This window comes from Amblyomma mixtum, chromosome 3 (genome assembly GCF_055824585.1).
Source record: "Amblyomma mixtum isolate Tamu chromosome 3, ASM5582458v1, whole genome shotgun sequence".
In the NCBI taxonomy this organism is placed as follows: Eukaryota; Metazoa; Arthropoda; class Arachnida; order Ixodida; family Ixodidae; genus Amblyomma; species Amblyomma mixtum.
This window is the reverse complement of record NC_143014.1, coordinates 255,414,075-255,486,163: the sequence shown is the minus strand read 5'-3', so window position 1 is coordinate 255,486,163 and position 72,089 is coordinate 255,414,075. Positions and strand designations below refer to the sequence as shown.

At 45.6% G+C, this 72,089-nt stretch overlaps 1 protein-coding gene across 1 annotated transcript; it reads left to right on the top strand.

Annotated features, from left to right (window-relative positions):
• The first annotated feature begins 13,466 nt into the window (after window positions 1-13,466).
• Window positions 13,467-61,053, top strand: LOC149354437 (nose resistant to fluoxetine protein 6-like). Its single transcript, XM_089577506.1, has 15 exons — window positions 13,467-14,022; window positions 19,692-19,903; window positions 24,105-24,216; window positions 31,880-31,964; window positions 32,080-32,171; window positions 33,080-33,259; window positions 34,102-34,195; window positions 36,887-36,973; window positions 38,102-38,273; window positions 40,860-40,942; window positions 46,085-46,207; window positions 47,740-47,860; window positions 53,849-54,038; window positions 57,242-57,384; window positions 60,392-61,053. The coding sequence occupies exons 1-15, from the start codon at window positions 13,713-13,715 to the stop codon at window positions 60,686-60,688; spliced, it is 2,301 nt and encodes a 766-aa protein (XP_089433632.1). The 5' UTR covers window positions 13,467-13,712; the 3' UTR covers window positions 60,689-61,053.
• The last annotated feature ends 11,036 nt before the right edge of the window (window positions 61,054-72,089 follow it).

The window sequence follows — 72,089 nt, the reverse complement described above, 5'->3', positions numbered from 1 at the left end:
ACTAAAAATGTCCTACATGAGGCAAACACCCTACCCACGGTTTCACTTAATTGAACAGATGCTAAGCTCAATGTCTGCCGCATCACATCAATTACCTGCTTCAGATCACGGAAATGCCATAGTCTTTCGCAAACGTCACACACGTAGCTGAACGGATTGTTCACAACGTCTGCCGTGAAGACCTTGGTCGCACTGGCGCTTGTGCCTGTTTCTGCGCCGTCCGACTGTTGCTTCTTCTTCTCCTTCCATGGCGGGTGTCTGCGCCGTGCGTGCTGTCACTCGGTTTCCCGCATGCGCAGATGTGTCAAATCTGTAGTGTTGCTCAAGCGAAGCGCGGTGTTTACTAGCCTAGTAAAGCTTTTCGCTTCATAAGCAGACCCCACCGAGTACTCTACTAGGAAATAGAAGGGATGCGTTTCATTTACTGGTGTCTCTTGCCTGCAGCATTGGCACTGGTGTTATTAATCTCTGGCATCAGATGACAAATTTAGAAAGCATGACCTCGTGTTTCATACGCACGACAAGAAGCACTGATCCGCAACAGAAGCTATCATAATACAAACGAAGGGAGACTATAAATGAATAAACCGTGAATTCGCAGCGTGCAGCGGTAAATTCCCAACGGTATATTTATTGTATAACCACAAATATGCGCAAACACGTCCGCCAAAAAGAAGAAACAGTCGATTCCATCGGCAAAAGCGCCTAGAGCTTGCGTCGTTCGCAAAAAAATCAAGCTTAAGCCGCTTTTAACTGATGCAAATTTCAGTGGTATTATGATGCAACGGTAAGGGTCTACTATATACCTTTTCCCCCGGAGCCAAATGTTCCGAAGCGTGGGCGCTTCGCATGCCTAGTCTTGCGCACATTCGAGTTGTGTGTTGATTTTTAGCTGTCTTGCCTGATCTTGCATTGAAATTGTTTATTCACGCGTTCACACGAAGAAAACGCAACAGGTGGTATAATTTTGGATGCAGCCAGGGCAGTGGACAGCAGAGGTAGGCATCCTCAAGAGGGCGAGCCCTCATGAAGGCATCTTCACCCTCACCTCATGAGGATTTCACTTGGGGAAGTAAGAGAAGATCGGCGCATGAGAATTAGTGAGGGCGAGGGTGAGAGAGCGAAGAAATGATGCAGTAGAAGCGATACGGAGCATGAAAATAAAACAAGTCGCAACAAACAACAAACAATAGTTAACGGTCAAGTACTTGTTCAATGGCAGAAAGCACATTTTCGGGTACAAACACATGTGGGGGTAGGTTGTTGCATTCTGCTATAGTTCGAGGAAAGAAAGAATATTTAAAGTTATTGGTGCGGGTAAACAAAGGAGATAATTTATGCGGATGGCAATGCCTTGTTACTCTAGTTGTTGAAGGTTTCACATACAATGAAGGGTCTAAACGGAACTGAGAATGGTAGAGTTTAAAGAGGAATTTAATTCTTGCTAGCTTTCTCCAGTACTCTAAGGGTTTGATGTTGTTGATTCTCATTAATTCAGATGGGGAGTCATGTCGTCGGTACCGGTTATATATGAAGCGAACTGCTGATCTTTGAATCCGTTCAAGTTTGCTAATGTCTTTTTTAGTGAAAGGGTCCCAAACCTCGCATGCGTACTGCAATCTAGATTTGATCAGTGTGTTGTAGGCCAGAAGCTTTACATGGGAGGGGCTATATTTGAGTCTGTGTCTTAACTGGTCGAGTTTGCGGCGCGCCGAGGAGCAGATATTGTCAATATGAGCGGACCAGCTTAAATGTTCTGTAATCGTTACACCCAAATATTGCTGACCGCGTATTTCTTCTGGGAGGGTTCATAACGAAATCGGCCGTCCCGCCATCGCTCGAATACTCCGTATATACGGGCATAATGCTGCAAAATGCTAGCGAGGACCTCCGTTAAACATACTTCCAGGCATTTTCTCCATGTGTTTTCAATTTTCGCTGCAAGCAACTTCCTAAATTAACCAACGTGTTTGCTCCGAACAGGACAGAGTAATTTCGAGTTTTGGTTTTCGAGCGCTTGGATTTCCTTATGCTGCTTCGACCAAAATTAATTAACTGCGGCAGTCAAGGCTGCTGCGCGTTATGCATGGCAATTGCACGACGGAAGACAATGCCCTGTTATAAGCCATTATTGCGTATGCTAACCCAAGATGACAATCACCTGAACACACAACATTCTAATGAATCATGCAGCACTGTATTTGTGCTTGAAGCAGTGGTTATAAAGCGCTTTTTGATTGACGGTAATCAACCCAAACAGTTCACCATACATCAAATTTCTCCTGGTCACAATTGTGTTACAGTGCGCACATAGGGCACTGTAGCAAACATTAAGTGACTACCGCCAGTCGGATCCTTTTAATGTTAGCCTGCGATGTGTCCAAGGTATTGTAACTCCGGAATAATCCCCAAGCTTAGTGGCAGTAAAAAAAAATAAAATTGAAATTGAGATGAATAGGCACCTGCGCACTGAATAGCACAGCCGATTGTACGAGCAAACGCGCCTTTGTGAGAAGAATATATTAAGGCAGCACTACACCGCCATCCGTTCATATAAAGCTTAGGCCGGACGTCTAGTCGTATGCCGTCCACTACCGTTTGGGAGAGTTAAATTTTGAATAAGATTAGGCAAAAGACGTCAGTCGAATGAGAACACTCCGACGATATTCAGTAGAGTCGCTTGAGCTCGATCGCGCAGGCCACTTCCACCGTAAGTACGGAAATCAGGGCGATCGCAGTAAGAAAAGTCCTATTAAAGCAGTGCAACGTGAGACGGGGCAATTATTTGAGTAACAATAATTGAGTAAACCAACACCCAACCACATTAAACCGAACACCTGAAGAGCCACACCTGCCGAGAAATATCAGATTCAAATGAATTTGCTCACGATCGGAAGATTTTTATGAAAATGCTTATCGCATGCGGGACATTCTCAACAAACAGTATTACCCGTCCTCTATAAAAAACGATGCTATTATAAGCCGGAAGCAACTAATAATAATCACTTATTTAAGGAATCTCAGCCAACATCATAGCGCTGTAATCTCATATTAACCTTCACAAGCAAACTCCCGAAGATTAACAAAATCATAAAAAAAACACTTTAATACCATAGAACAGAGTGACCGGCTTTCAAAAATTTTCTCAACGGTCTCCCAGGTAACATATCGAAGAACAAAACATTTACAGGACCATGTTGTCCATTCGACAGTCAATGAACCCAGAGCTGTAGGGTGCACACCATGGCGAAAAAAAAACAGATGCGAAGTCTGCAAAGAGATGCAAACCATGGCACTGGCTAAAAGCACCTATTCAAATTTCAAATGTCCTATCCGGGAAGATATAAATTGCGATTCCAGCAACGTTGTTTGCATGCGCGAGTGTGGCGACTGTCGAATGCAATACATAGGCCAAACAGACAATTCCTTCCGATTCAGGTTTAATAACCACTGCTCACATACTCAATCCCTCCCCAACCTTCCTCTTTCGAAACACCTCCGCGAGAAAGGCGACGAGTTTCACAAACTTAAAGTAACAACACTACAGACTGGCTTCAAAAACACTTGTGAGCGCGAGCAAAGAGAACCATGTTTCATTTTATGCGGAGCATACTACTTTAGCTACCACTTCAGCCCTTCACCGTGGTTATGCGCCTCCAAATCACGTGATACATGACGTCACCCCGTGACACGATGACGTCACGACAGTGGAGAAACGGGGGCCCACCTCGCGCCGTCGCTGTGGTTGTGCGCCTCCAAATCACGTGACACGATGATGCCACACCACGTGACACGATGACGTCACGACAGTGGAGAAACGGGGGCCCACCTCGCGCCGTCGCTGTGGTTGTGCGCCTCCAAATTACGCGACACGATGATGCTTCGCATTCTCCAGGCTTAACCAAGTTAAGCCTCAGCCATTTTTTAAATTTAACACAGTGCAAAGTGGCATCAACAAAAGCCAAGGTACCCTCACCTCTCTTCCGATTGCAGATGCCTACCACTGACTGCGTAGCACTGACTGCGTCGTCTGAGGTCACACCCCTTTCTGCATGCCACATTTGTGTCGTTGCTTCCACCCACCTTTTGGCTCATCTGGTCCCGCGAACGCCACATAGATTTAGAGCGCAGCTCTTAGGCGCCCGTTTCGGCGTTTCGCGGCGGCGCCGTCGCAGTTGCTTCGCTGTTGTCCGTTGTAACCAGTAGTGTACAGCTTAATCGCGCTTTGAGCAGCGAAACCAATGTAGCGGGAGCTTAGAAAGCAGAGGGAAGGCGCTTAACTGCCCTCTTGGAACAGTGGACACCCCATTCGGGCTTTAAGCTACGTGGCGGTGGGGACAGATGTGCGCTGCATGCGTTGGCATCGACAGAGTTCTGCCAGAAACGCGGCACTGAAGCCATAGGCCATCGGCGTTCGTTGTGTTCATTGGCGTTGGCGTTGACAACGTTTTCCGCTCCGACAATTTCAATGAAAGGAAGTGCGCATAACTGGCTCCCTGGGTCAGTGGACACCTGAACCGCGCTTGGTACGAGGGGTAATGAGAGTGAGATGTGTGCTGCAGATATTGACAACGTTGTTCCAGAAACACGGGGCTGAAGCCATAGGCCGTCGGCGTTCAATGGCGTTGACAACGTTTTCCGCTCCGACCATTTCAATGAAAGGAAGTGCGCATAACTGGCTCCCTGGGTCAGTGGACGCCTGAATCGCGCTTGGTACGAGGGGTAATGAGAGTGAGATGTGTGCTGTAGATATTGACAACGTTGTTCCAGAAACACGGGGCTGAAGCCATAGGCCGTCGGCGTTCAATGGCGTTGACAACGTTTTCCGCTCCGACCATTTCAATGAAAGGAAGTGCGCATAACTGGCTCCCTGGGTCAGTGGACGCCTGAATCGCGCTTGGTACGAGGGGTAATGAGAGTGAGATGTGTGCTGTAGATATTGACAACGTTGTTCCAGAAACACGGGGCTGAAGCCATAGACCGTCGGCGTTCAATGGCGTTGACAACGTTTTCCGCTCCGACCATTTCAATGAAAGGAAGTGCGCATAACTGGCTCCCTGGGTCAGTGGACGCCTGAATCGCGCTTGGTACGAGGGGTAATGAGAGTGAGATGTGTGCTGTAGATATTGACAACGTTGTTCCAGAAACACGGCGCTGAAGCCATAGACCGTCGGCGTTCAATGGCGTTGACAACGTTTGCCGCTCCGACCATTTCAATGAAAGGAAGTGCGCATAACTGGCTCCCTGGGTCAGTGGACGCCTGAACCGCGCTTGGTACGAGGGGTAATGAGAGTGAGATGTGTGCTGCAGATATTGACAACGTTGTTCCAGAAACACGGGGCTGAAGCCATAGGCCGTCGGCGTTCAATGGCGTTGACAACGTTTTCCGCTCCAACCATTTCAATGAAAGGAAGTGCGCATAACTGGCTCCCTGGGTCAGTGGACGCCTGAATCGCGCTTGGTACGAGGAGTAATGAGAGTGAGATGTGTGCTGCAGATATTGACAACGTTGTTCCAGAAACACGGGGCTGAAGCCATAGACCGTCGGCGTTCAATGGCGTTGACAACGTTTGCCGCTCCGACCATTTCAATGAAAGGAAGTGCGCATAACTGGCTCCCTGGGTCAGTGGACGCCTGAATCGCGCTTGGTACGAGGAGTAATGAGAGTGAGATGTGTGCTGCAGATATTGACAACGTTGTTCCAGAAACACGGGGCTGAATACCATAGGCCGTCGGCGTTCAATGGCGTTGACAACGTTTTCCGCTCCGACCATTTCAATGAAAGGAAGTGCGCATAACTGGCTCCCTGGATCAGTGGACGCCTCAATCACGCATATAGGTACGTAGGTTGATGAGAGAGATGTGGGCTGCAGACATTGACAACGTTGTGCCAGACACGTGCAAGGTCACGTACAAAGAAAAGAACCGACCATCGCGGATCTATCTCGAGTCGCTGATTATCCAAACGAAAAGAAAATCGCTGAACCGTTGTGGTGGCAATCTGCCCCAAGTATACGCTAGGTGTCTGGGAACTGACCTGGGCCGTATTTAAGGCAACAATTTTCGCTTCGCCTTCATTGTGAACAAGGCTCCCGTGCGGAAGCCGAAACGTCATTTTATCTTTCTTTTGGTCGGTGCCTTTTATTTTTACGTAATTTTCATCCCGACCAGACGGGCTTTCGTCAAACTTTTGAGTTCTAGCCTAGTGGTCTCGCTTAGCGGCCCTTAAAGGAGATCTTTTTTTGCCGCCGTGCGTTCGACTCCCAGTCATGAATACTGATTCAATTTCTTTTTCTCTTTTTCATGGTTTGACCTCTAACTCAGCTGAAGGTCAAAAATTACACGGTCCGCGATTGAAGTCCGAGGTTCCGTAGTGAAGCCTTCGCTTTAAAATGTCTTCTCTGACTAGCTTATGGCTTTCATATTTTGTTAAAGGCAAGGGAAGGCTTTCGTGCACTGATTTTGCGTATATTGTATTTCGCGTTTGTCGATAGTCACTTGTGCTGCTGTCTAGAGACATGGGGCGGTACTTATAAAACGCATTTGGAGCCAACTGTATGTTTGCAGAAACGTGCCGCTCATACCGTAACCTCCGCAAAGGCAACCTACCCTGGTCGACTACTCTTTCAACAATTGCGAATATTACCAGCATCATGTTGCATACAAACTAAAAATAGCTCAAGTAATAAACACAGTAATAAAAACTAATGATGTCTTTCCTCTTACACTGTTTAGATCCCCGCTGAGACAAACAAGAGCCGCCACTAGTATAGATTTAACCTACCGCCATGTCACAGTACTTATGGTAAAAGGCTATTAGAATACAATGGTGTTCAAATATGGAATGAAGTTTCCGATGACATGAAACTTACGCATCATTTATCTCCCTTATTGAAAAAATATTTCCTTGTGTGCCCGGAAATGTGGGACTAAATACGTTTTTTTGGCTTTGTGAATTTGTAAACTTGATTTTTGTCTTGTTTCTGCACTCAGCCTATATTTTTTTTTCAGAATATTTCTGCGGTTTGTATATTTGAAATGACGTGATTGTATTTAACGTAATTTTGTATTTGTTCTTTTATTGCCATTTATTTTGTGAATATCTTGTCTTTCGACGTTTTACTAGCCGAGCTGGCTATGGGTCCAATCAAGTTTGTATCCATTGATTTTACAAAATAAAAATGAGAGAGAAAAAAAATACGGAACCGGTCAACCTGTATGGGAGAGAGTCATGTCGATGGGCGCTTGAATTCCCTGTAGCTATTGCGGTAACTTTCTTGACTACGGTATGACAAAAAGTGGTGTTTTCCTTTTCCACAATTCTATTTTCGTCGAGGAAAGAAATACGTGCTCGTGCCAAGTCGGAGTACGTTCGCGGTGCGTGTTTTCACTAAGCTATCCACCACACCATGCGCAACGCGGTTTGCTCTGGACGGGCGCCAAAATACAGATTCCATCGCCTTCTTCCAGAACACATGCCACCGCTCAGAGCTCTGGAGGTCGTCTCGCGGAAGCTCCAATATATTTATTTTGAAACTGAGAACCCACTCGTTTAGCATAGGCTAGAAAACTTTCCCCACTGCCGATGGGGGAAGTAACAGGTTCGAATATTCGTATGCGCTTCAACCGTATACCTGTTGGCGCAACCCCCAAAGGAAACTTTCTTCGCGATATTTTTGGCCCACTCAAGTCTTCGGCACGCAAGCTGCTCCTCGGCAGCCAGGATTACCACCCCAGCCATCCACGAGACACAAGAATTTTGACAGATCGCTCCCAACACCGGGCCATGTTCGCACTTAAAGCCGGCAGAGCTCCGGACATGTGCAGCTTTTCTGGCACAAGTTTAGAGCCCAGAGGGTTTGCTTCTAAGTCGTATAGTGAGGCTCCTGAAGAATTCGTGGAAGCTGTACCCATCGCAGGGGGCAGCATCAGAAAATTTGTTACTATAAGGCGATTTGGAACGCCGGGGATGCATTACGAGTCCCACGGCGTGGTTTGGGAGCAAACCGCCTGGGCTCTTAACTTTGACAAAGGGTGCACATATAACTCACTTGTGCTGAAGGGCATATTCGCGCAATAATGATAAAAAAAAAACTCTTCAGAAGCCTAAAACTGAAAGGGTCTCGGGGCTGTGGCACCATGGCCATGACCAATAGGCGGCTTTTCGAAAAATATTGCCTCCACAGAATGAGGCTTAAATTTTTCTCTCATTCTTTGCCATTTCGAAAGAACCGTTACTGGCGAAAATTTCTAATTAAAGCCAACGGAATGTCAACTTTTTTTTCCTTTTAATGCCTTGAAGCTTTCAGCTTTCCCCGTACCCACCCTCAGTATGCTTTTTACGCAAAATTTAATGAAGATTTCATTAGAAATTAAAATATAGTTTCATGCGCAGTGGTAATTCAAATACTTCGGCAGTTTAATCCTCATTAAACACGCAATAATTTTGTTGAGACTCGTTTCCATGATGTGACAGGGTGAACGCTCTTATACTTTTATATTTCATATTTTCGGTACCGCCTTTAGTAAATTAACGACAGAAGCTGCATCAAGCAGGCAGAGTAAACGTTTCATTACGCACAAAATTCTGTGCGTTGTTGCTTCAATAATTTCATTCTGTAGAATTTCTGTGTACAGTCTTCGCAAGAACGTGTGCTCAAGTAATATTAAGCAAGAACATTACTACGTTGTTACTGGATATACACTTATTTGATCTAACTAGGGTTAAAATATAATACGTGAGGTAAAAACTTATTCTGTCAGCAATTACAAAGCAAAAAAAGTCAGGAGATTAACGAAGCGTTCAGTAGGACATTTACTGCAGCTTATAATCTTTAACTGACAAAAATCATATCACAAGATGAGAACTGTTACGGACACTGATAATAAAAGCGCAGCAAAATAGAGCAGACAAAAATTATCCTAAGTTGCTTTTCTCCGATTCCCCGTACTACGGTGAGACTAGATCATCCTTAGTGCTCGTTTGTGGCAGCACCTATATGCAATTGCTGGCGTTGCGGAACAAGCCAGGCATCGCGTACATTGGGTACGCTAGTGACAAAGGGGCGCAGGGCATTTATGGACCGCTAAAGGTAAAAATAACGCGTTCGACAAAGTACAAGTATGTTTGCCAGTTTGAATTGACATCTAGTCGGCACGCCCTAACTACGCCTTCAGAACGGCACGGCAGCTGCGGCACAGTCATCGGCAGCTGCGCTGGGATTGCGGTTTTACGAGTAAGGATGAGCCGGCATTCGAGCAAAACGACTACTGCACACGCACAACTCGCAAGCAGCATAAACGCTTCGAAAGGCCGCATTTGATAAGGACGCGAAACTGTTTTGCTGCGTGTGTGGCCACCACAGAAAGCGAAACAGCAGGCCTGGCAATATTAACTGTTTGCATCGATTCAAGCATGATAATGGCCAGTGCAAACTGTTTTCTTTAAAGCGCAACAAGCACACTCGCCTTGAAAGTGTCTTCAAGATGCTTGTTTTGGAATGTCATTCGGCATGCAGCGTACACAGAAGCGTTGCCATGGAATGAGCGAACGAGGCAGAGCGTACAGCATATTAGTGACAACGTCAGGCATCACTGTGGCGACCCGCATTGGGAGAATGCGAAAGCATCGATGCCTGCTTCACACTCGTCGCCTTTTGCAGACCGTGAAGGCGCCCCATACATAACGGCAAACGCGCTAACGGGCGCACAACATTCGCACACTCGAAAGGAGCCCGCGCACTCGAGGGCGGCGAGGCAACGAGTGAGGTAAGTGGAGCCGCCGCGGTGGCTCAGTGGTTATGCCGCTCGGCTGCTGGCCCGAAAGACGCGGGTTCGATCCTGGCCGCGGCGGTCGAATTTCGATGGAAGCGAAATTCTAGAGGCCCGTGTGCTGTGTGATGTCAGTGCACGTTAAAGAACCCCAGGTGGTCGAAATTTCTGTAGCCCTTTACTACGGCGTCCCTCGTAGCCTGAGTCGCTTTGGGAAGTTAAACCCCATAAACCAAACCAACGTAAGGTAAGAGGATAGGCCGGAGCGGAAACAGCGCGCTCGAGCGTTCTAGAAGGTTCTTTTTTTATCCGGCTACCGCTCCTCCAAGTTTTCAGTGACCCCATTTCAAGCAACTTCACGTCACGCGTCACCATGACAACCACGTTGGCGCGCGGGTACCGCGCACCCACCCACCTACCCGCCGCGCTTTCCTGTGAAATCACGGTGGCCCAACCCGACATCACGACATGACGTCATGGTGCGACATCATGCGTCGCCATGGCAACGACGTTTGCTCGACGTCGCCGCTCAAAAGTATTGGATCGCAGTGATTCGACGAGAGATCAAACTGCGCAAATATTTCAAATGTTCAATTTTCTCGATTATTTTATAGATTATGTACAGGGTGGTCCACTCTAAGTGCGAACACGGCTCCGCGGGGCCGCGCTCCGCGGAGCGCCAGCGGATCCGGCGCGTTCGCGCATCGAAGCAAAGCCGCGCAGGCGCACAGGGGCCCGGGGGAGGAGCTTCGTGTCGTCTGCTACAGTGCTGGCGCGGACCTCGCTTGCATTGCTGGTAGCAGACGACACGAAGCTCCTCCCCCGGGCCCCTGTGCGCCTGCGCGGCTTTGCTTCGATGCGCGAACGCGCCGGATCTGCTGGCGCTCCGCGGAGCGCGGCCACGCAGAGCCGTGTTCGCACTTAAAGTGGACCACCCTGTACACATTGTTCAGTAGGCGAACAGTGAATTTCGATTTGTGAAAATGGTAATATTTCGGGAGAAAAAAATTGTAAACAACGTCGTGGCAGAGGCAGCGTTTTAAAGCACCGCTAAATTTCGCAAATTTGCAATTCCGTAAGAATGCAGATATGAAATCTATGATGGATATATTTTTCGTACTGAATGTGTAGGTGAGAAGGAATGTGTCAAGATCATTTCCGCCATTTTGATGAAGTTGTAACTGGAAAAATTCCTAGAACGACGCGTCTCAAAAGAGGTTATAATCAAGAATTTTTTCTCGGCAAATATAAAGCACATTCTATTACAATTCGCACAATTGATAGGTATTGAGGTGCTAAAAGAGTGTACCGACGTTCATTCTTATATAATCTAGGGAAGTGCAAGAAGTATCACCCTAAATCTGGCATCTTTGAATATAGTAGTGTTTTTCAAAAATGAAAGGAAAGAAAACCCTAACTCCAATTTTTCTTAAAAATCGGGAAGCAAATATCTAGGAGGCGAAAAGGAAAACGAAAGAACTTGTTGCATAATATTGTTCCCGACAATGTTATGCAAGCTCAAACATGTAGCTTTTTGAGCATCAGCAGGAGCGTCTAATTTAGGAGGCGGAAGCAGCAAACACGCCCTCCGTTGCTCTAAATTTTCCCCACATCCCGAGACCCTTTAACATCAAGAGAGAGCATACCTAATTACTTTTTAGGACAAACACCGATCTTTGACATAAGCAGGATTCGGTGGTGCCGCTATCCCCGATGGGGGTAAAAATTGGGGGAGCGGCCCATAGAAGGCATGTAAACAAAAGCTCTCAATGCAATTTTCTGACTCAAAGTGCACCTATCAGGTTGTCTTTCATTAAATAAGCCGACTGCTTCGCAGAAATAACGTGGAAGTAAACAGTGTCATTTCCATGCCAATGTTTTTTTTTTAAACATCACATTATGTGCTTGCCAGAAACGTTCTGCAAATCCACATTCTGTACTATATGCACTTATCCTCTTTTAGAGAATGCCTACTCCAGCATAGCTATAACCAATGCAGCATATACCAGCATCATCAATGAAAATAAATGAACAGCGGCTAAAAAATAAACCAAAATGTATTTTTAAATCAAACGCAAATTAGAAAAGAAAACTAGCAACAGTATGCCTGGAGTGGAATGACAAAGTTAGAACGTGGCGACACACGCGGCTTTATAGGTGCACTCTGCAGTAAGAAAATTACGTACAAAACTTTTCTTTACGTGCATTTCTTTGGGCCGTACTCCCAGTTCTTACCAGCACTCGGCGATAGCGGCGCTACCGAATCCTGCTTACGTAACAAATGGGTGTTGGACCACAAAAAGTAATTAAGTATGCTCTATCTTGAGGAAAAGGGTCTCGGTCTTGGAATTTGGGGAAAAGTTAAAGGAGCGGAGCGAGTGTTTGCTGCTTCCGCCCCCTCATTTAGGCGCTCCTGCCGATGCTCAAGAATTTACAAGTTTGCGCTTGGATAAGATTGTTATAAACAAAATAATGCAACATGTTCTTTCATATTCTTTTTCGCCCGCTTGAAGAGACTTGTTTGAGGAGTTGAAAGGAAAATTGGTGATGGGTTTTTTTTCTTTGATTTTTGAAAAACAATACTGTATTAAAAGATGCCGTATTTAGGGGAATACTTCTTGTACATCTTTATACTATATAACAATTAAAGTCTTTGCACTGTTTTAGCACCTCAATGCTAATCTATTTTGAAAATTTGTAGGAGATGTGCTTTGCATTTGCGGCGAAAAAATTCTTGAAAATAGCCTCGTTTGGGACTTGTGCAGTATTCGAAATTTTCTCCAGTGAACGATAACTTCCTCTAAACGACGGAAATAAGCCTGGCATATTCTTTCTCACCTGTACATTTAGTGCGAAAAATATAGTCATCATGGCTTTTATATCTAGATACATTCGTCACTGCAAATTTGCGAAATTGAGCTCGGCGTGGAAACGCTGCCTCTGCCATAATGTAGTTTACGAGGTTTTCTCCTGAAATATTAGTATTTTACGAAACAAAATTCACTGTTGCCGTGCTGAATAATGTGTGCACAGTATATAAAACAATGAAGAGTGTTAAAAATTTCAAATATTTGGGCAGTTTGATCTCTCGTGGAATATCCCATCATCTTTTTTTCAGAATATCTTCATTTTTTCAGTTAAGGTGGTTGCATGTGTGTACCTTTTTTTCCCGCAATTTTTACGTCTACTATTGTTTTGACGTCCTCATATTATGTCGACGCAACATACTATTTTGACGTCTAAATAACATTTTTGGCTCTCCAATTAATTAATTACTCCACGTCGGCCAAAATTTTGATGTTCATCATCCTCACATCATCCTCTATCACACACAATCATTCTTTGACGCTTAACTGTCGCACGAACGGAGAAATTGCTGCCGACACGTTTTGCGGACACGAAATCGTCGACAGAGCCAATAAGGGCTTTCGCCTTAACAAGAACAAGGAGCATCGCTTGACGCCGGCACAAGCCAACAAAGTGGAAAGCGCATTCAGCCACCCCTGAGCTTTGGAGAAGGTCAGCCAGCGAAAGAAACGAGGGAGAATGAGCCACCGTTTTTTTGTCACGTTCGTGCGTCCTCTTCCTCTTGGAACGCGCTGCATGTGGCAACGACGCGCCGTTTAAGGAGGACGTCACAATGAAAGGGTTTATAAGCAGCAGCAGGGATAATTCACTTCCTCGCCAGCCGGCGACCTCCATAAGTGCACTGTGTGTGCGCATGAGACCTTGTGTAACTCGTACGTCGCTTCCACCTGGGTTTTAGTAAGGCGTTTCAAAGTCCGGCACGAGCAGACCACATAGTGGATGCCGTAGAGTGAGAACTAGAAATGCTTGCTTTGTCATCATAGTGTGCCACTGCATTGCTTTTTGGCCACTGAAGAAGGAAACTGAACTTTCTGGTTTCTTAAGCAGAGCCTTTCGGAACCTCGGGCTCAGCAATGCTTCGGAGAAGAAAGTTAGCTCATCTGCTATGCAAATTGCTCTTCGGGCTCACGTTTTCGTTGTGCTTGCTTGACACGCCATGCCTCGGCGAGACTGAGGTCACCACACCTCTTCCGCTCCCTACGGCCGAGCAGACCAGTCTGAAGTACTTAGACCAGCTGAAAGAATGGATCGGCAAGGCCCTCGACCAGTCGTCGTCATCCTTGACGCGAAAGTTGTTGGAAGCGGACGTTTCGGTTGAGTGCAGCCTCGGCCTTCTCAAGCTTGTGCGTGGAATCCGCAACGTCGAACCATGGGCAATGCGACGTGAGTCTGACTCCGGTATTTTTACTTTTTTGAGTCGTGATGTTATTATCCATTATGTGGAATGTGCTCGAATTTTCGACGTAAAGAAATTCCTTTAATCCCCTACAAGCCTATCGACTTTCAACGTCTGCAAAGAGTGACCTGCTGTAAACTGCGCCGTCTGTGGTAAACTTACTTTTGCGATATTTATGACCGGTCATTAAATCGCGAAAAATACGGCCTGCGAATAACCAGAACATGTAAACATAACCTTGGTCATTCAATCAAGTAATGACGTAGCCGCGGTGATGGAAATATCTAATGGAATGGCAAAGGCCAGCTTGCACGATTATTCGATGAGCTTTATTCGCACGTATATGCAACCTCTACGAAAGCGTCGCCTGTGTTAGCCTACTCTGTAAAGGTCATCATGTTGGCGTGCAGCTCATTATGATCATGCACTATACAGACGTTGATCTCGTTGCTTGCTAACCATATTGCTTATGACTCTGGTGACCCCGCCAAAGTCACTGGGCGCGAATATTGTCAAAATTACAGTATTTAAGAGAATTGAAAAGGCAATGTGTTAGGGAAAAAAAAGAGTTCTTTTGGATAAACTAGCCCTCCGGCAGCGATGGCCGGCCGTTACGTGAGGGCTTAAAGGGTCGAAAGCGTATGCCCTTCCTACATACCCATCTGGCAGTATTACGAACGACCATGCGTTGAATGCCTACGTGCCTAATACATTAAACATACGGTTCAATGAGATAAAGTCACTCTGGTTCTTGACAATCTCGTGAAGTGATTACCTGCCCAAGGGCACTGAAAGGGAAAAAAAACTGTAAAGTGTAATGCACAAAAATGTATTTACTTGTAAAACAGAAAGGCGTGACTTATAAGCTTCAAAGCCGTTTACGACAAGTGCTGAGGACTCCTACTAGAACGAGGTGGCACCAATGAATTTCGCAAACACAGCGCAAAAGGCGTAATACAACCCAAAAGCCATGTTGCATCGCTTATCGGTGCGTTTTCAAGAAATACGGATGAACGTATCGCTATAATTCCTTTTTCACCTATCGTTCGATCTAAGAGCGCTATCAAGTTGTGTCCCATTCAAACCAGCCATGATGAAGGGGGGGGGGGGGGGGGGGGCGGAGAGATGGTTACAAAACGGTTACTTACACCGCAAAAAGTATCGAGTGCGAAACTCGGGATTCTCGCAACGCCGCGAAATTTCAACATTTCATATCCAGGATATAGATTCATGCCAGCTTTTTTTTTCTGAGTGACTGCATTTGTTGCTCTGTGAGGAACGTTTTGAGCTCAAGTACCGGCATTGCACTTCCAGGATTGTAACCGAGGTTCTCTAAATAATTGCGAGGGAGCTGGATGCGCACAGTTGATATGACCTAGACAAGTAATTACAGCCAAAGTTGGAGTTACTCCTCAGAGCTGTACTAAGTTGGCGGGTGCTGCCCTCCCGGCGAGTGCCATCAGCACAGAGCTCAGCAGAAAACTGCGCTCAGAACCACGCACACAACCACTTCCTATAAAATTTCCACGTTATTAAGCGCCAGAATACAGGCGGTTTGTACAGGAACGAGCAGCAGTCGTGGTATACGCAAGCAAAAGCGCTGGAAATCTATCATCAACCTCCACCGTTCTTTTGCAAAGATAAAATATGGCGCTCAGATACCATCTTGATTCTGTGCGCATCGCGCAGGCATCAAACAAGCGAATGCGCCTGCTTTTCTTGTTCTTTACTATCAGACATATGTACTTCAGAGAAAGCTCTTGAAGGACTATTAGCCAAGGAATTTCTTGTTTTCCCGGCTGCATATTGCCTTTGTGCCGGCTATTTGGCGATGTCGAAGGGCTCGATTTCCTTTTCAAGCGCTAAAGGGTTTGAGACTTGGAACAGAGGAACAGAGCAGAGTAACAGAGCAGATAACAGAGGCGGGGAACAGAGCAGAGACGAAAGACGACTTCGCTTACCAAAAAACAAAATTATTTGTTGCTGCAGGCTCGGCAGCATAGGACACGTGTGTCCATCCTGTACAAACTGCCTGTATTCTGGCGCTTAATAACCTGGAAATTTTATAGGAAGTGGTTGTGTGCGTGGTTCTGAGCGCAGTTTTCTGCTGAGCTCTGTGCTGAGGGCACTCGCCGGGAGGGCAGCACCCGCCAACTGAGTACAGCGGACACGTGTGTCGCATCATCCGTCGATGGCTCCCTCCTTAAAATTGGCTTTCCTTGAATATGGGCGAGTGGAAAGGTTGGCGCTGCATTACAGACATCGTTTCAGTTCCTTTTTTGTGCTGGCTCTGTTTCCCCTATATATACTATCAAGCCCCTACCCATAAATCATTTAGTTATTATTGCACACCTCTGCAGTCTCCTGTCTGGTCCCATTTCTTAGCGCGATTCTCGGCCTTTATATCTAACCTCCTGAATAGTTTCTCTCATTTTCAAGTGATTCAGTGGAGTATATGTGTAGACTGCGACTCTGAAAATCGTTCACGAACACTGCAGATCACTGATCTGCATTGAAAGTATATCTGTAGCTCTGCATCCACATCTTTACATTTTTGAACGTAAAAAATTGCAATACACAGCTTGCACGTCACCCGATTTGTCTTCGCTAGTACAGCAGCGTGGAGTAAAGATAGGGCACTCAAGCGATCGCACATCACGACCGCTAGTACTTACCAGGATTCAATGCGTTTTGCAATGCATATGTTTGCGGCCGAGCAAGGTTTACTGGTGTCGAGAAGAAATCACGCCGCACAAAAGTAGCAGCTAACTCTTATATAAACGCACAAGCTTTATACAAAAGCTAGGCGTCAAAAGCATACAAAAGCATCATGACAGGGAATGGCAACTATGCCTTAATGGTCTGTTTATGTCTGCACCAGTGAACTCTGGTGTTGCTGAGAATGTAGGAGTTGATAAGGGGCAGTTTGCTGAGCAACAAAAAAGGCTTCGCTATACCTCTGCTAAGCATCGATGCGCGCTGCACCACATATAGTTTTTGTTCTCTAGTGATAGTTAAAGTATTGAAACAATAACAGACTGGTCCAGAAAAATTGATGATGTCGATAAATATCTTCGCGAGTGTTGAAACTGCAATGCATACACTAATGGAGCAGTTGATTGGGTGGTATCTGATTTTAGGAGTGTCGTTGGCCGTTAATTGGTTTAGGAGGTGTTCAGAGCAACGAGCAACACTTAGACACGTCTAGTGTAGAGAATGTGTGCCTAATAATATAAATACATTTGTCGGAATGCGGAAACAAGCGAGGAACTGTCTATAATATCATACTTATTTTCAGGAACATGCGTATATACGAGCACTCGTTCTGCATTTTCGGGCGCACATGGTCCTTAAGGTATTATTTATTTATTTACTTGTCTGTATGTCTTTCTGTCAGTCTGTCTCTCATTTAGATACCCTGAAGGAGTAATGGGTGAATTACAAGAGGGGGGGGGGGGGGTCATAAGCCAAAACGAGAATATTTCGTGATTTCTCGCACATTTTGTTTTTACAGTGATTACCTTCCCATTGCCTCTTTCACTTCCATTTTGCCGCCGCTCTTTCATTAAGCTGCTGCACGGGCTTCTCGTGGGTGGCTTCTGGGGGTTAGAGGGTAGTGGTGGAATGAGGTCTTCGGAGAGTGAAGGTGGGTGATCGGATCGAAGCTTGTAGGTGGGAGATGCACTTCTACAGCAGGGTGTCCCGATCCACTCTCATCCGCTAGGGGCACTGGGATGGAGGCGTCACATACACAAAGACCACGGCATTTTCACCGAAAAAAAAAGACTGCACCGATAATGCAGTAAAAACACTGCTTTTAGTTGGGCGGCATTTAGGTACAGTATTTACGCAAGCATCGTTACACAAGTGAATTATTCCTACAAGGTACAAAATGGGTGAAAAAAACAGCGCATGCAGACGAGCCATTTGAAGAAGCAGATTTGCTGCTGGAAGTTGGCTGATTCAAGTTAAGTTAGTAGTGCTTTTCGAAATAATGAAGTGGCAGTTATCGTGATGATTGTTGAGTGTAGCCGATTTCATCATTGTATTGATGATGCCTGAAGAGAATGTTTCTACTTTTCCGTCCGGTCTGTCCTTTCTAGCGTCTGTCCCTTCTCACCACCTAATAAGCGAATTCAAGTATTTTCGCTCCGTGCTGCTGTGTCCCAAGCACACCTGGGTAACAATTCCATTGCCAAACAGGCAAGCACGCAATCATTGGTTGCGAAGTATTCCGCAAGTGAGGTAACAAGGGCGACGCAGTACAAAAAAAAAAAGTCGCAGTATCGCTATCGTTTAGAAGAGCGCTACATTCTTGAAAAGGACATTCGAACGCTTCAATCCTGTTGAAAAACATCGCGGAATCTTCCGGTGCCTTTGGGGATATGTCATTCGCATAAATTTTTATTGAACGTGAACGAGAGGAAAGGAACTCAAGGTTTTAGTATGGTACATGAGATTCTAACGTTCCAAGGTGGCATGGGCTATGAGGGACCCTGTAGTGGACGGTTCCGAATGGGTTTCGACCACTAGGATTCTTTAACGTGCACTGACATCACTCAGTGCACGAACGCTTTGCGTTTCGCCTCCATCGAAACGCAACCGCGACGGACGGGACCGAATCCGACTCCTCGGGTTCAGCAGTCAAGCGTCCTAACCACTGAGCCAGCGCGGCGGAGCGAATTCAGGGTGTAATATTATTGTGTTGAACTCTTAGCACCGCACCATTTTCCCTCAGTTCGTGGCTGTGATTGCAACGCCATTCCTTTTAAGTCCTCGTCTGGCCGCCTTTGCTCTGGGAGCTCTGCTCTTGCAACAACCTCGAGGGTGACGCCGGTGACTGCATAGTCGGACGCGAGCTCTTACGGCACATGGGTTCCTGCTTCATGGCAGCGGAAACGAGATCGAAAGGCATTGCGAAAAACGAAACAGATTTAGTATTGGGCTTAGTGAGCACTGCGCTCTGTTCAGGAGACCGCTACTCGGCTGATTTTCACTGAAGTGCATACCATCTCGCGAATGGACCAAGTCGCCAGTACGAAGACGTGGTCGAAGGTTCCATAAATAATGTATCAAGCATGCCCAATGCTTATACTAAAGAATGTGCTCCCCGCATACCAGTAAATGTTCTTAAAGAATAATAAATCTCTCTGTTGACGAATCAGGGGACCCAGAAGACCTTCAGGCTGTTTCGCACAGTTCAGAGTTTAGTCGTGGGTGTCCCCTTAAGATTATCTTTCATGTTGCGTGTTATTTATTTGTTTTCGGCGTTAAAGCAACAAATCAACTCCGAAAATATAGCTCACACCTTGCGAGTACGCTTTGTGACCGCATAGCCTCTGGTCTTCTGTAAGAATGGTATAAGAGTAGCCGGCGTTTCATGTTCTTACAGACATCTCTTAGAACCCATTTGTTAAAATAAGAGGAAAGAACATGTGAAAGGGAGAAACAGCCGGCGGATTTCATGTTGAGCTTAGTTCAGTTCGATGAGCGCTGCGGTATTAATGTGAGCACGATTTGTTTTGATGTTGCACATTACAGCATGTTTCCGTTAAGCGTAGTTTTCTCCAAGTCTCCCGCTTCTCGCCCTTCCTTCTTTCCTCCTTTTCCTCGGTGGCATGTTCCCCGCTACATGCTTCATGTGCATGTTTCGCAGTGTTCGACGCTTCGGGAAAGTATCCCACTGGGGCCTTCCAGCTGTCACGAGCCGATATGGGCGCCTTCGACGAATGCATCGAGACCGTGGTGCTGGATGAATACGGCCGCGAGAAGGTGCGTGGTCAGTACTGCAACCTGCTGGTTTACGCCGCCAACAAGAGCGACCTGGATGACCACATCACTTTGGCCATGGAGTTTACGCACCCTCGGGTGAGATAATATTTATTTTCTTCTTGCACGCAGGAAATAAAAGGAGAGAAACGGAATGAGTATGGCACGCCTTGCTGTAATAAAAAAAACAGTTTTGCATCATTTGAGCTCAGTGGGCACAGATTGCAGAACAAAAGTTCAACGGGCATGACAGTACTAAAATGCTTGAACCTTCCTAGGCCCCTCACTGTTCCCTTTCTCACCACACAACGCATATACACTGCCGTAAGGGCTACGTTTCTTGTTTTTTTTTTGGAGGGGGAGATCTTGGTTGTGTGGGGCCCTTGTACGAAATCGGCATTTTTCCAATCAGTTTTTTCTTCTCCAGTGGAGATCATGTTATGCCCATCCCGCTTTGCGATGACCCGTGTTATAAGAAGAAAGCGTTATCTGGTAAGCATTTTTTTTTGAGATACCGCACTGAACGATTGAATAGATATTACAGCCTCCTTAGCTATGCGGGATTTCAAACTAGCTTGAGTGGTTATGCACATACTAAATTATAGCTATCCAGTACCATCTGTTTTCGCTTATTCATCTCGTCTAAATAGAAATTTTCGCAACTGTCGTTTTAACCTTCCAGCTGTTAACAATGTGTGCGGTAAAATAACTATTGCCTATGCCACTGCCATAATTTGGAAGCAACTACCTGCTAACTTAAAAGTAGGTCAGCTTTCAATCGCCGAAACATCTCCAAAATTCTTGGCCAAAAATGAAGAAAATTGGAAAATTGTGAGATACTCTTATAGAAATATTGGAGGTAAGGGTCCATTCTTCCGTTATTTAGACAAATCTGTTATAGCGTTTCCATCGCTTGCATCGAGCAGTCAAGACTGCCATACAAAACCAATGGGGCACACTATTGCGGTAGCAAAAACGTTGATATAAAAAAAATACAAGCCTGCCGACGTGAGATTTGCGTACATATTGATTGTTTTAGTGAAATTATACAATAGATGAAAAAATTGCGCTCATAAATTCTTTCCCGTTCAAAAATGGATTTGTCTAGAATTTTCGGATATGTAAAAACATTTCTTGCAAGCAACCAACACCCGACTTCATTATGAAACATAGTTTTTATTTCCTGAATATCATTTTTGCTCTCGTAACTATTGCACATTTCTTGAGTATTTCGCTTATTTCCTATATAACTACTGCATAGCTGTTGTACGTGAATTCGACGTATAATACTGAGCTGCCTCGTTATAATTATTTTTGCATTTCTTGCATGGGACCAAGTTTAGCCGAGAAGGCTAAGGACCGGAAGATTGGCATGCACCTTTTTGCTAGCCATGTGAATAAAACTAATTTGATTGATTTGATTGATTAAATGATACGACGAACGCCAGGAAGCATCTGCGATAAAAAAGGCTGGTAGGCCGAGGTCACGTAACCACGAGTTATTTTCAATGAGAATTAAGACGATTTGGCGCTAGATAGTAATGACGGTTTGGTCGGCAGTTCGAACTGCCTTTCACGCGTGAAACATGCTGCCCTCGATCGGTGAGCGGGGGCTCATCGCCTCACCTATCTTACCGTGCGCTTTGCTGCCGAAGACGTTGCGGCAAGCAACAGTGCCTTTATTTTAATGTGTTGTTATAGTAAGAATCACATCTCGTAAGAATCACATCACATTTTGATTAAGATAGATCTCGTGTAGAAAGTAAAACCAATTTTCGCTCAGACTGAAAAATTACGAAATTAACCTCTTGTACTACAAATAACAGAATGGAATTGATTGCTATCTAGCGTTGCCACTATCAACGATTTTCATTCGTTTCAGTCAGAACTTCAGTCCTTCTGCAAACCTCAAGGCATTTCATATAATTTTCTCTTTGTATTAAATGTTTTCTGAACTGCTTGGAGCTCACGCAGCGCTGTACGTTGGAGGCGCGCATTCGAGCGGCGACAGCCAAGAGGTTTGAAACGTCAGTCGGGGAAAGTACTCACTTCGTGCTGGTCTGAGCTGTTAGTTGTTTGTGTTTTTGTGAATTTCAGTGGTACGGAAATTTCGACTTAGGTAGCCATTGATTTCGTCTTTAGTTTCACCGCGGAAGGTAGCCACCGGTTTCGTCTCGAGTTTCACCGCGGATTTAAAATGTTTCGAACAAAATAGCCGAGAACTGAAGCAAAAAGCATTTAGTTCTTAAAACACACGTACAGCTGCAACCGAAAAAGAATGGCACAAGTGAATCATGACCGGAGCGAAAAAATCGCGACACGCGGCGCTATTGTTGCTGAGTGCACCGATAGCAAGAGTGCCAGGAACATTCCATTTCCTGAAGCGGGGTTGTCCGGCAGAAAGCAGCCCACCTAGACATTCGCCCTTCAGAAATGAAACATCTTAAACGAACGCCTGTAGATGTCTTATCAGCCAAACCATGTGCTAAAGTGGCTAAGCACATAATCCCGTTTATTTATTTATTTTTTTTTGCGCTGGCGTGGCGAGCAACTTGCTGGGGATGCACTGTCAAAAGTGGGGATGCGCTGTCAAAAGTAATGTGTGGCAGTGCCTGCTTTCGGACGGGCTGCTTTCTGTCGGCCACCCCCACTTTAGAAAGTGGAATGTGCCAGGCACTCTCGCTATCTGCGCATACGGCTACAATAGCGCCGCGTCTCGCAATTTTTCCGCTCCGTCGTGAGTCACTTGTGCTAATCTTTTTCCGTTGCAGCTGTACGTAATTTGTATCTTGAATTTCAAGCGTTAAACATCAGTGCTTTTGATCTCAGTCTCTCGGTAGCTTCTGAAATTACAACTCAGCCTGAGACCTCGGCGAACCACGAGAGCTGTCGATATGCCTCCCGCCTTCGGAAATTATCTGTGATTGATATGGACAAGGGAACGTAAATACAACAGCTGATCTTAAGTGATGGAAGCTACGAATGTTTCTCCTTCGAGTACCCGCACGGCATTTCACGTCTGACAAAAGTTCGACAGTTATTTTTCATCGGACTTTCAGATTCCGTCGGTCATCCTGTTTTTCACCCAAAGTCGTCCCCCGGACGCCCGTTGGATAATCCCACCGAATACTTCTTCAATGCTTAACATTATAGTCACAACAACAAGCTCGACAGCATGCGTAACCAGGGAGGAAACTGTAGCTCTCGCTACGTGTATCCTGGCATAGCTGAGCTAAGCCACTGCCAATTGTTTATCATTAGCCATTTCTGAATCTCTTTTGTGTTAGCAGCTCTAAAATGTTATAAATGCAGGATAAAGTAGTCTGTAATTAGCGTTACTGAACATGCTAAGAACTTCGGAACAGTAGTGCAAGAAGACAAGGGACCGGTGAACGAGCAGACACATACAACGTTAAAGTCAACACCTGCAGAGATGCAACGATCGTACTCACTGGGTGGTGCATGTCGCGATATGCTGTGTACTAACGAGAGGAGTTCCGATGCCGAGCGCTTTGACTGAACTGCGAACTTTGGCTTCAGGGAGAAGACACACGTAATAACGGTTGGTAGGACCAGCGGTTCCAGGGGATTAATTTAGTTCTTTGCTAGGTACAGCCAGGAAAACTAGGAATCACTGTGAAGGAACCCGGCAGTTTGTCGGACTCGGTGATCGTGATAGCACGATACTGTAAATTTGTATCTAATGCAGCATTAGTTAACGAAGTGTCGAACAACCTGCAATGCACAAGGGAAAAAGAGGTTGACCTTAACGTATTAAAAACAGGACAACTCGCTTCACCCCCTTCACTTCACCACACAAACCTTCAAACTAATACATGCCCAGCTGTCTTGGACAGTAATAAACTACTACCATCTGTTCCCCGCGAGCAGCGTACATAGCGTAACTCAGTGAAGATATTTCAAACTTGTAATTTTAGAAAACTAGAGAGTCACAAAAGATTCTACGCGAACATGGTGATTATCATGGCCGGCCCTTCTTCCTCGCTCGTGACCTATAAAATGCATCCCGCGCTCACATCAACTATTTCCTACGGCCATATAAAATCAATGAGACATGCAGAAAATTAGAAATTCCCGCGATCATTTTGAGCGTTCAACGCCGTGCGTTCAGTGTTCAGTGCCATGTTCTTGTTAAGAAAGCCAGCGAGATGTTTTGGAAACCTCACATGATGCAGTAATATACGTAGCCATGTGAAAATAAACAGGAGCCCTCCGAAGGAGACTCCAGCACACAAGTAATAATTACCGGTATTAATGTCCCTCATTTCCCTTCGCACAGGTGCGAAAATTCAGGGACAACATTTACGAGCAGAGGGTCCCACTTTTCCGCCTGGGAATCTGCTTGCTGGACGACTGCAATGAGGAAGAGATGCAGGCGCTGCTCGGAGCAGGTACGTCACTACCACTCACGGCTGCTTGCGCAAATCTCTTTGAAGCGAAACTTTGAATCCCGAAGCGCTCATCCCCAATGGTGCGCGTATTTCCTGAACAGAAAATATTTTGTTGATTGAAAAACGTGGTTCTTACTTCGCCGTCAGAGTGAGGAGGACGAGCAGAGTATCAGTTGTAGGCAGCGTTATACCTGCAAAAATGCCAGCAGTTGCACATTTTGAGCGCCACCTCGAGCCGCAATGCGCACATATCATTTCTTTGTCGGAAGTGCCCCTTGAAGCGGCAGGTAAAATGACACAGTCGTTTTGACAATCACCTCGTTAGTTTTCTTCGCAGATACCCTCTCAAGGAAACGTTTTGTCGTCGCATAAGAGCTGCCATAAACAATGAAACGGCAGGTTTCGCACAGTCAAGAAAAAAATTCACTTCAGAGAACGCCGACGCGGTGACTAAATGCTACTATCCACGTCCTTGTGCGGCTTCTTCCTGTGCTGTGGTGTTGCTCTCGCTCTGAGTATTATTATCAAAACAAACTCATTTCACTTTCCTGCGCAGGCATAATTCAGCAAGTTTGTTTCAGTCGCGCACTCAGCACCCACCAATACATCTTTCCGATGCCTTCGATCGTTTTCAGCTTCATCGCAGTGTCTGGGCCACCTACAAAGCAAGAAGAAGGTTCGAGCAGAGCTGCAACTTATGGTGTCTTCGACTGGTCGCTCCCACGATCCGGTTCGGATTTGGCAAAGTGAGAGCCGCTCTAGCTCCGAGCGCATAGCGAGACCGGTCAAGCCGAATGGTCAGCAAGTTTTCAGAGCGAAAGCGCAGGAAGCAGAAAAAGGACGTAACTTCCGTGACGGCGTACCCAGCGTAATGATTCGTCTTTTTTTCGACATTTCGCCTCACAAAGCCACACAGCAGGGACGTTTTAACTGCCTCTAATACCTAAAGCGCCTAAACTTGCTTCTACGGATGCGTAAAAACTGACGCATTAGGCCTCGCCAGACCGGTCGTGGTGTGCCGTGGCTGCCCTGGCTTCGCATCCGTCTCCGCGAAAGCGAAACGGCGAAAGTGGCTCTGTCACGTGAACACATCTCGGGGCCGCTCCGACTTTTTTCTCGGAGCGCCTCAGAGCGCTCTGAGCTGGAGGCGGGCGCTCTGAAAGAACCAGCCGAATGTAGTCAGAGCGCTTGATTTCGACCGGCCGAACGTGCGGCTGCATCTCAGAGCGCTCTAGAGCGATCTGAAACGACCAGTCGAAGACACCATTAATAAGATAGTTGCACTCTATGCCGCTCTTCTTGCTTACTTAGCGATATATGTCCTGAAGGCCAGCATATTTTGAGGATTCTAAAGCACTCTTTTTTATTACGCTGCAACAATCAAAATATGATGTTTTCCTGACAATATTCCAAGCGTATTCCCGCGTCGTTATACCGAAACTTTGGGTAAATGCCTTTTGATTGTTCCTCGTGCTTCTTTGCTGACAGGCAAATTACCTAATGACTGGAGGCGAGCCCGAATTGCTCCCGTTTACGAAAAAGGAGATCGCCTTTTTTTGCAGAACTGCCGTCCCATAATATTGACGTAATTGTGCTTCAAGCTATTAGAACATATAATTGAACACTGCATGAACGAATTTTTAGAAAGAAATTTTGGTCTAAACAAATTTCAACACGGGTTCAGAAAGCGCTTCTCAACGGTAAAACAGCTAATTACAGTAATCAGTTCATTTGCATTGTGTATAGATAAAAAGGGCCAAATTGATTGAATATTTTTGGATTTTAGAAAGGCATTCGTCAAAGTTTCTCATGGTAAAGCAATTCTAAAAATGAAAAAAATTGGCATTCCTCATCTCTTCATAGCATGGTTTAGTCAGTTTGTCTGAGTTGGTGGTGAATGTTCGAACTCTCTTCCAATTTCATTCGGTGTCCCACAGGAAAGAGTATTGGGCCCTCAGCTGTTTCTTTAGAATATGAATTATAGTGGTTATCCCATAAGTGCACATTCGGTTGGTCGCCGATGATTGTTGTTTATTCAGAGAAGCGTCGAATAGAGTTCACATAACGACCTGAACAATGCTTCGAACAATGTTTTGAACTGATGCGACCAATGGGGCTTGATTTTGGAAACTGACAAAAGTGTGTATTTTCCAACCACCCGAAAAACATACCGCAGAGTTACACATATAAATTAGCTTGGTTCCCTCTTGGAAAAGTATGTAACTACAAATACTTAGGCGTAACTCGAACGAGCAATCTATCGTGGAACTTGCAGATAAGTAATATTTGCTTCTGCGTGTTTCGATAATTGTGCTGCTTAAGACAAACTGAAAAACGCTGCCCTATCATTAAGCTACTTTCCTATTCTTTTATAATACGAACTAAGCTCGAATATATATGCATAGTGTGGGACCGCTACCCTAATATAACATAAACAATCCGGAAAGAATACAGAGAAGAGCTGTTAGGTTTATCTATCAAATACGCAAGGACTGACTCTCCCACCACTTTAATAGAAATTAACAAGGTTGAAGGACTTGAGCTTGAAAGAAAAATTTCAGGATACTTTTTCTGTCTCTCCTATAAAAAACTACATCTTGACCCTTCATTATACTTAACGCCGTTACCTGCTAGACAAAACTCGACTTTAACACCTAGTTCTCTAACCCTTATATTCTCGAAAACATTAAAAACAGACACAAGTTTTCACTTTTTCCCGTCCAAAAACTGCTTGCAATCAGATAACTGAACTATTGCCCCGGGAGGTTTCACCAGCAAGTGCTATTTGTGCCCTTCAGTTTGCAATGTTTCTTCTTTATAACTTCTGTAACCTTTACGCCCACCCTGCTTGGACTTAGTGGCCCCAAGATTTTGCAAATAAATAAAAAAATTGGAGATTCGTATCAGAGGCAGGATTCCCAAACTTGGTCGTACAATATAGCGGCTCATATTTTCTTGCGTCCATGAATGACAATGGCCGTAAATAGACCGACGAAAAACATTCAGAATCCGGCTCCTCCACTGTAAAAGCACCAACAATATTCGTCAGCAAAGTTTCTTTCTTGCTCAATGCTTAGAATGTAATTTACTCTGAAGAATAATTCTAAGATAGCGGCATAATATTGGGGAATAATGCCGAGACCCATAGGGGCACTTAAAGGGACCTAACACTAACCAAAACGGGTCACGAGATTATAGCGAAAATAAAAACACCGTGCCTTAAACTGAGCACTGCAGTGTGACAGAAATAAGGATGTATAATTTCAATTTGGCATTGAAGATCGCATAAAAAGCCATCTTGCGGCGAAAACTGTCATGATCACTAAAATCCACCTCGTGACCCCGTCTCTGTAAAGTACCCGCCTATTTGTTTTATATGCGGGGTGTTTTTTTCTTTGAGGAGTGTTCGTCTTGTTTTATTATAGCTTTCACTCGCTCCAGTGCGCCATTTGAGGAAAATCAACGCTGCCTTGTAACTGTCGACCACGTGTTTTGAGCTTTTGTAACTAGATGGCGGCACAGTGTTTTGAATTTCCAGGATTGAGCGACTTTCACGGTCTACTAAAACTTTTGCCGACGAGCCGTAAATCACTATGCCTCAACAGCTTTGAGTATACAAATTGAAGTGGATGCCACTCTAGGCATTAAATATGTCATATTACTGTATGGCAGGGGAGATTTATGTTAGTTTTTGGTACAGCACTTTTGCCAACGTGCAATAGCCATCGCGCCCTCTGGTCATGGTTTACAGCATCGGGATACACAAAAACAGGCACATGCACTGATTTAAAAATTCTCGGTAAATATTTCCTGCAGCGTTTCCAATAAAATCGTGGCGGAAAACAGCACCTTAGACAGAAAGCTTTCGGTTGGGCCGATAAAAAACTGGGTCCTTAAAATTCAGTGCTGTGTTCCTTCAAAGTAACAGTTACACTTTATGGAATACAATTATCAACGGCATGAATAAAAACATAGCATACGGAGCAAAAATGAAGAAGATATGGCAACAGTAATCAATAAATATTTCATATACAAGTAGAAAAAACGCTTGTGCAGAATGTAGTAAAAATAAACCCCTTTTTTCGAAAGCGTTTCAATAAGGAAGCGTTAAAAGAGGAAAAGTGCGGAGAACAAGGCTATTTGTCAGACCTAGACTTTTTACACGCTATGGGAAAAGAACCTGACAGTATTACATTCTATTTTAATTCATTCAGTGTCTATTTGATCAAAAAATTGTATTCGTAAGATAAGCTAATAAACATTAGATGAATGGACACGCCACAATGTGCAATAATAACTTTTTGGGTGACTAGCCTCGAGAGAAATTTCACAACTTTCTTTTCTTAAAAAAAGGCTATTTCATCCAACTTTTTTGCTCAATCTGTGGGTAGTAGTTAATTGCATATTCCACGATAAAGCTGCTGATTATATGCGTGCAGATTCAGTATGTGATTTAGGATTGATGTGCATAGTCTAACACGAATGTATAAGTGCAACATGTTAAGAAAGATAGTCGTGTTGTTGGTGTTGGTAGCGACAACTACATATGAAAAGTGTAAAGTGTTCGTAATTTAACAAATGCTGTGGAGAATATTGAACGGTGTTTTCAAGAACGATGCACAAAATTAAGTGTTTTGTGTGTGTGCGTTCACTGAGGAAATAATTATGGCAGCTAAGTAGAGGGCATCGACACGTGCCGCTATGTACGGTGTGAGATGTTTCTTTGTTTTTCAATATAATCCGGCTGCAAGGACCCGTATAAAACCAACATTGCTTTGCTTTCCAGAGGAAGGTTAAAACTTGTAATGGAAAAATGTTCGCAATAAATTCTACACCTATATATTTTCGTAGAATTAACATTTAACCGTACTTTGTACCCTTGTGAGCGACCGCTGGCCGGGCTGCAGTTAAAGAGTTTTATTGCACGAGTTCCACCAGCCCTGGCAGAAATTAGACGTGGTAGGCTTACAGTTCAACAGATGGCATAGTGTGCGTAGGCGGCATAGAAATGGGCGTTAGAGCCCATGTCACAGAGGCAAGCGAAGAGAATGTGCAGTTTCTGGTTCCTTCGGTAATTGTCTCCAGTAGGTCGTATCCAAGATGTATACAGTTTTCTCAGGTGTATGGGCATGGTAACTTGATAGTGCAAAGTTGAAAAACGTAAAAAGACGAACAAACGAAGCAAGAGCACGAGGGAAAGCGCTGAACATGAATAATTATAACCAGTTTGCCCAAATTTATGCCCTTCGAAGTATGACAGTACAACACTAGATGCACGGTGTCGGCTAGCACCACACTTTGGAATTTAGTTAATCTCTCGGAAGCTTATGCATTTTACTCGAGGAGCTGGTTTTGCACTTCACAAGAAGGGTGCACGTAGGACGTCAGAATGTTCACGCGCAGAAGCGTCAAACAGTGCCAAGCGAACGTTCCTGATGGCGCTGTCAGTCCGCACTCTACATGGGTAAGACAGGTCACCCGAAGCGCAGAATATCGTACGATAGGACAGGCCTTCTGTAGGAAAGCCCGTATGGCCCCATTTTTACGGCTAGTTGTATAAGAGCTTGGATTCTACATGGTCGTATTCTTCGTACAGACTGGAGGTCAAAGACGTTGCAATAGGATAGCGGTACCAGGTGCATCCAGCCAGAAACGGAGCCTGGTGCGGGGAAAGAGCCTCGCGCTCACCTGCATGTTTTAGTTTGTTTTCTTGGATGTCGGCGCGGCCAGAAAGGCTGGCCTTTACTTCCTTCAGCTGGAGGTCTTAACAGTTGGAGTGAATGCATCTGGCCGAGCGACTGAAAGGACAGTGTGAGCAACACGCGCGCAGTGCGCCCTCCGAATTGGAACAGAAGCGAACAAAAATCCTCTTGTTGCAGTCCGCTTAGTGCTTCAGCGGTGCCATGAGAAAGGCGCTGAGTCCTGTCTGTGATGTGGCCACGAAGCAGTGTGGAAAAGTTGTATGACTTTATTGGCCGCGCTAAGCTTTCCTCACTTTTCCTTCTCTGCTGCTTTCTCTGAGTTAAAGAAAGGGATATCGTGCTGTTCGACCCCTTTCGTTGAACTTCGCGTGAGTCCATCGTCGACGTGCGCCCACCGGGGTCTTTTTGGGGTACAACAAGACTTGGGGCTCACAAGATTAATTATGACGCTAGGCGGATCTGCAGAAAACATTCTTTCATGTCCTGTTGAAGTGGGCGGAGTATTGACAGAGAAGGTTCTGATGTTTCAAGCCGTGCAATCCACACGGCTGGTCCAACTTTGGCACATTTTTGAAGATACTTGCCGCAGCTTCGGTATAAGGTACAGAGGGCAAAACGCATGTCTAGAACACGCTCTGAGCGTGTTTCGGGCGTAACACGCGATAACTAGCGATAAGATTTGGTTAAAAATGGTCTGGATGTAAACATGTGCTGTTAAACTCATAGAATTTCATCATCATTTTTTGCTTTCATGGTCGCAGCGGATTTGAGAGCTCCGGAACACACAGTTTTGTTGTTCTAGGCATGCGTTTTGCCCTCTGTACATCTTAGCTGAGTGTAACCACGCAGGCTAACTGTTGACCATAGCGGCTGTTTTGTTCGGGCGCTCCATGATCAGAAAGGCCATATTTGTGGGGCGTTGACATCAGATATCATAAAAAAACTTTGGCTCGAGAACCGCATCCACGAGGAACGTAACAGGTTCAGTGGAGCACTGGACTTAGTCGTGACTACCAGCGGGAATTGCAGTGACTGTATCTATTGATGCGCATGTTTTCAAGCCAAATAGTTGCCTCGACGTCCTTTCTGGCCATGTAGTCGAAGAAACTTGATATAATCGCTTTGCTGGATTTTCTTTCTTCCTAACCAGAGTTAGACTTGCGGAAAGGAATTGGGCTTCACCGCTACAGTTTGTCCGATAACCGGAGAGACAGATTTCTCGGGTGGCGCAAAAAGCGCCTTTGCCGAATTATATGCGCCATGATATCTGGACATTCCTGAGCCATTCTCTGTTTCCTCGCGAGCTGTGGTCAAGTTTTCGAATATTCATTGCCTATATGCTAAGCAGCTGGTCGTTCGATCTTAAAGAGACGATGTGGAAGTCCGTTCTTAACAAGACTGAATAGTCTGATTCAAGATGTCCCACCTAAGTGCCATTCATTGCTTGAGATGGCACACATTTCAGGAATTTGTGCAATGTAATGCAGATGTCGTTGCCTCCGCATGTTCTTCACCGAATGCGGGAATCTACTCGTTGCTGAATTCCCGACTTCCGGCTGTATATCTTTGCTATGAGTTACGTATGCGTCGTATTTACCCTGTGGGTTTTGCTAAGAGGGTAAGTTCAAGATTGATTTGAAAGAACTTTTGGTCAATAGTTTTCGTGAGTAAACGGGATTATTTAGGAATGCCCTTTATGTATACATGAACATTTTGAGTAAAATTGTTTGTAGTTAGTGGTTTAGGATTTATTAGAAGTAACCAAGTCTGTTTTGAAAGTAAAGGCTGTGAGAAACATGTTCTCGTGCAACTAAATCAAAGCAATAATTGCCGGAATGGTTGAAATAAAGGTTAAAATTTATTTTTAATTGTTGTCTTTGTTCGCAACCGATGCCTACACAACCATTCTTTCCTGCTGTTAATTATGGCTTGTCATTCTTCGTTGTGTTTTTGTCTTTCAGTGCTCCCTGCTGCTGCAGATATCACCATATCTAACTGCGTCACAGCTATTTATCCTGGCTTCACTAAAGGTCAAATTATTATAACGTGAGTAAAGTCAGCGACTTCTCCAATCTTCTTTAACAAAGCACCGTAATCTAGTAGCAGGTATGAATGGGCTACTAACTTAGCTGCTTCTTTCCGCTTTTATTATTGTTGGTAGATCCTTTCTTGGCGTCCTGGCTTTGTTGGTCGTGTTTGCAACAGCGGTTGACCTGTGGAGATCACGGAATTATCACAAACAGAAAAATCAGAGTGAGTGGAACGAACGCATTAACGTTCACATTATGCCCACTTAATGGACATCATGCCGATGTGGTTGGCTCCTTTCGGAAAAAAATGATGTCATGAAAAAATTGTTTGCCGTTATTTTTCGTTTCGTCGCTACTGCATGTTTTTTTAAATTCACAGGGTATCAAGAAATTAAGGATATAATGCATGCACCGTAAACTGCCTGAGTTATCTGTTTGAGATGTTCGTTTTTATTTGCTCATCACTGATTACTTCCACTTGGCGATTTGCAGCTTTGTGGACGACTTCAGAAGGATCGTGCCCATTGTTTTATAAGAGCCAGATTAAGTGGAGCGCTCCATTACGGTTTCATTTTCACTACAGTTATTCTCATTCATGCCGTAGAAAATTGATGGAACTGTGCTACTAAGGTTTCCGTACAAAGGCACGCTCAAGACCATTAAACACTTTTACATGCATGCCTACGTGCTCATGTTGGCGGGGAGACAACTGAAACGACCTAACGCCTACCTGCAAACTGGTTCCTGGATAAATCTCCTCCATTAAATAAAGAGAACTGCGTAAAATGAAGCGGCTAAAGACCAACAGCTCATGTGACCGTTCGGTTACTGATCAGACAACGACTACGCCATTTACTGCACCGTAAGGCTTGAGCAGCGTTACTAAATGGCATTGAGCAGAGGGAAATCGAGCATGATTGAGAGAACATGGATGAATAGTTTACTATATGATGCTCAATATTGGAGCAGGTCAATCAGTTCAACAAGTTCTCCATTAAATAGAAAAGGCATGGTAGAAAAGCCCGCCAGGTTTTGTCCTCCGTCTTCGTGTTGACCTTGAATAATTCCGTCATCCTTTCGAACTTAGGAAAGACAGCGCCGAGTGGAGTTACTCCTTTCGTTTCTTTGCAGGTGTGCTCCTGTCTGCTTTGACGTCATTTTCTGTTGCATCGAATACACGAATGATGCTTCAAGTGGCTCGAGACAAGAGCTCTGACGCCTACAGCCTGAGGTTCCTGCATGGCATCCGCTTCTTTAGCATTGTCTGGGTTGTGCTGGGACACTGCTACGGTTCGCCGTCGGACGTGTGGTGTGCGTGAGTCCATGCGACAGGGTTGTGTATCAATCTGCGTAATTTATGATGCGTTTTTTGTGATGAAATAGAAAGAAAACAGATTAAATAACTTCACAAGCGCATAAGCACACTTAATTTTTGCGGGCTAACAAGCAGTGGCAACAAGTTGTGGCGGTAAAAATGAGGGTGAAATTTACAATCAAAGAATCATTACATTGGAAAAGACCGGCGGTGATGGCACTTGCTTTGGTTGCCAACCGTTTTGTCGTCGGGAAAAGGCGCACCATGTTCCCATTTCTGGTAAAGGTGCTTGCCCGTGCAGGGTCTTCTCGATGGGTGATGGCCTGTTGCCGGCTGCTCAAGAACGCTTAGAGATGGAAGTGTATCCAATGTGTTCCTGCATTCAATTCACTGTGTAATCAGCGACCCCAGTAGGTTATTGGGTAACTAGAATTGAGAACCATGGTTTGGCAGGGAGTCGCTTGCACTTCTCAGTGTCGAGTATTCTCATGATAAATTCACAAGAATTGCCACTCAAAGCGAGAAATTCTGTCACAGAAAATAAACCAACGGGAGCCTCACGCGTGAAAATGTTACGAAAGCGGAGCAACGTTGATCGAGATTTCGTTGTGTATTAGTGTCTCAATAACATGCTTATTTATCGTATGATTCATCCCTCACTTGGAGAACGTGTTTACATGGGCAGATTCGTGCGCTGCATTCGTCCGCACGAGTACTGTCAGTGAAACAAAGACCACCTTTAACGGTTCTTCCCTGCTTGTGGCATGAACTGTATTCTGTTGATAGGTAATGCCTTCACGAGAATACTAAAATATTTCATCTTTTTTTTTTCTCATAGCCCGAATGCTGAATGCGGTAGTACACGCTGACCTATGGCAATCCATGATTGTAACAGCTGGATATATCGGTGTTGACAGCTTCTTCTTCCTAAGGTGCGTATAGTTTACTGGCCACTTTTGGCGCTTAGGACTTAATAATACACCACTGTAGTGCTTTTGGACATCTCCAAAGGTGAGAGGTGTGCTGTTTGCAATAAAGTGATCTCAATCAGAAAGCAATTGCTGTATACCATATTTAGAGCTCTGAAAAGCAGGGACACTCCACTGTTGTTCTCTGGAACACACATTGGCAGTAACTGCATCCGTATTTAATCTTGGCGGCAAGAGACGTAGCGGCTTCTGCGGGGGGTCTATGCTCTGCACAAGGCAGCGGCATAAAGATATCAAGGGTCTAGACAGTACTCGCTATTGCGGAAATCTGGGCACCACAATAACTAGAATTATTTTCCTTGCTTCTAAATAAAAGGAAGTGTGCGATTGTGGTGCGTCTGGTGCGAAAAAAACGCAAAACGACTTTGTAGTGGTGATATATGGCAACAGCCTTTCCATTCTGGCAATAAATGCAGAAGTAGGTGCCCCGAAAGACTCCATCGCCTTTGCTGCCGAGCGTGATTTCTCTGTTAAACGAATATACATTCAAGACAGATGTGCACGAGGAGAGGTGGACGTTGATGTCTAAGTCTATGCTACAGAATGGTGCCTTCTGAAGCGACAGCGTAAAGAAATCCATTGAAGTCGAAGCAAACATGTGGGGGCTGCATTAAATTGGGAAGACACAAGCTATATCTCAAGTGGCGCAAAGGAAAATGATATGTTAGCAGAGTGATGTTTATGGCAATCTAGTTGTGGATGAATTGTACTAGATCGGAGCCGCAGAGAAAAACGGCAGACTACGTTCTTAGATTCAAAGCGATTTAGTGGCGCGCGACAAGAATTTCCATCAAACTGCATACTTTACCATTTCCTCCTTTCTTCAGTTTGTAAATAGCAAAAAAAAGTTGCATTCTGGCCACAGATGAGCACGAGTGTGCGGCTACTTTTTCGGAGAAATACAGAGCATATTATTTCAAGGAATGCTTAACCTTTCCTATGCTCCCTATTTGTGGTGGCACTACCACGCACTAAAACATGCCATCTGAAGCGTTATTTCATGCAAAACCATAACTGGTTCCATTTACGAGAAAAGCCGCGGTGTGTGTGTGTGTGTGTGTGTGTGTGTGTGTGTGTGTGTGTGTGTGTGTGTGTGTGTGTGTGTGTGTGTTGTTGTTTATATCGCCAGAAACACCAGTATTTCTGCGGCTTGTATATTTCGTTGCCCTTCGCAGTGACTTGTCTTCTCACAAAATCAATACAGTTCTACACGAGAATACAACAGCTTTGCTGTAGCAAGGAAGGAAAGCACGAACAATAGGCCACCTGCTACGCCACTCCTGCCTTGAAACTTAGAGGAAGATGCTAAAGGGGTACAGACACAAAGTTTCAAACGCAAACAGAGAATATTATTAGTTTCATGGGCGTAAGGTTTATGGCTTGTAGCATGTCTCACTTTCGGATGTTGAGTGGAACATATTTAAATGTGATTTTGAATGTCGTGAGAAAAGCAGTTAGCATTTCCACCCGAATCGAGTGACGTTCCTGATTATTGCGACTTCACCGAACCGAGTGTTTGCTCACAGCAACAACCAGTACTTGCTGGTGACGCCGACGTCACTAGAATGTGGTAACCCAGGTTGGTATGTCGACTGTGACGTGAAAATGCACTCCAGAGGTGAAGCCGAGCGAGGCAGAAACTTCCCGTACAAAATTGTTTGTAATTAATTATTCACACTGCACACTAATTTATTCAGGTCATTTTTATGATTACTAGGCCCATAGGCCTCTTTCTAGGCAAATAAACAAACACGCAAAAGCTGTGTCTGCACCCCATTAAGCGAAACGTATTCAAAACTAGACAAAGTTCTCTTGGCTCAGTCCTCATGAGCTGAGTCGAAAGAGCTCATGAGGACTGAGCTCTTTCGACTCAGCTCATGAGGACTGAGCCAAGAGAGCTTTGTCTAGTTAAAAGCAGCTATGGCTGCTTCTCATCAGCATGAAGGTTCTTGGAAGGTTATTTGTCGACGTTAAGCACTTGCCACTCATTTCATAGCATGGAACCATTTACTAGATACTTCAGAATGGCATGGAAGCTTAGTGATTTATGTAAGAGAGTTGAATACCAAGTTAAGGACTCAGGTGGTTAGCGTTGTCACCTTACCAATGAAAGTGATCACAATTATCTTCGCGCTAATGTCGACAGAAAACGAAATTGTCGGATTTTTTTTTATTTCCACAGTGTAAGAAACTTTCACTTCCGCATAATAGTAAAATGAGTTCTATTGAGAGATAGAGGCGTGGGGCATAAATATTTGTTTATTTTATGCATTAGTTCGGGCATGATAGCCTTAGAAGGTTATGCGCCACAATTCCAATACAACAAATTTTGTTTCTTTATTTTTAATCATAGTCTCTGCGCAAACTTGTGGCATTGCAGTATTGGAAAGAAAATACCACAGTGTATTAAGGATAGATACAGGAGACCGAACACAACACTATGAATGTGCCAAAATCAGTCCTAGCTTTCAACAAACAAGTTAATCATCTGATTTGACAGCAAGAATGCAGCAATAGTTCTGCGATGGGCAATATCATCTCACTCAAATGCAGGACCTGTTTCTTGCACTCCATGTATGGAAAGCCTGTGTGCTTATTTTTAATCATGCTTACCCATCTCATGGTTTGGTGCAGTGGATTTCTTCTAGCTTTCGTCGTATCCAAGCAGAAAAGGACTGGAGTGTTCATCATCCTCTTTGCTGTTGTAAGAAGATTTATCAGGTATGTTTTTGCATCAATAGGAAAATTTCAATTTTAAACCACCAGCCAAATTATGAACCAGAGAGTAAAATCATGGGTCTACAGATTTCTGCAGCGATCACTGTTGATTATTTTAGTTAACTTGTGCGCAGGCTCATAGGCGTGCGCACAAGAGGGGAGGGGGAGGGTCCCTTCCCCCCACCCCCCAAATCATTTAAGGGGGCGCCAAGCCTGCCCCGTACCTTTACTCGGCGGACCTGTCCTGTCATTGCTTATAGTGCAGTGTTACGGCCATTCAGGTTTTTTTGACGATACTAGCGGCCGAGAACCCATGATCTTCGGTTCCAAAAACTGTTTACTTGCCGAGTCACTTTCAGCCAATCTTTTCAGTTTTTTTTTAGAGTTAAGAAAAGAAATATATGTCGTATATTTTGTGTGGCGTAGAGAGAATTTAAATTCCTTCGGAAGCGCGTTGTCGCATTCATGCCTCAGCGGCGCAGGGACTGCCTTCCTCTGTCTATGCGACACATGCAAGTAAAAGCTACTGTTCAATGATATTTTCTATATTTTGCAATTCCATCGTACTCAAGTTATTGTTTTTTAACCGTCCTCATATTTGCGCTGCGGTTTGGCCGTAAGGGCGTCGGTGGGTGAGGGTTTGGGAGGGGCGGGGGGGCGCCGCGATGAAACTTGGCTCCCCCTAATCGGGAATACTGCGCACGCCCATACGCAGGCTCCTTGCTCCACACGATAAAAACTTTACCAACTCTTTGCAGGGATTTAAACTTTTCAAAGACGAATTGAGAGCAGTGGCGCCCGTAAAAACTTCGTAGAATTTTGGCACCCCTCTGGCAAAGGAGGTATTTTTCAATCTAGATTACCTCTTTATTAGGTGAAGTCATTAGGTGATTCATTAATTAATATGCCCTCAATGTTCAAGTACTTAGTCTTCATGAGCCAAATACCTGATTATTGGGTGAATTCATTAGTGATTCATTAATTAATATGCTCTCAATGTTCAAGTACTTTGTCTTCATTAGCCAAATGAATTTCAATGCGGCCCACATTGATGAATGGTTCGACCTACCGAGCACCACTCATGCCATAAATATCGCCCCGAATACCTGAGTGAAAGGCCGAATCTTCCAGAACCATGGTCCCGCTGTTCTTCCTGCTCATGTGTCTGCACTTGCTGCCGCTCATGGCCTCGGGACCGGACGCTAAGACATTCTTCGACAAGATACACGATGAATTCCAGAGGCAGTGGCTCGTTTTACTGCTACAAGTACAGAACTATGCTTTCAACGTGGACGCCAGTACTGTAAGCATCTATTTTTTGAGTGTGGTTGAGTACGTCTTAGGTTACACAGGAGCTTCTCAATATTGTCGGCAGAGGGGCTGCGAGAAGTCGCCTAAAACCTAAAACAACCTACAACGGTGACACGTCGCGTTGCATTTGCGCGCGCGCGCGCCCACACACACACACACACACACACACACACACACACACACACACACACACACACACACACACACACACACACACACACACACACACACACACACACACACACGCACGCGCGCACGCGCGCACACACACACACACACACACACACACACACGCACACGCGCACACACACACACACACACGCACACACACACACACGCACACACGCACACACGCGCACACGCGCACGCGCACACGCACGCACGCTCGCGCGCACACACATACACACACACACCGCGGTGGCTCAGTGGTTACGGCGCTCGGCTGCTGAACCGAAAGACGCGGGTTGGACCCCGGCCGCGGCGGCCGAATTTCGATGGAGACGATATTCTAAAGGTCTCAGTACTGCGCGATGTCAGAGCACGTTAAACACACCCCGGTGGTCGAAATTTCCGCAGCCCTTCACTACGGCCTCCCTCATGGCCTGCTGGGCACTGCTCGGCGGAGCCATGGAGCAGGCGCAAAGGCTAGCCGACGGGGAGAGGAGGAAATGACGATAGAAGAGTGCTTAGTGGGGCCGGTTTGCCGTGTCTAGCTAGCACTGAAGCATGGCCGCACTGACATACGGAATGTGTCGTAACTTTTATCCGTAAGAAATGGCCCCGCCCGCTAGCGACTGTACTCCGCGACAACTTTACTGGGCAGTGAAGCCAAGGCTACGGAGCCGAAACACGTCTTTTCTTCATACGCAGAAAATATAGAACCCTGTTGCAGCTATTAGTTTGCTCTTTTATATTGGTAGCACTCGTTATTAAGGTATACTTCTAATATAAATGTGCATTTTCAACGTCAGAAGGTTACCGAAAAAACAGTTGTTTTAATTACTACGAGTTTATGCGCGTCCGGTTCCATGAAGCTTGCATAGATGGTGCTAGCTTCTCCAGCGAGAAAGCGACAAACCGCGCAGCGAGCACCGTGCAAGGCGGCCACCCTGAAGAGGAACTGTTGGTGGAATGACACAGTTGCAGAGGCTCCGCCCCCGTACCATTGCTTTCCGTCCCAGGAAGGCCTGCCGCCGAGTATAAATTGTTGCCCTTAGAATACACGGCACTGATTTTACTACACCGGTGGTCGCTGTGTACAAGCACAAGCGGAGTAGTTTTAGGAAAGGCCATCAGTCGTCGTCTTTGTAATTCTGGACGTGTGCTACGTTCTCACTTCCGCACACATTCAAAGGAAAAAAAAAAACACTTCACTGTCGTCCTTTCATCCGTCGCCTTCGCGTCTCCACGTTCTCCCTGCGCTTCCGAAAAAGCTGCGTTCGTTGTGCAGCTGCGCAATAGAGCGGGATAAGTCAGGAGCTAAGAAGGGTCTTGTAGATTGAAAACAGTACTTTTATTTAGGGTCGAAGCAGAAAAAGACCAAACGGGCGCTTTATGCTGACACAAACAAAAATGAGAAGATGGCAAAAGTGGCTGAAGGCGTCTAAGGCCGAATGCAGCTAAGCAGCTACTCTCAGTATAGGCTGTCACTAAAAACATAAGAGCGGCACAACCTAGATGCGTCTTGTAGATTTCTTCATTGTGAACCCGTAGCACTACGTAAAAGTCGGTTCTTCTAATACAAGTGGTCAGTTACCTATGTACAGTGTCGTGCACTCTTAGGATGAACACGTGAGCTAGCGGCCGCGCTCTTCGAAGGGCCAGTGCGTCCGTGACAGCCATGCATCGAAGCGAAGTGGCAGACGACCAGAAGCACCACCTGCGTGCCCCTGTGAGCTGTGCCGCTCTCCTGCAATGCGCGACCTTGTGGGTCCGCTAAAGCAGCCAAGGAGACCCAGCCCGCTACCCAGCTCAAAGAAAAGAAGCACGCGAAGGCGACGGCCAGTCAAGTGACAAAGGATGTGGCCGAGTATAATTAAAAGATTGCAGCTAGCATTATCTCTGACCCGCTGTAGGACATGCTGCGCCGTGTTCACCGCAAAAACAGCGCAGAAAGAGACAAGGAAAAGATGGCACCCAGCACCGCTCTGTGTTGCCTGCGCGGTGTTGTGCGCCTCGTTTGTTTTTTGTTGAAGATGAATCGCCAGGTAGCACAAGCCTGCACTCACGGTACGCCTGTCTTGCAATGTATTTCATCCTTACACTCGCTTTCTGCGACGAGGTATATGCGAAAATTTGTGATGAAAATTGATAGGCGCCAACATGAAAGCAGATTTCAAGTTTTGCGATTCACTATTGGGTTAGCCTTGTGTGACTCCGAAGAACTAGTATAAGAGACGTAAAATCTCGTACATCTACTATGTGGACTATGCGCGCCAAACAAGCAGGGACACAGCGCAAAAAAGACTTGGAGAGGACTTACACATCTTTATATTGCGCCGCTCAGTTAACATGACTATTGAAAAACAAGCGCGAACCAGAGTTTTGATCCAGTATGTATATATGTATTTATTTTCAGCCTACGTTTGGTCATTTGTGGTACCTCTCCATCGACTTCCAGTTCTTCCTTTTGTCGTTGCCGGTACTACTACTGCTGAAAAAGTAAGTAACAAATCAGTGTTCATAAATTTTCGCTGAAAATCCTGTCTTTTGCATAAGTGCAGTAGACATAGATGGATCACTTTTTGCTAAGACCAACAGGAGCACCAATGACCGGATTGTTCCAACTGGTTATTAAGGGTGACTTCTCACAATGTGCGAATTATCACTGTATGGCTCATTGACGTTAATGTAGAGCAGCTGCTCAAAGGGACACCTCCGGATTGACACCTTGGTATTCAGGGTGTAAAAAAAATTGAAAATTAGTTTTGAGGAAAGGAAATGATGCAAGAACTATCTCAGATATCTTGGTGGACACCCGAACTGGGCCGTAAGGAAGAGATAAAGGAGGGAGTGAAAGAAGAAAGGAAGAAAGAGGGGCCGTAGTGGAGGTCTCTGGAAAATTTTCGACCACCTGGGGATCTTAAACGTGCACTGACATCGCGAAGCACACGGGCGCTTTTTCCATTTCGCCTCCATCGAAATGCGGCCGCTGCGGTCGCGTTCAGGGTGTAACCTCGTCTCTAGCATCGGTGCTTCTGTACGTAAGGTCTGCCTTTTTTGTTTTTGGCGCAGCTATGTGGACAGGAACATAATGCTATTTTCTCTCAGCAAACATCCTAGAAACAGTAGTCCTCTGTCCTCTTACCATAGCGTTATACAAGAAGACCGAAGTTTCTGCGGCCGCGCTGTTTTCCGCAGTGTATTGAGTTGCGCAGAGATAGACGGAAACACACAGAAAACTTCAGCGAGGCTGCAATGCTTTTGTAAACGATTTTGTAAAAGGTTTTCTGTAAACTTACATTTCTAAGGCCAATACTGCATATTAAGGCAGACTTCACACCTCTTTCAAACGTCCAAACATCCAGAAGCAAAGCGGGGAGAAATTTGCACCGATGGAACAGTTATATTCGATATTCAAGTACTTCCTAATGCAAAATTTCCATGATCGATTACGGGAACGTAGAGTACACAACATACTCGAGTGTATAAAATTTGCAAACAAACTAGAGACCCAGAACACATGGATGGGTGCCTGCATTGTACTACGAGTGACGTTTTTCGCATGATATGCAAGCAAAAGTTCAGTATGTCATTTTGCAGCGAAGTCATAAACATTAAAAACAATTATCTGATTTTTTATAGGTTTCATGCATAGACGCGAATCATCGCACGTTCGCATAATCAGAAAAAGAAATTCCAGCCCATTGTAACAGCGTCCTGAACCTTGTCATCATCGCTAATTTTGCTAGAATAGTTATTGCGTCAACGTGAATATTCGCTGCCACAAACTTAAAATAATGAGACTTTGAAGGATATGCCGTAATAAATCAGTAGTTCGGGTCAAAATTCAGTTTTTTTTTGCATCGGGCCAAACTACAGACACGGCGTCCGACACAAAATTAAGCGGATATTATGCACAAATTTCGCTTAAAAAACAAAAACCTTGCCGGTGAAAAAAAAAAGTCTGGCAAGTGTGCTGTTTACCTTCGTTGACCTGAGGACCTTCAGGCACTGGAGTGAGATCGAATAGACTCATTAGCTTCAAGGACATTCACTTCTTGGGGAGGAGAAGAGACTGATATCAAGCCTTTTGGAGAAGTTGGCTGGGCTTCCTGGCACGCAGCGCTCCTGTTACGCGGCATGTTTTGCATTCCGGAATAAAACGATCGCGGCTGAAGACACTTCGCTTTGGCACAACCAATCGGGCAGAAAGCGAAACACGTGCGCACGACGCCTTTCCTATTAAAAATAAACCGATCCTTATAGAAAGACTGCGCGCTCTCAAACTACCCTGGCGCGGTACACTGCCGAGACACACATGCACAAAGGGGCGAACTTCATGTTTTAAAGCGGTTAGCAGAAACGAGCTATTTAAAGAGAGAAGCTAATATGAGCCGCAAAGCAGGCGCCGATGGCGTCGCTCAAGGCATCGTCCGTCCGCTCACTTCCAGGCATCGCAACTTTCAAAGCAACTGCCATAACACACAACCACATTTAACTGGCCCGTGGATTTCATCTTCACATATCAGAGAAAAAGGACGTTTCGCCCGAGGAAACTCGTGGGAAGCGCGAGGCATATGCAAACTAATCCGTAGGAAAAGCACGACTCGCTCAAATACGCTGCACACTTTCGGTGTTCGTACTGCAACTTTGTGACGTTATTATACCTTTGTTTTCTTCCTTTGAAGGCGTCCTTTAAAGTCGTGTACCTATTTAGGGGCCTTGGTCAGATTTCACCGCATATGGCCTCTTGCAGGTGAAGTAAGGTGCGTTGAGGGTCTGAACTCCCAGATGTTATAATTATAACCGTAACCGCAGTTGCTAAAACACATCGTTTACTAATTGGGCCGATGGAGAGGGATCTAGATGTGCTTATAAATGATAGCTCGTTACGTCATCGCTTTTGTTAATCCTTCCTTAACAGCCTTCATTTAGAAAGCCTAATATATAAACAGCTGCTTGACTTGCATTAAGAGAAAGCATGTAATTAGCCGTGTAGCTCGAAGACTGAAATCAAGACAACGTTCGTTATCGAAGCCTCAGCGTAGCGGTATCTCAGGCACAAAGGAAGTTATATAAAAGCCGCAACTTTGCGCATCAGAGATGGTCGCTACAGCCACGGTGCATTATCAGAATCTTTTCTGGTAGCTGCAAAGACAGTCTATTCATCATTAGGATCATGCAGGCAGGAAAGGTAGGGTGACTGAGAGCAGGCGAGGATCTGCAAAAAAGTTTACGTCGCGCCCAACCAAAAATAAGAAGCCTGTGAAGTTTTTTTTTTGTGAGACACTGTAAACAAAAATAAAAATGACTAAATAAGTGGGGATGCGCCCGAATCAACCGCACCAGTTGACACTCGCACCCAGCGGACTGTCATGCGGCTCGGCGAGGTTGCTCTGTGATACTTGGTTCTTTGCACAGTACCACATCTGCTGCCCAGGGGTCCTCGCTTGCACTCAGTGTTCTCATTCCGTGTTTCGCCTCTGGCTACAGTACGATAAACAGGGGCTAAACCATTTCAGCTTAACAGGACAGGAAACGATGCAGTGCCTCCAATAGGCCTGGCACGAAGCTCACGTGTTTTCGCTCGGGCGCGCTCATATTTGTTTCACAAAGTTTTCTTTTTTTTTACACAATACTAGGGGTGCCTGAAAAATGCGGAATTTTTCTTGATTGGTGAACTAACTAAAACAGCCACTGCACATAACACAACCGCTGTAGTTGTGACTGGACTTTTGTTTTCAGACAGCGCATTAAAATATTTCAAAGGGAGGCTAACAATATAAGCCAACTTTCGCTTTGTTTTCCAAGGCACACTCAAGGAACATACACAGGCACACATGCACACACGCATACGCAAAACAAAGTTCCTTTCAAATTATGCACCTTTTTTGCACACAAATGGTTGCAGATAACGTATTTGCACACGCCAAAACATCGAACGGCCATTTTTCTACTACTATACATCCCCGCAGCGTTCTTGTGGCCTCGTGAGAGCCTCTCGCCACTTTCCTTGAGCACCAAAAGCATTATGCACCGGCGGCTACAGCACAGCGACACTGAGCCCTAGATTGCTTCTTACAAGAACCGTTTCATGTGCACGCAATCATTTTTCCTGCCCTACCAGCTGATGTTCGGGCGCAGGCTCTCAGCTATAGGCATGTGTACATGCGGCAGGCCTCTGCCCTTACCTTTGATCCCCAATAAAAAGTCTACTTAATGGTTGCATGTCCTTGCTGGCAGCGTACTGGCACCTTCTGTCTGCGCAGTGCATGCGCTAGATAAATAAATTTGTGTTTGGGAATAGGCTTCCTCTCGCATCGTCATTCTTTTTAATTTTTTCATGAGCTCCCGAACACCTAAAAACACGCCGGTCTCATGCCGGTACTGCAAGGCACGGCTTTCGATGGCTGTTCTGTAAAGAAGGATGAGATTATGCTGTTTAAAGCTACAAACGACATCGTGCAGCATGTTTACATGAGCCTGACAAAGCCTGACGTTTTACGGAGCAGATATGTGGCTGTCAGACGCTTGCAAATGCTGGTGGGCCTAGAGCTGAGACATCTCGCATGCATGAGTGAGGTTGACGCAGTTCGACATGCTTGGCGACATACATTTAAAAAGTGCCGGATCCAGTCGGCGCCGGCCAGGAACGCTGGGAAGGAGCGTGCGAAAAGAAATTCTTTTCGCGACGATCGCGGTTCTCTAGAAATGAGTTCGTGCGAATGCGCTCATGGTATGCAGCGTCCCGACTTCTTCCTTGAACCTGTTGCGCCGAGCACATATAAGCGATCTAATGGTAACCACGGTAGCACATTGCTCTAACATGCATGCGCATATGGTTATGAGCATGCTAGGCTCATAATCAAGCAGACCTCTCCTGTATTCATTAAAGTCTCTCTCTCTTCTCTAACATCATGTTACTCGCCGCTGCATCGGTCCCGGCAAGCGCCTTTCGATATCTTTAGTCGGTTGGGCGAAGGGCGCTTTCATTTCTTGTTTTCATCAGGATGCGCGGCGCCAAAATTTAGCGCTCGCAGTTAGTGGAAGAGGAAAATGAAGGTACGGCGTTGTTGAGGCAACAAAAACAAAAAATGAGTCGACGGAGCCGGAAAGGCGCCCCAAGTCGTCGAGGCAAGCAGGCTGTGTGCTGAATAGAATGCTGGTTAGCGTAGTCCGCTTCCGTGTCCACCTTGCAGCGTGGTGTAATCTAAAGAAAATGATGCTACTATGAAATGTCCGCGTGTCGTACAGTTATTTGTTTCGCTTCCTATGGTCAAGCGTGAACAGTCCCAGGCTTGGCAGGTAGCACTGCACGCTGCGCTTGTGTGCTGCGTTACTGACTGCGCTCACGGCTGTCACTACACCAGACAAGAGATATGAGCATGTTGTACACGTTAACAAGTACGGGTGTGCCGCACTGCCTGAAGCGCTTTTGGTAACCGCTCGGCAGAGTACGTTTAGCGCTACATGCCCTTTGTTGATGTGTACACCGGATACTTAGTTCTGAAACACGAGCTGATGTCACTCGAAGGGAATGCCACTTGTACGCCTCGTTGCGGGCTAGCTTTCTATTGCTTTGGGATCCACCACTGCACGCTCTTATACTATTTCTTTTTCTGTTTTCTCGCTGTTTTTCAGGCGTCCCAAAATCGCCGTTGCTGTGTTTGCGCTTCTGTCGTTGATCGGCTGCTCAGTGGCAACGTGGCAGGTCGCTGGCACCAAAATGACACCTTTTATTGTCGCTTTGACCGAATCTTTAACGTAAGTACATTGCTATCGCATGCTTCTCCTCTTTCATACTTTTTTTTCTGCAGAAAGGCTACGAGGAACACCATTTGTCATGCTTACCACGCTGGCAAAAGAACAACGCATTACTTGCCGCCACCAGAGCAACAGGAAAGACTTGTCATAGCAACGGTCTGTCTAGAGATCACTTTCGTGTTACGGATCGTTTCATTCTTTAATTAAACTTGTCCCACGATAAAAGTCCTTATGCTGGATATCCGTTCGATCCCTATTAGAAAAATCATGTGGTAGGCTCGAGTCTGCGACGATGCATTCTCTCAGTTTTCTCAGTTTTGCTGCACGAACAGAAATCTACGCCTTGCCACACACGACAGGAAACCAGAATGCAGTTTTAAGCGCGGTGGTCATATGATGCCGACCTCCGGTTTCCTGTATATAGGTTGTGGCTGGTTTAATTGTACTTAGCGGCATTAAAACGAGGTGGATGGAGCATCGGGTAAAGATCTCGGGTGACATCATTGTCATTTTTGCCACTTACGCGCGAAAAATTATACACAGCTTTTGAGTCTATAGGGGCATTGTCACTGCCATACGATGGGCCGGGATAGAAAGCACAACCAGTTACGAACAGCCCGAATACGAGCGTGTGCAATCGCTTCCTACTGCACGGCAATGTAGCTGTTAACTTCAAGAAGGCCGTCGGCGCCTACAGAGAAAACAGTGCATAAAAGCTAGAGTGGACGCTTTCGCGAGAAGTCTGCGCTCAGAAAGTTTTTATTTCTTAATGAACGACACATTGCTTGCATCTTCCGCCGGAAAGACGAAATTTAGGTGGAAGCCTAACGCACCATGAAGCGAAGAAGCTCACGGAAATTGCCGTTCCTATTTTCTACGAAGCTAAAATCTCTATTTACATTTCTGAAGCACCGATATAGCAGGGATGAATTGATTTCGGCGATTGTATTAGGCAAGCATTTTGTATTGCTCAGAATCCATAGCACTGGTGACCTCACCAGGGCTGGGATAATGCGTCAGTTCTATTCACATTCTTTTCTTTCGCGCTCTTTGGTATTGGCGAAAGCACTGTCGCGCTCTTATTGTCATTAAGATTACCCGTTCGGCGTGACGAGTGATAGCGTTAGAATAAAATGAACTGAAAAGCATTCTGTGTGTTACTGGTTCGATTACTCTTTGTAACGATTATCCTCTACTCAGTGTTGATTTTTTGAACGAGCTATTTAGTTCCTAATGATCCTTTACCTCTACCGAGTTTATGCGAGGAAACAAACAGGGTGTATAAAGCGCCTGATGTTCAATACGTACGGAACCAAAAATTACGAATTTCACTCCGCAGTATTCCTGTTGAACCAAAGTAGATATCAGGTCACCCATGTTGTTTCTATTTGTGAATGTTGCAATGTTATACTCGACAATTATGCGACGGGCTTTGCGCGAAATGAATATACAAAGAGCGGAATTCTTTCAAGTGTGCATATGCACTCGCTGCTGCCAGATATCGCATGCTTTAATATTTTGCTTTCTTACAGAGCCTTCCTGGAGACTAATTTCCTCTACTACTTCTACCCATTCTATCACGCCGTGTGCTACTTCACGGGGTGCATAACATTCATCGCCGTTGTCAGTTTGAAGAGAAGAAAGATACCTAAGGTGAAAATATAAGAATTTTTTTTTCTGAAGCGCTGACAGGGGGCAATGTGCCGGATTGAGTTCTAGTTTTCCCAATTTGTACGCAAAAAATGGGTTCACGGGCTAGATTATGGCTATATTTGTCTACTGCAAACATTAGGCATACAAAGAATTATTCGACAGCCAGGCTGTCGAATTATGTGTACGGCTGCCATGCTTGGGGATGTCGTCTTGAAGTTGTAGCTCGAAGTAAAGATAAGTGACCGGTATTTTGGTGTAGAGGATTGCATTGTGATCTGATAGGAAGGTCATCAATTGTGGACGTCGTCTTGAGGTTGTAGCTCAAAGTAGAGATAAGTGACCGGTATTTTGGCGTACAGGATTGCATTATGATATGATAGGAAGGCCATCATTTGGACGGGACGTAATCGTTCAAAAAATCTTCGGGATATAGGCGTTACATGCTTTGCAGACGGAACTACTTAGTATGCTCTCCGCCGCAGCTTAGAGGAAGCCCTTAATTGAACGAGGATTTCTGCGATGACCGTGCGCCGAAACATACAGAAATTAATGCCATGAAAATTTTATGATATTCTTGGCATTTGACGCTGACGTGTCAGACTATGACATAGACGCGCCGAATAAAATCGCTTCATCTTAGCCGTGTAGAGAAGTCTCCCGATGCCCATTTCCGCACTCAAATTCGTCAGGAAGCGCCATGGATGTGCCAGATTGCCATCTCCCGTCTAGCTGACCCAAGTAATCTAATCTCCGTTTCCGTTCGGGCACTATACGAGGTCTGTTAGAAAAGTATCCGACTTTATTTTTTTTTGCGAACACCTGATGGATATGAAACAAACGCGCTTGCATCAGGCGACCTTGAACCTTCGTGCGCATGCACGAATTTTTTCCCGCCTGCCGATAGCGTCAGTCGCTGGGACGCAGCATTTGAGTGAGGCAGTGCGCAGTGCTCTCGTCGGTTTTTTATTGCAAGAAAAATGGCGGAGTGACAGGAGCAGCGCTACTGCATCAAATTTTGCCATAAACTGGGCGATAGCCAAGTGGAAACCATTCGGAATATTCAGACGGCTTTCGGTGACGATGCTATGAGCAGCACACAAATTAAGCAGTGGTACAATTGATTTAAAGATGGCCGCAGAACGGTGGAGAGCGAGCCACGCTCCAATCGGCCATCAACATGCCAAAATGACCAGGTCATTGCCGAACTGAACGCTGTGTTGATGCGGGACCGTCTCGTGGATATCCGAGAAATTGAGGAAGAGGTGGACATGAGCAATTTTTCCGCACATTCCATTATCACCGAAGATTTGGCCATGGAGAGAGTTGCGGCGAAGTTCGTGCCGAAGCTGCTCATGGTGGAGCAAGAGCAGCTTCGTGTTGAAGTCTCACAGGACATGCTGGATTCCACAAACGGTGACCCCGACTTCATCAACATCATAATCACTGGTGACGAGTCTTGGGTGTACGGGTACGCCCCGGAAACCAGATCCCAGTCGTCACAGTGGAAGCATTCCACTTCACCAAGACTAAAGAAGGCCCGCCAAGTGCGCAGCAATGTGAAAGTGATGCTGACTGCTTTCTTTGACTCCCTTTGTGTGGCAGACCACGAGTACGCACTCCACAGGGTCAAACAATGACCAAAAAGTACTGCAGGGATGACCTCCGTTGCTTACGTGATGCTGTGCGGCGCAAGAAACCGGAGTTGAGGTCAACAGGAAAGTGGCGCATCCATCACGGCAATGCTCCTGCACATTCCTCGCACTTGATTCAGACTTTTTTGGCGAAAAACCAGACTCCTGTAGTTCAACAGACTCCTTACTCTCCTGATATGGCCCTTGCGATTTCTGGCTGGTTCCCAAAATCAAAAGGCCACTGTGAGGAGCGCGATTTCAGACAAGGAAGAACATTATGGCTGCAACGACAGCTGAGCTCAACTCCATTCTGAAAGGGGCCTTTTCAGAATACTTCCCACAATGGCAGCACGGCTGGGAGAAGTGTGTGGAGTCCCAAGTAGACTACTTTGAAGGTGACTAGGTTTGCAACGCTCCAGTTTTGCAAGTTTTTTTTCTACGGCCAAAGGTCGGATACTTTTCTAACAGACCTCGTATGTGTCTAGCTGTAGTGGCGTTTTGTGCTGCAGCCCAATGCACGCTGACAGCAGAATTGTCTTCTATTTGACAACATTTATCAATCTCAGTTACAGCCATGTGTACAATTTCTTGTAGTTTGCCATAAAGCACACTTCAGGCTTCTGTAATACAGTCGCCGCATCACCCGCCTACACAGTCACGGTGAACACAACTAGGTAAGTACAGGGGGCTTGTCATGGCGGTCCACAGGGCATGCCCTCAATTCGATGTGAAGTAATATGCTCCTTCTGATAAGCATTCGAAGTTCGAGGCGCGCTTTCTTACTGGCAAATTTACAACACTTTTCGAAATTTACCACAATAAACCTTCATCAAGAATGTCCAAGGCACATCTCATTGAAGTACCGTACGGGTATGGAAGGTTATCCCTGAGAGATATACGAAAGACGACTAAATAGTCCTGAATGAGGCGTCTGCGGTGTCAGTCTGGTGCATCCAAGGGATATCTAATTGTCCATACAAGGTATCTCCTGGATATGCTTGTCTGTAACTTTCGCACTGGGGAGACGTCACGCCTTCATGTTTTGTGGCACAACTTTTCCATCCAATTACGCGCTGTGCGTGCTGAGTGCAATGCGCTACAAGCATTTAAGCATAAATAAAGTGCCCCCCCCCCCTTTCATACATGTTGTTTTTCCTTTGATGTTGAGGACAGCTCAATATAAGCGCTTCACAATAGCAATTTTGCCTTATTGAACCGACAGCTATCTCCCATTTTCCGCGAAGCAATGTTTGAAGTCAGAAGACAAAATTTTTGCACCGTGTCCACGGTCTGCCGGTGTCCGTGGGCCCGTTCATTTGTTGTGAAAACTCCATAAAGCGCGACTTCATCGCCTGCGATGCTGCGTACTCAGTAACAGGTGCGACTGCGAAACCTTTATTTGGCGAGAGCGAAGGATAAGTCGGGGGCAAAAGTAAATGGAGCACGGGAGCTTTTGGAAACGCTTCGTACATAAGCAGCAGCTGTAGGTCGAACAGGCTGGTCGAAAGAGTTTTAGGACAAACTGCTTACCGGCGCCACCTAGACAGGCCTGGAGGAAGGCCGCGGTGGACGCGCGTATGCGCGCTCTCAGATGAGGCATCTCTCCAGGCTCTCCTGGTTGCGGCAATCATGACCGCCTAGATTGTGCAACTCCGTCGCTCGTCCGATCAAGCCGGTTGTGCGACGATGCACATAACGCGGTGCCTTCTGGCCGAGGCGTTCTGCCCTGCATAGCATAGCCTCCGTATCCGTATAGCGCATGGGCCGCCGTTGGCAGCCCTTACGGTTGACAGTGCTGCCTACCGCTCTCGGTATAAGCGTCGTTTCAGTTCATCTGCTTCAGCAACTGTCGTGATTGTGCGTTGCCGCCGCATAGAACGACCGACAACGCCGTCGTTAAGAGAATTACGTTTAGCGGCCCATGATGCGGTTCCCTGAGCCAGCAGTCGCTTGGCCTTCCGACCTTGAGCCGGAGTAATTCTGCATCGTCAGTGGCGTCACGTTACTGTAACGTTGCTTACGGGCGCTGGGACGCGGCTATCCAAGCGCTAAAAAATACCGATAGCGTTGACGTCTCAGGTCTCGGGCTGTGGGTCGCAGCACAGCCCACCGTTTCTATGCGCTCCCGGTTTGTGGGTGGCAGCCAGGACGATGAAAAGCTAAATGCTGTTGAATTGACTGAGCGACGAAGCCTTGTCGCATTTGTTTATTGCCTGCGGCTGGACCCGAAGACAGCGGCTACTCTGCGGCGCCTGCGGATGCAGCAGAGCGTATGAGTGGCTGACTGCTGTTGTTGGAGTGTGAGGCGACTGCGATTCATTCGAATGGCGTCCTTGCCACCAACGGTGCAATAAATCACATGTGTCTCTTTCGAACGAAGTGGACTTCATCGAACGAAGGCTTTATCGAGGTTGTGATGGCAAGCAATATTTTTGGTCAGAGCAGTGACAAAAGTGGTATGACAAAACTTGCTCGGCGTCGCAGATTGAAAACCTCGTGTCGACTCATATCAGGCATAATTTTTTTTTACTCCGTTTCTCCTGTTCGTTAGCAGTAGCAGCTCACCAAGACAGGATTGCCAGCCCTTTCTCATGGCTAGTAATACAAGATGCCCAAACAACCCAGTTTTTGTAACCTGAGGCTCTTATGAGTATACACCAGGTTTTACAACATCGTACGCTTATAAAAATCAATATTGTAGTTTATTACAAATAGCCATTTCAAGAAGACCATACAGGGTGTTCCACTTAAGGCTTTCTGCAGTTCTTAAAGGTAGGCTTTTTGAGTTAGAAGGGCGCTTTTTCGACATAGCCTTGTCGGCTTACTATCAGAATATTGCTAAGACATGGACATTAGCAGGCGGGTTCACTAATATTGAATAGTTAACTTTTTAACTATCACAGTTAGACACCTTATTTATTGAAGGGCGTGTAGCCTGCCGTAATTAATACTAATATCAATTTTGCTCTCGTCGCCGTGGCTGAAGAAATTTAAGTCATTTCTTGCGCCATTAGAAAATCGCGCGCCTGCGAAGAGCGACCAGCGACGTCCGTCCGATGGCGTCACGCCGTGGCGCCATTTGATGGACAGCGTGGTTCGCTCTCCGCAGGCGCAGCGAAGGTAATGTCGTTATGTAAATGCTGAAAATTGATTTCTTTTTTACTTACGATGGGCGCTACACGCCACTGAGTAAATAAGGAGTCTAACGCTAATAGTTAAAAAGTTAACTGTTCAGTGTTGGTTAACTGGGATGCTAATTAGCATGTCTTAGTTGCATTTTGATGCACTACATTGACGACAGTACTGTGCCAAAAAATCTCTCTTCCAACTTAAAAAGCATATTTTTAAGGGTTGCAGAACGTCTTAGATGAAATACCCTGACTAATATCACGCTGTGTACGTATCAGAATAATTGCGTACTTTGATGGGCCTGGTGTAGGTAATCAGCTGCATGCCTCACCACTGCGAGCTTTACTTCAGACCTCCGCTGTCGGTTACGGTGTTAGATTCAATATGGACGTAACCTGAGCGGCACCGCCTTTCGACAGCATCAGGCGTAGTTTTTTTGGCGCCGGCGGGGAATCCGCGGTTAACAATGGTTAACCTGTAAAGCCGACAGTGGCTTACTTATGCGCCGCGTGGGCAGAGAACGCCGAGAACTCTCCACGTAACCCAGAGGCACACAGCGACCTGAGGTTAATGCAATAAAATAACGCCAAACGAGGCCGTGAACGAAGCGTGGTCTTGCGCCTCCCAACCGTGGATTAAGAGCATGTCCTCAAAGCTGATAATCTGAAAAAAAAAACTAAACGTGCACTTCAACAGATTGCATAGCTTAATTTCTGAAGGCTGGCCGTAGATGATTTCGTGTGGGAACCAGATTCAGAGCCACCCTGCGCAATTAGTCCAATAAAGTTTTGAAATGAATACACGCTTGAACTGCACATTTTTTGTACGGCTGCGTAAACAACTATTGTATGCCTCCTTCCATATCAAGGAAACGGTCTCAAATCTTCTTTAAGTGTAGGAGTTTTACGTAATACGTAAAAGTGCCACCAGTAGAAATGCGCTTGCTGAAGAGAAGACTAAGAGAATGAGAAGAGAAAACTCCAGTGCGAAACACGGCGAATTTAAGATAGCGGTCTCAAATGCATTCAACAGGCAATTTTTAGGAATGAAGTAATGGTCTTCAAATTGTTGCACGGACGACAAAAACCACGCTTTTCTTTCCGCGTTGTCGAGTTGTACAACACGATTCCATTGCGCATGATTACAGAGATCAGTTGTGCTTTTTACACAAAGGGAGAAAATGATTCAAGGATAGAATGCGTTTTTTACGCAACCAATTTCTCTTCAGCCGTTGCAGGCCGCAGGGTGGTGCGTAGCTGTCGCCAGCGGGCTGTGCTGCATCTTCATGAAGACGACGTGGTACCGCACCAGCGACCCCACAACCGAGTTCGGGAAACTATCAGCAGCGTTCTTCGACCGCATCCTGTGGTCCGTTTTCTTGGCCTGGATCACCCTCTCCTGTGCCACGGGACGAGGAGGTATTCAGACTGGATAGCATCCCGCGAATGAAGGGGTGAAAGCATACTTAATGGACACTCTGGAGATAGGAAATATCACATTACTTCAGCGAGAATAAAGAAAAAAAAAACTTGCCGTGCAGGCGAGGGAAGTCAAGCTGTAATGGGAGTGGGAGGGGAGGCGGCAATCTGTATGCATAAGTAGAAGTCATGCTTTCATATCTGAACGTCAAATGTTGAAAAAAGACAATTAAGTGGCCGTGACAAGAAAATGTCTATTATCATACGGGCTAACCTCCTAAATAACCATTCTAAGTCAAATGCATAGTAATATAGTCATGTAGTCACATATAGTCGCAGAGACAAGCAACCGTTATTTTAAAAAAGACCAGCAACATTCTTCGCTTTGGCAAATGGCAGTGCGTGTGTAGTGAGTGTGCCCACGGCAGCAATTAGGCCAATGTTTTCTTTGCTGCATTTTCCACATGAAGTGAACCTCCACGTGAAGAGCGGTTTCAGAAATTTCTAAAATTCTGAAACTTTCTCTGTCAGGTGAAACGAACTGTTACGGCTCTGGCTTGCGGAAAAGTGATGCATTTGTCTTGGGTATCCCGGAACACCTAATGATCCAAAAAAAAAAATTCGACTCTAGTATTGACTTCTTTATCCGGACATCAATATGCGAAAGTGGAAGATACAGAATTGCTACACTGCGTATACGTATCCATATTCATGACCGTGACGCCAGCGAATGGACAAATGCGCGATAGATGGAGCGAAATCCATTCATTGCATGCTTTCAGGTTGCATGCGCAGTCACGTCGTGTGCCTGGCATCTGAACTGACGCTCTCTATTTGGCTGTAAGTTTAACTCCTGCATTCGCAACTATATATCAGGCTCATGCTAACACCTTATGCCAATAAAATGGCCTTCCTTAGGATGCTTATATCGACAAGGTGACCTGAATGTTAGGCGCAATACAAACTGACTGCTTTTTAATGCCTTGCTGTGGACGGTGCTTATCAGTGCTTACCAGCGAGCACCGGCGCAGCCACCGCTTGAGTCATGGCTGCCTAAAAGTTTTCAACTAAGTCACCTCACGATTTCTGCGGCTATAGTACCTTAACCTCGCAATGACAGCGCCCTGGGTGATATATTGCTTGAGAAAGCTTGGCGGTGTCTCCTGCCGCACATGTCACTTTGGGGCATGGAAGATTACTACGTTTTTTACTTCATGTGTCAATGTGTCAACTACATAAACTTGGCCACCAGGATGAAATTACAAGCAGATCCCAGCGCTCGACGGAATAGTAACGCTGTGCTCCTGCATGAGCGAGATTGCCACCTCAGGCTAGAATTCAGATTCTTTGTAGAATGGTGAGGGCATAGCTGTAATAACGCAATCCTCATTAGAATGTGCCGCCCAAAGCGCCCCAGGATCGCCAGGAGTATTGCCACTATAACCAAGACCCGCCACCGTCGCTCTGTGGGGCTTAGGCGGCCTGTTATTCAGTGCGCCATCGCAGAGTCCCATCCCGACCACTGGAGCACCATCGCGATGAGGATGAAATAAAAAAAAAAAATTCCTGTCGATTGGGGTAATTAGGCCAATGGGGATATGTGCGCTAGCATGACGTCAGCTGTCAATTGGAACTAGGACCCACTAGGTGCCACCCCAACTTCTTCCGTTTAGCTATTGTGAAAACGTTATTCGAGTCTTGTTCTCCACCTAACTGCTGCTGCTCATTCCACTTTACTCGGTGCGCTTAGGGGTGGTGCCACCTAATTGGTTTGGTTTATTGAGGTTTAACGTCCCGAAGCAACTCCGGCTATGAGGGACGCCGTAGTGAAGGGCTCCGGAAATTTAGACCACCTGTGGTTCTTTAACGTGCACGAACATCGCACAGTACACGGACCTCTACAATTTCGCCACCACCGAAATTCGACCGCAGCGGCCGGAATCGAACCCGCGTCTTTCGGGTGAGCAGCCGAGCGCCGTAACCACTGAGCCACCACGGCGGGTTTTGTGCCACCTAATTAGCCCCCCAGGTTCTCATCTGGTTACCACCGGCTGCACCTTGCCAAGTAAGCCACCCGGTGGGCAGGTGAGCAGTGGCGCAGTTGCACAGGGCAGTTGATATATGGCAGGTGTTGCCATCGGTGGGACTTGAGTTGCTTGGTTTTGATTGCGACCCGGGTTGCTCTCCACGAGCAGCCTCTCACGATTAAATGGGCTGCCGCCAGACACGGTGGACAGGTTGCCCACCACCCAGTGGGCAGGTAAGCAGCCTGCCACAAAACCGGCTTCATTCAAAAAGACAAACACACAACACCCAAATGCGGCGAATAGCCGCTATAAGTGCCATCGCACTAAAAAATGCCCGTACCCTGTGCAGTCTAAGGGCTCGTTCAAGAATTTAAGGTGTTCGAAATTCTCCGGAGCCCTCCACTACGGCGTTTCGTAAACGTCTGGGACGTTAAACACCGCGCAGAAAACCGTCACTATAGATATAGTATTACAAAAAGCTCGCTTCTTTTCTTTTGCTCCCTTCTGCCATTATGAAGCATACTGGTAGGAGAGCAGAGCTTCGGGCATTTTGGTAAGACATGCCGAAGGGAGCGCGACCTTGGACAGTACGTAAGGAAGGGTGCAGACGGGACGAGCACCTCTATGAACTGTAGCACTTTTCGCTAGTAGCGTTCATCCCGTCTGCACGCTTCCTTCGATCTATACGTAACGCCGCAATAACCTGCCTTCGACACATTTAAACCTCACCGGAAGATTGGATCGTTCAACAGAGTCTAACGGGAGTCGTTCCGTATGGTCATAGAAGTCTTTGGGTCCTGCTGAACTTTTACTATAGTAAGATGACACTTAAAAATACAGCAGTTGCTAACACTAGACCGCGGTCCGCGGCGTCTTGTATTACTCCGCTAGGCAATCGGAACTGTAAACGAAATCAGCTTTTTAATTTTTGACTATATCAAACGATCCAGGCTTCAAAATTCTAGAGGCCATAATTTTTTCTTGTGATAAGCTTCTTGTTTACGTAACAAGAAACGTATAAGCAGCGGACTGCTTTTTCGTCGTGGAGGAATTCTGTGCGCAGAGGCTGAATGTGGGAGGAGCTTCACTGCAGGCTTAAGTTAAATCCGACTATAGTGTTAATCACGTGCTCCGTCGCGGTGTTCTTTTCATCAATCATCTTGTCTTTGCCCCTAGGCTTTCTTAATAGGTTCCTGTCGTGGAGCGCCTTCACGCCTCTTAGCAGGCTGACCTTCGGCGTGTACATCATCCACCTGCCCTTCATACAGCTGCGGCTTCACACATCCCGGGAGAGGATATTTTTCTCGCACTTCGTTGTGGTGAGTGCTTGAACCAAAATGTACAGCTTTGTAAGGTGCAACGCCGAAATGTGACATCACGGTGACCATTACTTCCGTTTGGGTTTATAGCCGCTCTTTCAAACAAGAAACTTTACATGACTCCACTTATTGCCACACAAGACAACAACCGCCCCTATTAGACATTTTGGAGAATTTGAGAAGAGCGTGCTGGTCTCGGCCTACCGTTTCCGCATCTCCGTGCCACCTCCTCTTTTGCTTTTCTTTTTCTAAGCAAGCGTCCCTCGCATACAGAAGCATCTCCCAGCAAGGAAAGTAGTGGCAGCGTGGCTACTAACGCCAAGAGAAGTAGTGCGGGCGCGGAGCGTGTCTAGCTTACTACACAAAGTACACAAACCAAGAAGCACTTTACCGGTTTAAGAGATGCGAAATTTTAGCGCTTCCAAAGGAAGTGACACTTTTCTTTGTTGCTTAAAACAACCGAGGAGCATCGATTCGGCTGCATCGCGTGTCCATTGCCTGATCTTATAAGGTAATAGGGGAATATGTGAAGGCAGATTTCGTAATGCACAAATGCGGCTAAAAATATTCTAAGAGTTCTGTTTGCTCCTTGGTATGTTTTTCGTTCACCCGTATGCTCATAAGTCGGAGAGCTGATATAAATTCGAACATTCTTGAGAATACCTGTTTTCATGGCCTTCCCTTTTCCTGCGTGGTGCTATTTTTAACTTTTTAAATCCCACATTTCCTCCTAGCTTCATTGGAATTAATGGGATAAATAACGCTGAATAAAGTGAAGAGAACCACATGGAATAAAAGGGGAGTCACTAATTCCCGTAAAATACAGAACAATTCGAAAGAGTTTCTTTTTTGAATATCGAGTTTTGTGTCTGAATTTTCGGAACTGTACAAATTAAACATCACTCATAGATGCCTGAATATTTCCATGGGTACCGTGACGTCAGGAAGTGTACTGACGGCGGCTATCGTACTAACAAATGAAATATTTGCGGAAGCTCAGGACTGAAACTTTTTTGACTTTGCGCTTTCAGTATGACTCAAAACATTTAAATTTATTGAACACCAGTAACACAATAGTGTGGACGATCGCGATGCGTGTGAACGAAGGGACACAGAATGTGCAATGGCCTCTGCTTTCACTCACTTTGACTCTAATGCGCATTGCAAGGACGGCCAATATTATAGACAGAACATCTCGTTGCCTCTGGTTGCATTGTTTTGAAAGTGGCGGCGAACGAGGAAGCCATCAGACTCACAGCATTCGCTTAGCATCGTGCCTAACGCTTAGACTGAATAACGGCACCTGTCGGGCAACATAAACGCTGTAGCCCAATGGCCTTTACTGTACCTTTCGATCGTCCAGGTATGTCTTGAAACGGCACTGCTTAAATACATTAAATGTAGAGTAGATAAGGAGATACACTTCCATCTATTTACTTCTATTCATATACGCTAACTCCGCTACATCAAGTTCGCAGCCGTATGTGTTGCTGCTGGCTTCAAATTCAGCGCTCTTATTCGCTGTCGGCTATCTGAAGAAATGTACAGGTTCCAAAAGTATGAGTGGAACACTTCCTTCTTATGGGAAGACCCACACCTAGTGGCTCAATGGCTTTGGCGGTTGTGTGCTGCTCCGGTAGCATTTTGATGGAGGTAAAATGCAAAAACACTTGTTTGCAGTGCGTAGCCAGCGCACCTTAAAGAACTCCAGATGGTTCTAATTAAACTGGAGCCATCCACCATGGCATTCCATGTGTCTTGTCGAGACGTTACCCCCCCCCCCCCCCCGTACCAATACCGGTGTTCTGGGAGGAGAGCGTCTACTCAGTTTTGAACAGCATCCCTTGCTAGCGCGGCAGCTGACGCGTTTCATCAAGTGCTAATTGGCTCCTTATATTTACATGCAAAGTTACAGATATTTTTTTTCTCAATTGTCACGCACTTCTTCATTAGGCATTTTTTGGCACGTGCCTACCACAGCTCTTATCTTTTGACATTGCTTTCTTTACTGTACGTCCTTATGGCATTTATCGCCATGTAATATGCGAAGCACAATTTCTCGTACATACTACATGTGCACCCTACAAAGGAGTTGCTTTGCTCAGTAAAAGTAAAAACAGCGAATCTATGTGAGGTGGGAAACCTGCGGTTAAAAATAACTACCGCGGGACGAAAAACTGATTCGTGCTCTTGGGTGGCTGTGAAGCTAGAAAATACATGGTTCTATCGTTTTATAGGGTGTAACGTCTAAAAGCGACTCAGGCTATGAGGGATGCTGCAGTGAAGGCCTCCGGATATTCTCAGCTACCGTAGGCTCTTTAACATGCATTGATTTTGCACAGCTGACGGGTCTCTACTATGTCGCTCTATCGAAATGCGACCACCGCGGCTGGCATCGAACTCGAGTCTTTCGGGTGAGCAGCAGAGCACCATAACCACTGAGCTACCCCGGCGGCTGGTAAAACACATGGGGTACTTTAAATGAACACGTCATATATAAATTGTTTTCGACATAAATTATGTGTAGAAAGAAATATTTTACTATTGCTGCAGAATCAAAACTTGTGGGAAAATTTATTTATGAGGAAAATATTAGATAAGTTGTTTGTTTCTGCGTTTATTGTCTTGGCAAGAACGCCTGCGGCCTTATACTGTGCTTTCTTTGGATCATGGGAAGTAGCGGGGCCAGTTGGTTCATTTTTCAACTTAAAACAGTGCGCAGGGACACGACACAGTCAAGAAACACACAGACACAGCACTGAGACAGTGCTGTGTCTGTGTGTTTCTTGACTGTGTCGTGTCCCTGCGCACTGTTTTAAGCTTTCTTTGGAGCTGCCTATTTTTCAGCTGGAGAATTAGTTCCCAGATCTAAGTGGGAAACATCATTACCCGTGAAACTCAGCTTGCTACCGAGTACCTTTAACTTGCATCCCCTATTTTTGGGCTGAAGGGAAATCGCAGCCATTAAATGTAGCTAAATCTGCGTCTTATCCCGTTCTTTGTGCAGGTATCGTTTTTCTTCAGCACACTCGTCTGGAGCTACCTGCTGAGTTACCTTCTGTTCATCTTTTGCGAAGCGCCAACAGGACGGTTGGACAAGCTGATTTTCGACCCTCAACGCCCCAAGACTGACACGAGAGAGAAAGACGGTGCGCCGAATGACAACACTGTACAAGACAGACTGCCGGACGCGGTTGTGACGTTCGGAGGTAGAAAATTGGGCATCCTGCAAACCAGCTGCGAGAAGACCGCTTCCAGTGGCATTCTTCCCGAGAACTTAAATCGGACATTTTGTCACCTTTGACGTCACTGGTGATGAGGTAGTTCGTGGCAGCAATGGAAAAGCCTCAAAAAGGTTATGTCTGCACCACGGATGAAATCGATGGGTGAAAATTCTTTGTTTATTCTTTCAGCGTATCTGCTGAGAAAATGGCAAGTAAATATACCCTAGACGGCGCTTCAAGAAGTGTTCCTCGCTTCAGCGCACACATCTCACAAAAACCCTGACATCATTGTTGAGAAAACAATTTATCACTTCTTTGCAAGTGCCGAAAATAAATTATATCTGTAAAACTGCCTAGTTCTAAATCATTCCGCTAACCGACTCCTCGGCCATTTTCCTCATCGCCACTGAAAAAAGGCCAAACTTCTGCCACAAACCCTTTTATCTCCACACCATCGTTTCTTGAACGGCGAAGTGGTGTCTAAATATGCTGCTGATATTCTTCCTTCTTCTTACTTCAAACTAGATTGAAAGATATGCCATGTTCGTAAAGATGTTCAATGCGTTAAATGCATATATCTTCTCCTTTCCGCGCGGAGATATGTCTAGTGTGTGGATGATTGGGCGGGGTGGACTTGACACCCTGCTGTTATTTTGCTTTGTTCTGTTCATTTCCGAAATTTCGATGGTGGAAGCAAGGTTTCGCAAAACTTTCACTCTAGTGGTTAACGTGAAAAGCTTAATAACCCACTATTTTCATATATCGTTAGATTCCACTATAACAATCAATATATCCGCAGATCTGCCTTCGGCAGACATCTGCCTTCGGCTGCCCTCGGCGTTTTTTTGTTATTAACATTTCTGCTAGCGTCGAAAACGTTCCCCTTTAGCTAAATATATGGCAGTCTTAACTACTCGATGCGCGCGATGGACGAAATTTAAAAGAAGAATTTTTCAACAGATCGAGCAACAGTCTATTATACCTTCAATATTTCCATAACAGTAGCTTACAATATTCCACAGTTGTCTCAATTAAAACTGATATTTAAGTCTTGCGCTTGCAGGATGTTGAAAATTATAAACTGCGGATCCCTTGTAATTGTCATGTCACTCGCATGACAGCGGCTTTTCGAACTGAAGCCCTGAATGGTTGTTTCTCGCTAGTGCCACATTCTCGCCTTTCTGTTGCCCTTGTGTCGGATGAAGGCGCGCAACCATGACGGCAGTGTTGTAACGGCATGTACCCCGTGGGCCGAAGTTCCTAGGCGAGTCTTCTGTGTCCATATCGCGATGAAGCAAATTTTAGCAGCAATAAAACGCGAGTGACTGGGACACACCGCCAGTTTCTCTTTTCTTGGCACCATCACTTCCTGTTATCGACGTCGTAGGTGGCTGATGTAGCCCCTCGGCCTCTTTACACGGATCTAGTGACGTGGCGTGACCGTTTCGCGATATGACCAGGAAGGGTTACGAATAAATTGAGACATCCCTCTGCAAATTCCTCCAGAAAAAAAAAAGAATCTTAATCAACTCAGTCCTTTCACGATTTCCTAGAACAAAACAAGACCATTCCTTTTGCTTTCACCGCACACTTCCTGATATGTTGGCCTTTCACTGGAATCCACACTGTTACCCTAAGCAACCATCGGCCATCTCCTTTCCGCATAACATGCCCTGACCATGCCATTTCATTTTTTTGTGATAACTTGGATATAAATAATCCCTGTTTGTCCCATAACCAACTCTGCTCTCTTCCTGCCTCTGTGTGTTATCGCTAACATTGTCATTTCCATAGCTCGCTGGATTGTCTTGCGTTGATTTTCAAGCCTTTTCATTAGCATTCAAGGTTCTGCCCCATTGGTGCCGTGTCTAAAATATACCGTCTATTGTGCCGAGCATCGCCAACTCACCACGGAAAGGAGGTGGGTGCCGTTTCAAGCGGCTACAAACAGTCGCCAGTTAAGGGCGATGCTCACAGCGAGTGTGCTACTAAGGGCATGGCCTCAAGTATCTTTTTGTGCGTCGCCAGCCAACGATCTCGCTTAACAGGCGATGCTGCTTAGCGCAGCCGCTGTTCTTACGGCCACTAGCGCAATTTTTTCGGTGCATGTATCAACACATTTTCGCATAGAAAGAATGTCCAAGGTGAAGGGACCTTGTAATGAAAAGAATTTGACGTCATAGTGTGCGTCACAGTGTGATGTCATAAAGAAGATCGCAGTCTATTTGCTGTGACAGATATATACTTTCAAAAATAAACGAATGAAACAAATTGTTGACCTTGTCTTTCGCTTGGAAGGCCAAGCGCGCTCGGGCTTTAGCACACTCCCCGTCGGCAGCGCCCCTATGCGGCAGCCACTGGCAATAATTGCTGCTGGTCTCACCTCGGCGCTCTCGGTCGGCACACATGTCAGTATATTCTATGCACTGTATCAGTGGTGAGTACCGGTAAAATACAGCTTTCTTATACTTTACTGTTAGTGCCGGTAAGATACAACCTCTATATACTTCCCTATTGAGGAATACTGATAAGCGCCTATTCATGATCTAAAGCTACCTGCGAAATGAACTCCACCCAATTCTTATTCTCCTGGCTCTTTCTTTTTCATAGATAGGATCTGCGCTCACTACTTGCCCAATAGATAAATGCATTCCTTTATATTACCGATACGTCGTCGACAACCGCAAACTGTTAGTCCTTTCCAAGAGAGCTGAAATTTATTTTATTCATATTAGTTCTTAGCTGCATAATCCTGCTTTGAGTGTTTTTCATCAGTCTTGCACTGAAATTGCTCGTGTTGTTAGTATAGTAGCAGTCACCCTTGTAAATAATTTGTAAGTATTTAGAAAGGTAAGTGAATACTTTGTAAATAAATACTCTGCGAACACCGTTTGGCGGCTTAGTTAACTACGCGTACAACGGGTCACGTCCCTTTTTTCTACACGACACCGTTTTGTTCCCTCGTAGTGCTCTCGCCCGAAATGCCTGCAAGCCCATGCCTGAAAGGACCTGCGTGAGAAGCATTTGCATCGCTTTTTTTTCATTAAAAGCAGTAAGCGCTTGTAAAAAATATGTGCAAGCAATGGGTGTGCTTCTAAACCGCATAGGGCAGCTCTATAGCACATTTGGCAGTGCTAAGCTTCGAAGGGTTGAGGATTCTAGTTCCGTTCTTCTAGAGATTAGGCTCGCTCAGAATGCAAAGCCACCCACGCTGCAGGGCTCAGAAGCAAATCCCTTGGGCTGTATACTGTGGCAGAGGGTGTACATTATTGTTTTTCAAGAAAAAAATATTAGAAACTGTTTATGGGCAGGGAACCTTACTCCAACACGCCTTCAAGCTGGGTCTGAACAGCCGACACCTTGAAGAATGTCTAGTAGGGGAATCTCGCCTACACACCACGCTTTACCATGATGGCGTGTTGAGAAGGAAGAAATGAGAAGGGAGACCTCAGTGAAAGGTACACCCTCTCCTGAAATCATGGATCTGCACCGAATGTAACAACGGCTCTGTCAAAGTGTGAAAGTAGGTATAGCAAGGCCTCAAGGGAACACTGAATTGAAGCAGAGAGCGCAAACAAAACTGTTTCCGATGCAAGCAAACGAAATAGTGTTATGATATAATACTTGTACGAATTTCCGCGCCAAAACACGAGTGCAGCTTTCTCATTTCGTACTTGAACGTCTACATTCGTTACAGCAAAAATATGAGCCATTACGTGGTACCCATGTAACTATGTGGAGCGCAAAACTTTTCCTTTGTATACAAATTAAAATCTCTTTCCATGTACCAGTGCATTGACCTCTCGGGCATTCCGTACAAATATTCAGCAACGTGTTAAGAAGTGTCTGCAGAATTCTAATTATTAGAGATTAAGATTTTGGACAGTTTTTAAGAGCATATGTTGTAGAAAGTGTAGTTGAGAGCACTAATAGCATGAAAGAAGATTTGCAAGATAATTATCGCGTAAAAGCAAGCGTCTTAAAGCCACGTCCCCGAATCGAACGTTTAAGCACGCTAAGGTTTAACAAAAGCTTATTCGCCAGCCCCTTCAGGAAAACACGAATGCCGACGCGGCAGTATAGCAAATTCTATGTACTGGGAGTGGAGCGTCGACCCGTCCTTAATAGCACTAAAAGCATATGGAAAGTAGGTTCTTGGTAGATAACCGAATTCTTTTTTCACGTCCCTCTTAGTGAGATAGCAAAAGAAATTTGCCTTCACCTAAAGCAAAAGTGCGCACCATTCTTCTAGCGGCGCTCAATTCTGCTGCGTTGCTCAGCTTTCAGAGTGCGTTTGTGATTCAAACATTGCCAGCATCGAAGAGAGGCGAATGTGCGGTTCTGCATAGGTAGAATAACAAAAAGTCGTTTTTTTTTATAACACATACGCATATTTTTTCAAACATTTCGCACGACGGATCCGACCATTTTTTATAATCCAACCTAAATGCACCATAATTTCATTGGCGGTGCGTTCCCTCGTCCTCTGCCATAAAGCTCACTCGCCGCAGCAGGTTGTTGCCACTATGTTTTTTGGTTATGCAGCCGGTCCGAAACCCGCTTTCCCGTTATCTCCATTTGAACATCCGAATCGGCGCACACAATCGCCACGGTGTGATTGCTCTAACGGGAGTGCTATTTTACGGCAGGCAATTTTACCAAACGCGATACAAACGGAATTTCAACGGGCCCAAACTTCAGTTGATTTCCGGGCTGTGCAATGCATGAAGTATGCTAACCGCTCTAAATCGCAACGCTTCGACAACGGTAAACAGAGAGCAGGAAAGGAACCCCACGAAAGGAACAACCAGAGGGAGGGAAAGGCTGAGATTGTCGCCCAGCGTTTAGACTTTTGAAGCAAGGATATATAATAAGGGAGTAATTACTCATTGGCATCCACCCGAGCGCAGCCATACGGCTACAAAGGAAAGCTATACAGCTTTCTCAGAAACTTCGTAGTTAAAGAAAAATTCGTCCTGGTCCGGGGTTCGAACCCAGGAGCACCGCTACACCGGAGCAGTCGCTCTACCAATTGAGCTAACCAGGACGGCAAGCTTATGGTAGGGCGAGATCGAATTGATCAATAACTCGAAGTGGGAACAGTGTTGGCCAAATGTTTAGGGGAATCCTCCAAGGTGGAGTAGATTTGTAATAAGGGAGTAATTACTCATTGGCATCCACCCGAGCGCAGCCATACGGCTACAAAGGAAAGCTATACAGCTTTTTCAGAAACTTCGTAGATAAAGAAAAATTCGTCCTGGTCCGGAGATCGAACCCAGGACCACCGCTACACCGGAGCAGTCGCTCTACCAATTGAGCTAACCAGGACGGCAAGCTTATGGTAGGGCGAGATCGAATTGATCAATAACTCGAAGTGGGAACAGTGTTGGCCAAATGTTTAGGGGAATCCCCCAAGGTGGAGTAGGAGTAGATGCCAATGAGTAATTACTACCTTATTACAAATCCACTCCACCTTGGGGGATTCCCCTAAACATTTGGCCAACACTGTTCCCACTTAGAGTTATTGATCAATTCGATCTCGCCCTACCATAAGCTTGCCGTCCTGGTTACCTCAATTGGTAGAGCGACTGCTCCGGTGTAGCGGTGGTCCTGGGTTCGAACCCCGGACCAGGACGAATTTTTCTTTAACTACGAAGTTTCTGAGAAATCTGTATAGCTTTCCTTTGTAGCCGTATGGCTGCGCTCGGGTGGATGCCAATGAGTAATTACTCTCTTATTACAAATCTATTCCACCTTGGGGGATTCCCCTAAACATTTGGCCAAGGATATATATTCACCTGAGTCCAGACGAAAACAGCTGCTGTTGTCGATACGATGATCAGGAATTTCAGGCTTCTCTGACACCTCTTCTTCATTTCGTGCAATGTTTCAATATTGAATCTACCGTAAATCACTGGATTAGCTCTCAATAACTACCAGCCTTGGTAAATATTAAAGGAGCGCGTTTTCACCACGTAGAGAGCCTTTCAAGTGAAAAGTCGCCTCGAACACATGCCCTAGTTGACTATGCTTTCATTTCTTCCTGAAATAATACAATGGACTTATACGCACCCTATAATTTAATGGATTGATCCTTACAACAGTCGGCAAAATCACGTAGACCTGTTCTCGTTTGTTTTTCACTACAGGTTATTCTGGCAATGTTGTCTCATGTAAAGCCCGCGTACAGAACATGCCTGACGTTTTTAGAGCTCGCAACGAGCGTGATATGGGGCCGGCCCCTTTAATCGTTTTTGTGTTTGCATTTACGTTAGCACTTGCCTAAACCCTTCGACGAGAATTGCAAACCTATGCACGCTGTAGCAAGTAGAATGTAGTGGTGGAGAAAACATGCAGCTAAACCAAAATTATGAGAACTTACTTCAAAGCGCAGCCGCCATGTAAGCCTATGAAGGGGCGTAAGTTTAGCAGGATCGTGCAAAATAGTGAAAAGGGACAAGAAGTCCCAAGGGTAAGCGCCAATTTCCTGTTTTTCCATCTGTTTTTTCCTAAGTTTATTACTGTTTTCTGTTGCCAAGCGAACCGCTAAATGCAGAATACATAGTACCATTGGACCCTTTAACACCAACATATATACTGGACCTTGTTTTCACATAATGGTGAGAAATTCCGAAAATGTTAACAATGTAAGATATCATTTGGCGCCAGCGGGTGTTGAGGAATAACGGATTGTGGTTCTTAAGGCCGCGAAATATACCGGGTGTCCCAGCTAAATGTAACCAAACTGTTAGAAAAGGCGAAGTGTCCTAGTCCAGTGAAACCAACTGAGGGTGGTTCATAGTCGCGTGGCCCAGTCTTGAGTATGTTTTGTTCGCTCTTCAAAGTTAATTAATTAGTTAAGTTTAATTAGCTAACTTTTCAATCATTGACTTCAGGAAGAAAGTGTCAAAGGAAAAGTTTTAGATTGCCTCGAAAAACCGCTAGTAGTGCAGTTTCCGTCAAGTTACGACTTACGTAGCTTCATTTATTGGCCTTAAAAGAAAGTTATCACGTGACCAGCTGCTCGCTCGCTTCTCTGCCCCAATGTGCACCCAAAGTCTCATCGAGGAGAGGACTTCAGAAAAAATGGATTTTATTCTTTAAGGCGCGTCTTGGGACGTTGAAGTGGCACAGTTGTCATGTGGAAGCTTTTTCTTATTGTGCGGGTTATGGTTAAAGGTCGGTAAAAAAACTACTTAACGTAAATATTACATTGCTGCAAATGTCTCAGTAAGCTGTTTCTCAAAGAGATCTACAACTTTTCCATTGACACTTTGTTCCTCAAGTATAATTAAAAAGTTAGTTAATTAAGCTTAGCTAATTATTCAACCTTGAAGAACGAAAAAAATACTGCAGACTAGGTCACGCGACTCTAAACAACCCTCATTTGGTTTCAGACGGCTAGGACATCCCGTGTTTTTTAAAAGCTTGGTTACATTTAGATGGGACACGTGGTATATTGCACACTGTAGGAAAATAAAACGGGTTACCCTTATGTCGATTTTGCTGTGCGCCAAAAAAAAAAAACACTGTTCCTGTGAGCAATATCTTTTCGTGCTTCATCTATCGTTTCCTGCACTTTCGTGCATTGACCAAGAGTTCACGACAGCAAACTATGTGGAAGCCAACGCTTAAGTTGTGCGGCTGCATTTATTTATTTATTACAATACCTTCAGAGCCCCAGTGGGGCGTTACAGAAGGGAGTGGATAAAAAAGTAAAGACAATGCAGCAAAATGAAAACAAAAAGTAAATGCAAAATGTAATGTAATACAGCAAAGAAAGAAAAAACGTAAGCTTGAACAAAATACAAATCAGATTAGGTAACAAAACAGCCTAGTCAAGCACATAGTTTTCCGCGGCATTTTTAAATAAACATTGTTCATTACCTGAAAACTTTTCTGCTACCAGTTTAAATGTTTTTTTTTTTGCTACAATGCAGACTTAAAGACATATGTTAGAAAGGCCTTATAGAAAGAAAGAAAAATAAAAGTGCCTTGCAGACTTGAAGACAGCAGAAATAATTGTTGGTTTTGCTGCCGCTTTAGTGTCATTGCCGATACAATTTCCCGTAATGGCAGGCTTGGATGTACGGCGGCCGTGTATTTGAGCGTGGACGGCGCTTCTGGCTTGATGCCAAATGCCGGAAGCAGCGTCGGAAAAGGCAACATAGTTGTCCTTGTTTGCCCCCTACGTTTCTGACGCATCTCTACGTGAGTGTGGTGCGTATAGCACAAGTGGAGTATAATGGCGCCGCTCAGCCAGACTACCAAAGAAGACGACGGCTACGCGGCAAAAGTGCAGCGACCTTCGGACGCGGAATCTTCCCTTCCAGCGGCCAGAACCGTTTACGCGAGTGACTCGGCACGCGCGACTGGGCGGGAGACACCACCATATCGCCATCGAGTGTATTGTGAGATGGCGGCACCTGGCTGCCTGCAGCCCTACTTCGCTGCCGGCCTAATAGATGGCAGCAGCTGTGCTATCATCGCTACTTATCGCCGCTGCGTATGCCGCCGGCCGCAGCCGGTGAGCCACCTAGCCTGACACCAGGCAGCACTCGGTGCCTAAAACTTCGAGTCGGCAGTCTTGCGTAGCGTCAGGCCTGGTTGGGGTGGCTAGAATGACCCTGCCCGTGGGTTGGTAAAGCTCTGAACTCTTGAAGCCGTTAAACAACAGCTCATAAGCCGCCTCTGCCTTCGATATCTTGCCCTAGTCTCGCCCCTCACATCTGCCACAGTGATCAACCCAGCCTCTTACATTTGGCGAGCCTCTCATAGTATAAACACCTACGGTGAAGAATCAATACCGCTTGGTTTGTTTCATTTCGGATAAATTTCAACGCCTGGTTTTCCTTTCTGTTTCCGTCGCATATATGGCCGCGTGCGGGAAGACCTTCCGGGTGACGTTTTTGCGCGTGCCGTATTTCAGGGTCAGCCCGCCGGGAAAAGGAGCTCATCTCTATTAAGGACTTCCTATGTGTGATTAGAATATTGGCTTTAATTTCTCTTTTCCGCGCAACCTGCTTCAAGTACGGCCTACGCCGTGCTGCCAAAGTCACTGTGCCTCGTCGCTGCCCAGACTGGGTAGCTACTCTGGCTGGTGTTGACATACTACGACGCCACCGTTAGAGACGCATCCACACTTGCGAATCGCCGACCTCACGAGACCAACTTCGATAGATTAGTTACGGCTTGAGAGCAAATGCACCCAGTGGAAAGATGGAAAAAATCAAGGAAATGTGGTTTTTCTTGCAGACTTATGGTTGTATCTCCACTTGTGCCACATAAATGTACCGTCTTTGCCAAACGTAAGCAGGCAACGGGGTTTACTCCTCAGCTGTATAGTGTAGCGCCCATGCGACCACGCAAGACCAAAAGGTCTATAAAGATGTGGACAAGGGTTTTCCTTACGTTACACAGCTTTAGAACTTAAGGGGTGCTATAAGTGCTTCACAACAAGGCTGAGAAAGAAACCCCACCACTTGGTTGCATTTGGCAAAGGCGATTCCTTTGCACAATGATGATTTTGGCTGTGCGTTGTACGCCATTTCAGAAAAAAAAGTTAAAAATATGTAAAAACAAAACATAATTCGTAAACTCAGTTTGGGCAAATTTCACGCGATTTTTGACTACTGCGCATTATTTTTGCCAACTTTCATTAACATCGGTTGCATTATACTATTGCTAGTTATTTTATTACCACCACTTGTAAAGCCTAATCTCACCTTAAGATGCCAAGCCTTCACTAGAGAAGTGAAAATCGTAAAATTTCGAAAGTTTTATGCCGGTCTGCATAAAATAGAAATATTCGCAGATGTCGATAAAAACAGTGCCCTGGATACACTCCCGTGGCGTTGTGTAAACCAGGCCACAGCGCGCGCACATTTACCGGGGTGTCATAACTCTCGCAGGAGGTCAGGTGACCTAACGACTGAACCGTGCGTCGGAAATGAGACGGAAAAATTGAATTGGCTTTCTTTGCTTTAGTTCTTACCGAAACGAGGCTGCCGGTCTATGGGGTAGTCTGGGTAATAAAAAAAAAGTGGTCCCTAATCGAATCTTGCTGATCGAGTGGTGGCAGGTAAGTGGTGCAAGCAGCATGTTGCTGTCCTTTATGATGCTACTGGCAGATCTAGGGTTTGTAATGAAGTGGAAGGGGGGTGGTAAGGAGATTCTGATCAAAAAATGAGCACCAAAGAGAAGGAGTTAAACGGAGTCGCTGAAAAGAAAAAGGACAGTAAAACTGTACTTAAAAGAACGAACGTGGGGAAAGATGGAAAATAAGCGTAGAGAAGAAAAGCCTGGAATCAACTTTGAAAGAACATATATCCTCAAAAACAACAAAAAACATAATGGAAAAGATTTCTAGCCCATCAGCTCTGAGCTGGGGAAAGGGGCGTATGCTTGCTCAGCCTTAAAGCTACGAGGCGCAGTGAATAGGTTTTGCCTTCTCGGTTCAAGCTATTCTACACGTTTTTATACTGTTAACGAAGGTAATAACAGGAGATTGCGCCTACTTAGCCACCGAATGTTGAAGACTGGATCTTTGGGCAGCAACACTGGACGTTTGTGGACTTCCTTGAGAGTCCAATATGTATCTCTATTTGTAGACAATAGTTTAAGCAAGAAGGCAAATTGACTGAATAAAAAAAAAAGAATACTTCTTTTTAACTTCAGGCGAAACGTCCTAATGATGGTGCCTAGTCGTTTGAGCATCCGCTTTGCATGCTGGAGGTTCCGGATTCGAACCCCTCTGCCGCCAGGCACCCACCGTTTTTCACTTGGTAGAAGCTTTGCCCTATACTGGTGGTCAGTTCCTCTGCGGTGAAATGGTTGAAAAAGTGGTTCCATGACTCGGCCGTTTGCTAAGGCAGTGTTTGGCTAACGTGACGTTGTGTTTTCGGTAGGCTCATCACATTTGCTTGGGTATCTCCTGCGCTCACAGATTAGATATGGAAGGTTCCATGAACTGATGACCCACGGTCAGTGTAGCACCACTTTAAATACTGAATTAGTCAAACATTTAACCTGTACTACTACGTGTTATGTTTCCAGCATACTCTTAATGAAGTGCGTCTTAAAGGGGCTGTGAAAAACCTTCCGAGGAGAGTACACAACTCAATCACTGCACTGTGTTGCCATGCAAACATGAGCCAAATAATACACTTCTAGACGCAGCAGAAAGCCCACAACCACGCGCGAAAGTTGTGGAGCCCTTCCCGGCGCCTTTTCATGCTCGCAGCCTCCTCCGTCGCTCACACCTGCGTATGCAAGTAGAGACGCGGCTATTGGTTTGATTCTTTGAGACGAGAGACAGCTACCATGGCCGGAGCCAATAAGCCGCGCAGCTCTGGCTGGTCAGGAAGCTCCTACCCCCGGCCGTGGGGCCGGCGGAGGAGCGCCGACCTTCCAGCGTGCAAAAAGTGACGAGAGGAGAGGGAAAGGCGCGAAGACGCTGAAATTCAGATTTCGGCTTAGCTT

Bases quoted from the DNA above. Each gene is read 5' to 3' on its own strand.
- LOC149354437 (XM_089577506.1), top strand. From the start codon at position 13,713: ATGCTTCGGAGAAGAAAGTTAGCTCATCTGCTATGCAAATTGCTCTTC. The intron at 14,023-19,691 runs GTGAGTCTGACT...CATGTTTCGCAG, and splicing joins CGAACCATGGGCAATGCGAC to TGTTCGACGCTTCGGGAAAG. The intron at 34,196-36,886 runs GTGCGTATAGTT...GGTTTGGTGCAG, and splicing joins GACAGCTTCTTCTTCCTAAG to TGGATTTCTTCTAGCTTTCG.